Genomic DNA, 72,089 nt, shown 5'->3' with positions numbered 1-72,089 from the left:
TCTGGCGCCGTTGCCGGGGAGTGAAGCGCTATTGGTAAGCGGAGTTGGTAAGGAAAACCTTTACTGTTTGTGCTGATTTTATTTCACTTTCGTTGCTATAAGTCATTATGGAGAGATCTTCTCTTCAATTTCTATTTGGGAAATCTACTACTACTGCAACGGTAGTGGATGAGGCGCCAGGTGAGGAAGTAATACCATATAAAATACCTACGAAAATTATTGAACATTTACTGGTGATCATTTACCGCTATGAAGGGGATGGAACTGTCCATCCTGGTGATCATTTACTGTTTTTGCATGAATTATGCGGTTTATTCAAATGTGCAGGTATTGCTATGAATGAAGTTAGGAAGAAGCTATTCTCTATATCGCTGTCTGGTAAAGCGGCGCATTGGTATAAATTGTTGAAGAATGGTGATTCTCTTGATTGGGAGGACATTGTGCCTTTATTTTATTCCAAATTTTATCCTCCAAGTGAAATTCACAAAGATCGGAACCGCATATATAATTTCTGGCCTCATGATGGAGAGAGTATTGCCCAAGCTTGGGGGAGATTGAAGTCTTTAATGCTCAAATGCCCCATTCATGAGCTTCCTGGTAATGTTATTATTGATATATTCTATGCAAGACTTTCTTTTCAAGACAAGACCTTGCTGGATACTTCTTGTTCTGGATCATTTACACGCAATAAAGAAGAGTTTAAAAGGGACCTTCTTGATCGGATCCAAGAAAATATCGAAGGTTGGGAGAACGACAAAGATAGAGAATCAGGTATAATTTATGATTATAAATGCATTGAAGCTTTTATGGATACTCGATAAATTTCGTAATATGAGTGCTACATATGGTCTTGATTCTCAAGTTGCTGCAAATCTTTATAAAGCTTTTGCCTCTCATTATGAATTGCCTAAGAAGAATTTTGATAAGTATCATGAACCGTATAAAGATAAAATTGATCCATCTATTAATAAATGTGTTGTAGTTGAAACTGCTGATCGTGTTATTCCTGAAGCTTATATTGAAAAAACTCCTTTTCCTGCTAAAATGAAAGAGTACTCTGTTATAAAAAGTGCGGTTCATAAAAGTGAAAAGAAACCTATAGAACCTGAAGAACAAATAAAAGTTGAACCTGGTGTTGCAATTGTTAAAGATCTTGTGACTGAAAATGTGGAGGATGGTCATATTATTTTCTCGTGAAGATGCTTCTAATATTGTTTCACATCCTAATAAACCCAAACAAGCTAGTGTTCCTATGATATCTCGTTAGAATTGGTGATCATTGCTATTATGGTTTATGTGATATTGGTGCAAGTGTTAGTGCTATACCTTATGAGCTTTACACGGAGATTATGCACGAAATTGATTCTTGTGAACTTGAAGATATTGATGTGGTTATTCAGACTGGCTAATAGAGAAACTATTTCTCCAATTGGTATTGTTCGAGATGTGGAAGTTCTATGTGGTAAGATTAAATATCCTGTTGACTTTTTGGTACTTGGTTCTGCTGCTAGTGATTATTGTCCTATCATTTTTGGTAGACCTTTTCTAAATACTTGTGGAGTTATTATAGATTGCAAGAAAGAGAAAATTTTGACTAAATTTTCTGGTGAATCTTATGAGTTTAACTTCTCTAAATTTACTAAAACTCCTTATAAAGCTGATTTGCCTAGTAATGATTTTAAAATGGAGCAGTGTGCATCTATTGTTCTTGTTCCTAATAATCCTTTGCAGCAACATTTGGAGGATAGCGAGAGTGAAGTTTTTAGGAAAGAAAGAGATGAGCTTGAGGAGATTTTTCTTCGCCAACCTATTCTCAAGCATGATTTACCGGTGGAAGACTTGGGTACAACACCGCCACCAAAGGAAGATCTTGTTTTTGATTTAAAGCCTTTGCTCGATAATCTTAAATATGCTCATATTGATGATAAGAAAATATATCCTGTTATTATTAGTTCTAAGCTTACGAGTTTGAAGAAGAAAGATTATTGCAAATATTGAAGAAACACCGAGGTGCTATTGGCTATACTCTTGATGACTTGAAGGGGATTTCTCCCTCTATTTGCCAACATGCCATTAATATGGAAGATGATGCGAAGCTCGTTGTTGAACCTCGGCGTCGTCTAATTCCCAAGATGAAGGATGTGGTAAGAAATGAGGTATTACGACTTCTTGAAGCTGGTATTATATATCCTATTGCTGATAGTAGATGGGTTAGTCATGTGCATTGCGTTCCTAAGAAAGGAGGAATGACTGTTGTGCCTAATGATAATGATGAGCTCATACCTCAAAGAGTAGTTGTAGGGTATAGAATGTGCATTGATTATCGAAAAGTTAATAAAGTTACTAAGAAAGATCATTACCCTTTACCATTTATTGGTCAAATGTTAGAAAAGTTATCTAAAAATACTCATTTTTTGCTTTCTGGATGGTTATTCTGGGTTTTCACAAATTGTTGTTAAAGCTAAAGATCAAGAGAAAACCACTTTTACTTGTCCCTATGGAACTTATGCTTATAGGCGTATGCCTTTTGGTTTATGTAATGCTCCTGCTACTTTTCAAAGATGCATGTCTGCTATTTTTCATGGCTTTTGTGAGAGTATTGTGGAAGTATTCATGGATGATTTTTCCGTCTACGGGAATTCTTTTGATAGTTGCTTGCGAAACCTTGATAAAGTTTTGCGAGAGATGTGAAGAAACTAACCTTGTTCTTAATTGGGAGAAATGCCACTTTATGGTTAATGAAGGAATTGTATTGGGACATAAAATTTCCGAGAGAGGTATTGAAGTTGATAGAGCTAAAGTTGAAGCCATTGAGAAGATGCCCTATCCAAGGGATGTTAAAGGTATTCGTAGTGTTCTTGGTCATGCTGGGTTTTATAGGAGATTTATTAAAGATTTCTCCAAGATTTCAAAGCCTCTTACTAATCTTCTTCAAAAAGATGTACCTTTTGTTTTTGATGATGATTGTAAGGAAGCTTTTGAAACTCTAAAGAAAGCCTTAACAACTGCTCCTATAGTTGAACCTCCTGATTGGAATTTACCATTTGAAATTATGTGTGATGCTAGTGATTTTGCTGTGGGCGCTGTTCTTGGACAGCGAGTAGATAAAAAATTAAATGTTATTCATTATGCTAGCAAAACTCTTGATGCTGCTCAAAGAAATTATGCTACTACGAAAAAGAATTGTTAGTTGTAGTCTTTGCTTGTGATAAATTTAGATCTTATATTGTTGATTCAAAAGTTACGATTCATACTCGATCATGCTTGCAATTAGATACCTTATGACAAAGAAAGATGCTAAGCCGAGGCTTATTAGATGGGTACTTCTTTTGCAAGAATTTGATTTACATATTGTAGATAGGAAAGGTGCTTGATAATCCTGTTGCTCGATAATTTGTCTAGATTGGAAAATATTGCTTATGATCCTGTTCCTGTTAATGATAGTTTTCCAAATGAACAATTGGCTGTAATAAAGGTGAGCTCGCGAGAGCAGGTCCTTGGTATGCTGATTATGCTAACTTTATTGTTTCCAAGTACTTGCCTCCAACCTTTTCAGCTCAGCGAGAGGAGGAAATTCTTTTATGACTTGAGGCATTATTTCTGGGATGACCCACACTTATATAAAGAAGGAGTGGATGGTATTCTGCGAAGGTGTGTTCCCGAATATGAACAACAAGAGATATTGAGTAAATGTCATGGCGGTGCTTATGGAGGACATCACGCCGGAGATAGAACCGCGCAAAAGGTTCTACAATCAGGTTTTTATTGGCCAACTCTCTTCAAAGATGCAAGGAAGTTTATTTTATCTTGTGATGAATGTCAAAGGGTTGGTAATATCTCCGGACGCAATGACATGCCTATGAATTATACTCTTGTTATTGAACCATTTGATTGTTGGGGATTCGACTTCATGGGACCTTTTCCCTCTTCAAAAGGTAACACTCATATACTTGTTGCTTGTTGATTATGTTACTAAATGGGTGGAAGCCATACCTACAAAAAGTGCTGATGGTGAGACCTCGTTAAAAATGCTTTTAGATATTATTTTTCCTAGATTTGGAGTACCTAGATATATCATGAGCTGATGGAGGTTCTCATTTTATTCATGGAGGTTTTAGAAAAACTCTTGCTAGGTATGGTATTAATCATAGAATTGCTTCCGCTTATCACCCTCAAAGTAGTGGTCAAGTAGAACTATCAAATAGAGAAATTAAATCTATCTTGCGAGAAGACCGTTAATAAATCCAGAAAGAATTGGGCTAGTAAATTGAAAGACGCACTATGGGCATATAGAACTGCTTATAAAAACCCCATGGGAATGTCACCTTATAAAATGGTTTACGGAAAAGCTTGTCATTTACCTTTAGAACTAGAACACAAAGCTTATCGGGCTGTTAGAGAATTAAATAAAGATCCTAAACTTGCTAGGTAATAAGAGGTTGCTACAATTAAGTTCTCTAGATGAATGGAGAAGTGAAGCTTATGAAAATGCTAAACTCTTTAAAGAAAAAGTTAAGAAATGGCATGATAGAAGGATCATCAAAAGAGAGTTTAATATTGGGGATAAAGTCCTATTGTATCGGTCTCGTCTCAGATTCTTTGTAGGGAAATTACTCTCGAAATGGGAAGGACCATATGTTGTTGAGGAGGTGTATCGTTCAGGAGCAATTAAAATTAGCTCTCTCCAAGGCAATGCTACGCAAGTGGTGAATGGACAAAGACTCAAGCATTATATCTCAGGTGATTCTTATAATGTTGATGTTGATATTATTCAAGTGGAAACACCGGAGGCTTTCATCAAAGGACAAATTGACGAGTCCGCCGAACTCGACTTTGAATAGGTAACGATGCGGTAATGAAAAGTTCGCGATTTACTTTCCGAACAATATTTTTGCTGTTTTTGGAAAATATGAAAAATTACGAGATCGAAACGGAGTGGAAAAGACGCACGAGGGCGTGCCACCACAGGCCGGCGCGGGCCCCAGCCTGGCCGCGCCGACCTATGGTGGCACCGCCTCGTCGCCCCTTTCCGACTCTAGTTCGACCTGGTACTTTCCGTTTGTTCTGAAATTTTTTATTATAAAATCCCCCGGACCCCTGGAGGTCCGTATATCGTTTTCTCGACGTGTTTTGTTTCGAGTTGTTTCTGCCAGGATCTGTTTTCAGTTTAGAAGCACCATGGTCTCCAAGAACAAGGGCAAGGAGCTTCCGGATGAAGATAATCAAGATCGTGAGTGGAGAGAAGAGGACAAAGGCGTCAAGGAAGAAGCAAAGGAGGATGAAGAGGAAGTCGAAGAAGTTCCGCAAGAGCGCCCGCGCACCACCATTGCAAGCATCGGAGTGGTGTCAGACTCGTTCAACACCAAGAAGAGCGCACGGATTAGGACCGGAGGAGGACTTCCCCGTCATTACCTAGCTCCAAGGACATCTTCTTCAGGCATTCACCATCCCTTCCGCAATCTAATCTACAATAATCAAATTGAAAGGACCCCCAAGGCAGCATTGCCTAGCAATTGAGATATAGATCGTTCTAACACTGCAGGAAGGACGAAGCCTGAAGCTGAAGGTTGGGGAAATAACTCCAAGAATTGGGATTCGCCGTCGGACATACTTCTTAATCGCGTCGAGCACAATTCGGAGATGATCCGCAACCTCATGTACAAGATCGACAAGCTTCAGGAGCTTGTGGAGAAGCTTGTGAGGAATTCATCACCACCATCGCCAAAGGAGTAATCCATCATCGGTATTGGCATCCCCTTGGTTTGTTCCAAGCTTGGGGGAGTGCCGCGGTATCACATTATCACTACCTTTTACTTTTTACTACCAAGTAGTGTCATATCATGAGTTGGGAAGTTATCGTATAAGATGGGTTGCAGTGTGGAAGTATCTCTCCTTTAGTTTGTCTATGTATCCCTTGGTGTGAGTTATCGTTATGGAATATTAATGAGAAGTCTTATCATTTACATATTGCACACCTTATTTTAGTTTGGAATTTCTACTATATGATTGATCTTGATTTTAGTATTGGTACCACTTTGGGAGCATTGAGTAAATCTATTTGGTTTTGGCAAACTTAGCAATGGTCAATAGCAACAACACTTTGAGTTTAAGAAGAATAGAGGAAATACATGTAGAAGATATTATTATCTTTCTTATCGGTTCTTAGCTTAGTATTCTAAAGTTAAAACTGTTTGTGCTTACAAGTAAGATGCATGATTGTTTCTATCACATGTATATTTGTTTGTTTCCCTCAACTCCTATGCTTGCTAATTAACCTTGCTAGCCAAAGACCTGTACTGAGAGGGAATACTTCTCGTGCATCCAAACCTGAACCCAAACCTATGCCATTTGTGTCCACCATATCTACCCATTGCATGGTATTTTCTGCCATTCCAAGTAAATACTTCATGTGCTACCTTTAAACAATTCAAAACTTATTACTTCTTATTTGTGTCAATGTTTTATAGCTCATGAGGAAGTATGTGGTGTTTTATCTTTCGGTCTTGTTAGGCAGCCTCCACTAATGGACTAGTGGCTTCATCCACTTATCCTATAATTTTGCAATAAGAGCTGGCAACGGGGTTCCCAGCCCCAATTAATCAACTTTCATTAATAATTCTTTTCACATGTTTTGCCCTGATTCATCAGTAAGCAACTTAATTTTGCAATAGACACTCCTCCATGGTATGAGATTGTTGGAAGGCACCCGAGGATTCGGTTAGCCATGGCTTGTGTAAGCAAAGGTTGGGGGGAGTGTCATCCTTAAATAAACTAAAGTACATGTGTAAACAAAAGAGAAGAGGGATGATCTACCTTGCTGGTAGAGATAACGTCCTTCATGGGAGCCGCTCTTTGGAGGTCTGTTTAGCAAGGGGGTTAGAGTACCCGCTACCAGTCGTTGACAACAATAAACACCTCTCAAAGCTTTACTTTTATTCTCTTTATATGATTTCAAAACTGAAAAAGCTCTAGCACATGATTTAATCCCTGCTTCCCTCTGCGAAGGGCCTGTCTTTTACTTTATGTTGAGTCGGTAAACCTATTTCCCTCCATCTCAAGCAAGCATTTGAGTTGTTGTGATCAAACTATTATATTGTGATTTGCTTCATCATGTCTTTACTCTTTCTTGTTTAGTACAAGTTTTACCTGAATGAATATAGCTTTGAAAGTCATCAATGATTAATATGATTGAGTATGCAAGTTTACCATAAGCTTTAATATGAGAGCGCTGCTCAATAGATAAGTATAATCTGTTAACTGTTCTCTGACCAAGAACAAAGTTTGCCATCACCAATTATGATTTCTTATGCACCTTTATTTGTGATTACCTTATACTTGTTTCAAGTTGAGTTATATGAGGAACTTGTTTACTATGATACCTTGTGTGAATGAATATGATGCTTCTTGTCCGTATTTTATTTACCGACTCTTCACTCCATAAACATGTGGTCCTGTTTACCGAGTTCAGTTTCGCTTGGGGACAAGCGAAGTCTAAGCTTGGGGGAGTTGATACGTCCAATTTGCATCACTATTTTATATCATAATTTGTCTGTTATTCATTGATATATTTCATATTGGGACACAATACTTATGTTATTTCATCTATTTTGCATGTTTCATGATTATTTGGAGATCGAGCACCGGAGCCGGGATTCACTGGAAAAAGCACCGTCGGGATGCAATATTTCGGAAGATCAAGCTGTGGAAGGAAGTTTTACCAAAAATCCTATTTTTCCAGATGACGAAGGAAGCCAGAAGGGGGAGCCAGCTGGACCCATGGTGGGCCCACACCATAGGGTGGCGCGGCCCATGGCTCTGGCCGCGCCACCATGTGGTGTGGGGCCCCTCGGCCTCTTTCGCCTCCTTTCTTCGCGAAACCCTTCGTCCCGAAGACCTAAGCCACGAGAGGAATCCTCACGAAGGGTTACGGCCGCCTCTGCGGGGCGGAGAACACCGGAGAGAAAAGAGCTCTCCGGCGGGCAGGAATCCGCCGGGGAAATTCCCTCCCGGAGGGGAAATCGACGCCATCGTCACCGCCATCGAGCTGGACATCATCTCCATCACCATCATCATCATCTCCACCATCATCACCGCCATCTCCACCGCTGGACATCGTCACCGCTGTAGCAATTTGGGTTTGATCTTGATTGTTTGATAGGGGAAACTCTCCCGATATCTGATTTCTACTTGTTGTTGATGCTATTGAGTGAAACCATTGAACCAAGGTTTATGTTCAGATTGTTATTCATCATCATATCACCTCTGATCATGTTCCATATGATGTCTCGTGAGTAGTTCGTTCAGTTCTTGAGGACATGGGTGAAGTCTAAATGTTAGTAGTGAACTAGGGTTGAGTAATATTCAATGTTATGATATTTAAGTTGTGGTGTTATTCTTCTAGTGGTGTCGTGTGAACGTCGACTACACGACACTTCACCATTTATGGGACTAGGGGAATGCATCTTGTACTCGTTTGCCAATTGCGGGGTTGCCGGAGTGACAGAAACCTAAACCCCCGTTGGTATATCGATGCAGGAGGGATCGCAGGATCTCGAGTTTAAGGCTGTGGTTAGATTTATCTTAATTACTTTCTTGTAGTTGCGGATGCTTGCAAGGGGTATAATCACAAGTATGTATTAGTCCTAGGAAGGGCGGTACATTAGCATAGGTTCACCCACACAACACTTATCAAAACAATGAAGATTAATCAGTCTGTATGTAGCGAAAGCACTAGACTAAAATCCCGTGTGTCCTCGAGAACGTTTGGTCATTATAAGTAAACAAACCGGCTTGTCCTTTGTGCTAAAAAGGATTGGGCCACTCGCTGCAATTATTTCTCTCGCATTTTACTTACTCGTACTTTATTCATCCGTTACATCAAAACCCCCTGAATACTTGTCACGTGAGCATTTACAGTGAATCCTTCATCAAAACTGCCTGTCAACACCTTCTGCTCCTCGTTGGGATCGACATTCTTACTTATCGAAGATACTACGATACACCCCCTATACTTGTGGGTCATCAACCCTCCAATCTGTGCTTCAAGGACAAGGGCCGCGTGACCGGGCCTTGGAACAACTTTCGGGTGATCTGCCCTGCTGAAGGAGATGCTTTGTTCTGACCAGTCGATGAAATCCGGCGTATCGACCATGGCGACTTCCGCATATTTTACTTCTCGGGAGAACTTCTTGACTTCTCTCTTCGAAAAGCTGGTTTTATGGATCATGCTTATTTGTCCACGTAGTGCTGGGAATACTTTGGCTGGTTCGTAATCATATTTTTCCATAGGCTCGTATGGTTCTGGTACATATGGTTCTGTCAAGTGGTCGTAGGACCTTGCCTTCTCCTCCATCATGCGAACTCTTGACATAGCTTCGGCTCTAAGGTCATCACAGAACTGTCGAATCTCTAGGAAGTGTCGGCAGTTCCTCAACAAATGACTGGACTTCTCCCGACCATCCTTTGGATCAAAGTATAAGTGGAGGTAACATGGCGCCTCGAGTTGCTCTGTAGCCGAAAGATACGGAGAACGGGTGCGGCCCCTGATTGCCGATGTGTCGTAGCATCTTTGCTCGATCTGCCTTCCTCCTCACGATGTGAGCTTCTTCGTCTCTTCCTTTGTACAGCCGTGGCGTCGAGATTCCCTTGGTCGCTCCCTTGTATGCTTCTGGGTGAAATTTTTAGAGTTGTCGCTGAATGGGCACCCTCCGGAGGTGCGGCCTTTGAGTCGGACGCGCCGGCCTTAGGGAGGCGAAGGAAACCTCCGAGTCGATGACGAAGTGGACGCCGCCGAAAACAGCCTCCGTGTCATGAGATGATGCCATAGAGTTTGGGTGAAGTACTTCGCGGAGCGGCACGAACTCGAAGGACCCGCAGCGGATCGGATCTGTTGACTCTGCTGGTGTCGGTGATTCGAGTAAGAACGCCGCGGACGTGACTGGTACTGCCGATGACTTGCCTTGTGCCGACAGGTTTCCCACAGACGGCGCCAATTGTCGAGGGTGCTCCTCGGCAATGCCCTCCGATAGGGGCTTAGGGTTGATGGAATCCTGCAGGCTGACACGAGACATCGGTACACAGACAAGCGGGGAGAGCAATTTACCCAGGTTCGGGGCCCTCGATGAGGTAAAACCCTTACGTCCTGCATGTCTGTTCTTGATTATGATGAAAACAGGTTACAATGGGATGCCGAATAGTTCGGCTGTAATCTCGTCGAGATGCTAGTTGCTAGGGTAACCTAGTTCTAAGCTTCTGCTGGCTAATACTGCTAAGGTTGATTGTGTCCCTCGATAGCCCCTCTCCTGGCCTTTATATAGGTGGCCAGGTCTCGAGAGGTCTAATCGAGTACGAGTAGGTTTACAGTAGATCTATCTCCAATCCTTCCTTGTTCGGCTTCCTCCGCGTCTTGTACTCCAAGTAATCTTCTGTCGCACCGCCCTAGTGGCCCATCTCGCCTTCATGTGTCTTCATGGGCCTCCAATTAGTCAATACAGGATAGGGTAATGTGGGTTACCCGAAGGGTAGTGCCCACGTCAAATAGACTAAGGGATTCAAACAAAAAGAATTACAAAATGAAAAATGCGTGTTTTGTACAATATAATTCATATTGGGCTACATCAAATTATTTGCAATTCAAATATACATGAGTGTGACAATTATGGCATCATTTAGACAAACTATGTTTTTGGGGAAGATGTTTTGCAAAGGGGTTTGAGTGGAAAACAATGCATCTTCATAGCTACACTAGTGATTCTGAGAAGTGGAAATTTTTGGTAAAACTTGATTTATATATGTTTGTTAAGGTTTTCTTGGTGGCAGGTTGCGTAGGAAGACTCCATGAGTAGGTGCCACTATGTTTTTATTTTTTTGAATTTTTTTGCGCATGAAATGCCTCAATTAGATATGTTAATCTCATTTGTTGACTCTCTCGTTGACTAGCTACTTGAGGGTAAAACTGAGTATATTGCACTTGCCAGTCTAAGTACTCGAGGGGAAAACTGAGTACGGATAAAATTTCTGTATAAGGCCCGAGGTTATAACTGAGTACACCAAACGTCCCAGGGTTAGACTCGTGTCGCGGTGCACGCTGCAGCCGTGCATAGCGGACGCGTGTTGCGGTACACGCCACCTTCGTCTTTATAGAGCCTTTTCCTCTCCCTCGACGCACATTCTCACTGCAACCGCCTCTCCTATCCCATCATCTTCTCCACAACCGAAGAAAAACCCCGAAGAAAACTGCCGGCGATGGAGAAGAATGAGATGCCCATTGTCGGCGCATCAGCCGCCGGCGCATCGGCCGCTGCCCCTGTCCAGGCCCCTGTCGCTGCTTCCAACGTAGCAGTCGGCGCATCAGCCGCCGGCGCATCGGCCGCTGCCCCCGTCTAGGCCCCTGTCGCTGCTTCCATCGTAGCAGCCGGCGCATCAGCCGCCGGCGCATCGGCCGCTGCCCCCGTCCAGGCCCTCGTCGCTGCTTCCAACGTAGCAGTCGGCGCATCAGCCGCCGGCGCATCGGCCGCCGCCACCGTCCGGGCCCCCGTCGCTTGGGACCCGTACGAACCAGTGTCGTACGTCGCGCCGGGAGAACCCCTACGACACCAGCATCGTCGACGACGAGCCGGAGGTAACCCTTTGCTCCCTTGTTCTTATCCCATTTCAATCCTTTTGTGTTAGATCTAGCATTATTAGGGTTCGTCTGTTCCTAGTTCAATCCATTTGTGTTAGATCTAGCGTTATTAGGGTGCGTCTGTTCCTAGTTCAATCCTTTTGTGTTAGATCTTGCGTTATTAGTGCTTGTGATTTGCTTTTGTTTAAGATTTGTGCCGATGATGATGAATTTTTGGGCACAAATTGATTCAGGGTTTTGTCAATAAACAATTGGTGTGTTCAAATTTGTTGTGCATGATCTTTGGTTTACTCACTCAAATCCTGTATATAAGTGTGTCCAATGTAACTGAGGCTACCGCTTTTTTTCGAGCCCATATTATCATGCATGATCTTTGTTCACTCTCTGTTCCATCATCGTTGCAATTGACTCCGTGTTTTTTGCACGTTCTTTGGTGCTACGTGACGGTGCGGAGCAGCGACATCGACAGCGACGACGAGTCCTTCCACACCAAGACTCGTCACGTCCTCGAGAGGCTGCGATCCGGCCATTATGATGGCCCCTTTGCTCGAGGCATTTACAAGTGCCCCTTCGCAACGGAAGCTCCGTGCCACCGACTTCAACTTCCTGGTGAACCATGCTGAATCCATTGGCAGATGCGGCGCTAGAGTTGGAACGACGGTGAACGTGCATGCGTTCATGGCCAAACACAAAGCACTTGGGATTCACATGCGCAACCTCCAGGCGAGTCACAGGCGCAACCTGGAGGCGTTGAACATGCCTACTGCACTCTCTGTATGTGACTGCTCTATCGGTAGAGCAGCTTAAATTCATGTAAAATGTAGCTTATGTTGTAGGGTTCTATCGGTACTACTGTTGGATCTGTTGTGAATATATCTATGCTATGTTGGCTGCTGTATGCAGCTTATCCTATATTTTTCTGGATTTGTGCCCTAGATTTCCTACCTGATTGGGTAAAAACGAAGGCATAAAGAAATGAATGTCGTTAAAAAACAGAAGGAGAAGCTGCTCTAGATTTGCTACCAATTTGGGCTATCAAATATGAATGAGATCGAGCGAGAGAGAGGAAAAAGTTTACATTGAAAACTGCTAATCTGGGCGAAAGAGACAGAAACCACTCGTGCCCACGTCCCGGACCCACACGGCTCCACACGCTACGGCTCCACACGCTACGGCCCCACACGCTACGGCCACACAAACATGGTCTTGTCCTGTCCCACGCGGTTCTTTCCTACCAGCCCCACACGACGCGGCCCCACAAACGACACGACCCCACTCGTCAGCACGGAACGGCCAACTTAACGGATTCCTTCCGTCCGAGCTCCTTCTGCGGGTTTCAGACAAGGTCTTGGGGAAAACTGAGGAAAAACTAAGGAGCTGGGGAAAACTGAGCACAACTAAGGACCCGAGGGCACGAAAATAGAAATCCCTAGTTTTTAAGCTATTTTCCCATGAGCTATGTATTGCAAAGACAAAGAATGAAATTTTAAAGGTAGCACGCAAGCAATTTTACTTTGGAATGGCAGAGAAATACCACATAGTAGGTAGTTATGGTGGACACAAATGGCATAGGTTTTGGCTCAAGGTTTTGGATGCACGAGAAGCATTCCCTCTCAGTACAAGGCTTTGGCTAGCAAGGTTGTTTGAAGCAAACACAAGTATGAACCGGTACAGCAAAACTTACATAAGAACATATTGCAAGCATTATAAGACTCTACACTGTATCCTCTTTGTTCAAACACTTTACCAGAAAATATGTAGACTTTTAGAGAGACCAATCATGCAAACCAAATTTCAACAAGCTCTATGGTAGTTCTTCATTAATAGGTTTAAACTACATGATGCAAGAGCTTAAACATGATCTACTTGAGAGCTCAAAACAATTGCCAAGTATCAAATTATTCAAGACAATATACCAATTACCACATGGAGCATTTTCTGTTTCCAACCAAATAACAATGAACGAAGCGGTTTTCAACCTTCGCCATGAACATTACAAGTAAAGCTAAGAACACCAGTGTTCATATGAAATAGCGGAGCGTGTCTTTCTCCCACACAAAGAATGCTATGATCTGACTTTATTCAAACAAAAACAAAAATAAAAGCATACAGACGCTCCAAGTAAAGCACATAAGATGTGACGGAATAAAAATATAGTTTCACTAGAGGTGACTCGATAAGTTGTCGATGAAGAAGGGGATGCCTTGGGCATCCCCAAGCTTAGATGCTTGAGTCTTCTTGAAATATGCAGGGATGAACCACGGGGGCATCCCCAAGATTAGACTTTTCACTCTTCTTGATCATATTATATCATCCTCCTCTCTTGACCCTTGAAAACTTCCTCCACACCAAACTCAAAACAAACTCATTAGAGGGTTAGTGCATAATCAAAAATTCACATGTTCAGAGTGGACACAATCATTCCCAACACTTCTGGAAATTACCCAAGGCTACTGAAAGTTAATGGAGCAAAAAAATCCACTCAACACAGTAAAAGAGGCAATGTGAAATAAAAGCCAGAATCTGTCAAAACAGAACAGTCCGTAAAGACGAATTTTTCGGAGGCACTTAACATGCTCAGATGAAGAAGCTCAAATTGAATGAAAGTTGCGTACATATCTGAGGATCACTCATGAATTTTCGAAGATTTTTCTGAGTTTCCTACAGAGAGTTCTACTCAAATTCGTGACAGCTAGAAATCTATTTCTGCGCAGGAATCCAAATCTAGTATCAACCTTACTATCAAAGACTTTACTTGGCACAACAATGCAATAAAATAAAGATAAGGAGAGGTTGCTACAGTAGTAACAACTTCCAAGACACAAATATAAAACAAAAATTCCAGAAATAAAATGATGGGTTGTCTCCCATAAGCGCTTTTCTTTAACGCCTTTCAGCTAGGCGCAGAAAGTGTAACTCAAGTATTATCAAGAAATGAAGCATCAACATCATAATTTGTTCTAATAATAGAATCAAAAGGTAACTTCATTCTCTTTCTAGGGAAGTGTTCCATACCTTTCTTAAGAGGGAATTGAAACTTAATATTTCCTTCCGTCATATCAATAATAGCACCAACAGTTTGAAGAAAGGGTCTTCCCAAAATAATAGGACAAGATGCATTGCATTCAATATCCAAGACAACAAAATCAATGGGGACAAGGTTATTGTTAACCGTAATGTGAACATTATCAATCCTCCCCAAAGGTTTCTTTATAGAATTATCAGCGAGATTAACATCCAAATAACAATTTTTCAATGGTGGCAAGTCAAGCATATCATAGAGTTTCTTAGGCATAACAGAAATACTTGCACCAAGATCACATAAAGCATTACAATCAAAATCATTAACCTTCATTTTAATGATGGGCTCCCAACCGTCCTTCCACACCAAGACTCGTCACGTCCTCAGGAGGCTGCAGTCTGGCCATTACGATGGCCCCTTTGCTCGAGGCATTTACAAGTGCCCCTTCTGCAACAGGAAGCTCCGCGCCACCGACTTCAACTGCTCGGTGAACCATGCTGAATCCATTGGCGGATGCGGCGCTAGAGTTGGAACGACGGTGAACGTGCATGTGTTCATGGCCAAACACAAAGCACTTGGGATTCACTGCGCAACCTCCAGGGCGAGTCACGAGCGCAACTCGGGGGCGTTGAACATGACCGCTCTATCTCGTAGAGCAGCTTAAATTCATGTAAAATGTAGCTTATGTTGTAGGGTTCTATCGGTACTACTCGTTGGATCCGTCGTGAATATATCTATGCTATGTTGGCTGCTGTATGCAGCTTATCCTATATTTTTTCTGGATTTGTGCCCTAGATTTCCTACCTGATTGGGTAAAAACGAAGGCATAAAGAAATGAATGTCGTTAAAAAACATAAGGAGAAGCTGCTCTAGATTTGCTACCAATTTGGGCTATCAAATATGAATGAGATCGAGCGAGAGAGAGGAAAAAGGTACATTGAAAACTGCTAATCTGGGCGAAAGAGACAGAAACCACTCGTGCCCACGTCCCGGACCCACACGGCTCCACACGCTACGGCCCCACACGCTACGGCCACACAAACATGGTCTTGTCCTGTCCCACGCGGTTCTTTCCTACCAGCCCCACACGACGCGGCCCCACAAACGACACGACCCCACTCGTCGAGCACGGAACGGCCAACTTAACGGATTCCTTCCGTCCGAGCTCCTTCTGCGGGTTTCAGACAAGGTCTTGGGGAAAACTGAGGAAAAACTAAGGAGCTAGGGAAAACTGAGCACAACTAAGGACCCGAGGGCACGAAAATAGAAATCCCTAGTTTTTAAACTATTTTCCCATGAGCTATGTATTGCAAAGACAAAGAATAAAATTTTAAAGGTAGCACGCAAGCTATTTTACTTTGGAATGGCAGAGAAATACCACATAGTAGGTAGTTATGGTGGACACAAATGGCATAGGTTTTGGCTCAAGGTTTTGGATGCACGAGAAGCATTCCCTCTCAGTACAAGGCTTTGGCTAGCAAGGTTGTTTGAAGCAAACACAAGTATGAACCGGTACAGTAAAACTTACATAAGAACATATTGCAAGCATTATAAGACTCTACACTGTATCCTTTTTGTTCAAACACTTTACCAGAAAATATCTAGACTTTTAGAGAGACCAATCATGCAAACCAAATTTCAACAAGCTCTATGGTAGTTCTTCATTAATAGTTTCAAGTTTTAATTTCTCTTCTCTAGCTTTAATGAGAGCATTGTAATATGTTTTGTAAAGGCCAAGTTTATAGCACTAGCATTAGGACTTCTAGCAAGTTTTTGCAAGAACTTAATAACTTCATAGATATGAAAATTATCAAAATCTAAACCATTATGATCTAAAGCAATGGGATCGATATCGCCAATATTCTGAAAAATTTCAGCACTTTTATCACAAACAGTTTCAGCAGCTCAGGCAATTTTGCACGCTTTGCACTAGGAGTAGAAACATTGCCAACACCAATTATTTTACCATTGATAGTAGGAGGTTTAGAAACATGTGAAGCATCATCATTACTAGTGGTGGTAATAGTCCAAACTTTAGCTACATTATTCTCTTTAGCTAGTTTTTCTTCTCTTTCCCACCTAGCATGCAATTTCAGCCATCAATCTAATATTGTCATTAATTCGAACTTGGATAGCGTTTGCTGTAGCAAATGACTTAATATCTTTATCTTCATTAGGCATAAATTTCAATTTTAAAAGATCAACATCAGTAGCAAGACTATCAACCTTAGAAGCAAGAATATCAATTTTACCAAGCTTTTCCTCAACAGATTTGTTAAAAGCAGTTTGTGTACTAATGAATTATTTAAGCATTACTTCAAGACCAGAGGGTACACTTCTACTATTGTTGTAAGAATTATCATAAGAATTACCATAACCATTACCATTATTAGAAGGATATGGCCTATAGTTGTTACCAAAATTATTCCTATAAGCATTGTTGTTGAAATTACTACTTTTAATGAAGTTCACATCAACATGCTCTTTTTGAGCAACCAATTAAGCTAAAGGAACATTATTAGGATCAACATTAGATCTACCATTAACATGCATAGACATAATAACATCAATCTTATCACTCAAGGAGGAGGTTTCTTCAACAGAACTAGCAGGGTGGCCCGTGCATACTGCACGGCTAGCCTTGTTTTATTTTCATGTGATAAAGTTGGTCTTTCCAATCCATCTATCTTCACCGAATGCATTATAATTTTTTTAACCGTGCGATGTAATTTCAAAACTGATAATATTTGTAGTAACAAAATCCATGACATTATATGTGTACATATATACTCAATCTTCTGTGCTCTTCGCTAAATTTTGGATCCTAGCATCATGCAGTAGAAAATATAATTCAGTTGAGAGTGGAACTCGTATGTGCCAACATCTTACTTTGATATGATTTACAGTATGGCGCACTACGCAGTCTGACTGAAATGATTTCAGAAGCAGTGATTTCAGAAGCAGTTAGCATAAGAAAGTAAATACTTAGGTGTCATTATATTTGGATAACTATATGTTGTAAGCAGAATTTTCCATTTATGATTGGTAATCCTATTTTTCTTGTATTTGAAGTGGCAATACCGTGCACATGATCTGTGAGTATGAAATAGATAACTATTGTAAGTGAAAAAATATACCTTACCTCAGTTTACAAAGACCAAAGGATAGAAGATTATCACAACTCTGAAATCTTCCATGTTCTCGGGGAAATGCACTTTGGCTCGTAGGAGCATTTGCTCCTATTGTGTGAATCCACATTTCGAAGTGTCAAAAAACTTTGAACTAAATTTTTATATGTACATCTAGACATTTTATGTTGGTACACAAATTTTCAAAAAAATAAAAAAATTTATGTGGCTCCTATAAAAAAGACAAATTTTGATGTTGTAACACGACTACGGACATCACATTTTTTTGTATTTTTTTTACATACCACATAAAATATTGTTTTTCTACGAAAACTTGTGTACGAACATAGAATGTCACGATGTACACCAAAAATTTTATGTCAAAAATTTTCGATATTTTTAAAATTAAGTTTTAATTATTTTGTATAATAGGAGCATTTGCTCCTATGAGCCAAAACGCCACCTCCATGTTCTCGCACCTTTTTTATATATAAGATGTCATGGAAAATGGGTACCGTATTGGGACTTGATTCAGAATACTCTTAAAATATATCTTCTTCTACCTCTACCATTCATACGCATTTTCTGCCTCCAAAATTCCCTTCACAACTACAATTTTAGGATCACAAACAACATATACTTACCTGCATGCGAAATTAGTGTGTCATCTATAATGTCATCTCTGGTGCTAGACTCAGAATAAATCTTCCATTGCTCTGCATAGTTGTATTTAAACGGTATTTCAGCAGTCGTTCACGACGAATGACTGAAGATCTTTTGAGAAAATCGAACAATAAATAAAGTATATCCAACATCAGCATAGTATAAATAATAATTATACGAAGAAACATGCAACAAATTAAATATGTTAATCTACTTGTAGACTTTCCTCTCTGGCAATTAAGTGAATGAAAAATAGTGCCCAAGAGAAGAGAGAAAAATATACCTTAGCATCTTATTTTGCTCAACATTATATTGAGATTTTGACAATGGAAGCATTTGCATGATGAGCTGCTGCGGATGATCCGATCTCGCCGGTGCATTTGTCAATAAAATTGATTATTGATGGGCCGTCGTGCTTATCTTGTAGACCCGACATAGTTTGGTCAAGTTAATCCGTGTAAAATAATAGGCTGATGGTACGACTGTCCATGACCTAACGCTGATTTTCTGCCACGTTTGGATTTACTGACTCACACTTAGCCAAGCACTTCATTTTATCTCCGCTGCTGAAACTGGCCTGGGATGTTGATGCATCGCATGCACGCAGCTCGGTCAGTGTGATGGACAATAGATCGCAGATTCGTACTGCATGATGATCGATATGTGATGCAATCGAAGATGTTAAGCCGGGATATGATGAATCGATCTACTATAGTGTGTGTGGATACCGATTCAGTTTTTGTAATCGATCTGGCCGGGTACAATCATAAGTTCTGAAGTTTCTCCCTATAGCTCTAAAAGTATTTAACTGTTTTTTTGCGTGAGATAAGAGCTGATTAATTTCTGCTATGCAATTTAACATAAGAAGCAATTAAAAGGAAACATACCGTCCAGAAGCATTGGTATATGACTGTGTGTTGGGCTGTGGCCTCAGCGACCATGTCCTCTATATGCACTACATCTGTTATATGACCGCCACCATGAACCCCTGTCATAGGGATCTTTCATGGCCGACGGATTTAGCGAGCTTGCTCCAATTGCTAGACACTGCACGCTGCCGTCATCTGGAGTTCTACCGCCATGAACGCCGGCTATACAAATTGTTCTGCTTATTTAGAAACCATTCATTGCCAGGTCTAAATCTGCATGGCAACATTTGCTCTCTGTTTAGATCATTGCTCAGTCGATTGGAAACAACCGAAGACGTCTTGGAGGCCTGCAGCTTGAAAGTTATTTATATCGTATATACTCACCTAATTCCCATGTGGCCATTGACCACCATCATCATTCATCAGGCCTGAGATGAAAACCACCTTACCCAAGAAAAACTGGTTGAGAAAGTTGGGCCTTCTTGGTACCTTGTTTGTTTTCATGATTCAACTTTGACCTTGAACCGAAGTTTAGCATGGTAGTTAATTATACCCTTTCCATTTCTATATAAACCTAAAAACATAGATGGGATTTTACACCTCATGAACTTGAACGCATACCTCACACTCTGATGAAGCAACAGTGAGTCGATCTTGTAGTGCCTGTCTGCCTGATGAACCTGGAATGCCACACGAACTTAATGATCAAGTTTACTATTTGGAAGAGTGGGGTTAGTCTCTCTGTTCTGATCCTTGCTAGTGCCTCTTAAGCCATCAATTCACAGATTCCAAGAGGAGGATCATGACCACCATATTGTACGTGAGAACTGAGATGAGAATGACAGCAGCTCCCAATCACCATATGGTGCTAATTGCTCAAGAAAAGAAAAAACAACGTATCGTTGGAGCTTGACAATTAAATCAGTGTTTTACATCTAACCTGTTGTGATGTCTCGATCCTTGTATGTTGAGATAAGATTATGTTCTACATCTGCAGTATCATGATCTGCCGAGAACTTTTAGGCGCTCTTCTCTAATCTGACAATTAACATGGGGATTTTACTTAGAGATGCAAGAGCGTCCTATTCTGATCTGTACCAAAAAGGAAAACATGAGGCGGACTACTTTACCAAGAATTAGTGCATCTTGCCGAGAGCCGCCTGAAGGACATGACCATCCACGAACGGCGGCATCTGCTGTTCTCTCCTCTTCTCGTTGCAATTGCTGAACACTGGACCTGTAGATTTTTCAAGTGCATGCAAAGAACAACTTTACCTAGGTGGATCTCCTCTTCTAGATGGAATTTCTGACCTGCTAAACTTACTCAGAGATGCAAGAGCGTCCTATTCTGATCTGTACCAAAAAAGAAAAACATGAGGCGGACTACTTTACCAAGAATTAGTGCATCTTGCGGAGAGCCGCCTGAAGGACATGACCATCCACGAATGGCGGCATCTGTTGTTCTCTCCTCTTCTCATTGCAATTGCTGAACACTGGACCTTTAGATTTTTCAAGTGCATGCAAAGAACAACTTTACCTAGGTGGATCTCCTCTTCTAGATGGAATTTCTGAGCTGCTAAACTTCTCGATTGAATTGATGAGAGCCGAAACTGTACAAATTTCAATTGCACGCAAAGAACAGCTTTTCCTACGTAGAGAATTGAGGAAGCCGAAGCTCAGACCATGGTTTGAAGGTTGGCACCGCGTAGTTACCTTTGGCTGCCGCCTGGGAGGGTCGCGCTTGTGCCTTTGAGAAGTGTCCTTTTCTCGTTGCCTCCCTCGATCAGCTCAAGGCCATGGCGGCATATAGTTCCTCCTTCCGTCAGATTGATGTTAGGGTTTGTTTTTTAATGTCGTTTTTTTCTTTTGTCGCTCGATTCTGCTGGGTACAGATAAGATCGCGCTTTGGTCGATCTATATGGCTTGGAAATCTCCACCGTTTGCAGATCCTAGTCAAATCTCCACCATTGGTTGTCTTTCGTTTTAATAATATAATAGATTTACCTTCTTACCTTGTGGAGTCCTTTCAGTGTGCCATTCAGAGTAATTGATCATCATATCATCAAGAAGTTTTGTTGCGGCACCCAAGGTGATGGATATAAAAGTACCTCCAGCAGCTGAATCCAATAGGTTCCGTGAAGAAAAATTCAATCCTGCATAGAAGGTTTGGATGATCATCCAAGTAGTCAGTCCACGGGTAGGGCAAATCTTTACCAAACATTTCATTCTTTCCCATGCTTGGGCAACATGTTCATTATCCAATTGCTTAAAATTCATTATGCTACTTCTCAAAGATATAATTTTAGCAGGAGGATAATATCTACCAATGAAATCATCTTTACATTTAGTCCATGAATCAATACTATTCTTAGGCAAAGATAGCAACCAATATTTAGCTCTTCCTCTTAAGGAGAAAGGAAACAATTTCAGTTTATAATGTCCCCATCTACATCCTTATACTTTTGCATTTCACAAAGTTCAACAAAATTATTAAGATGGGCAAGCAGCATCATCGTAACTAATACCGTAAAATTGCTCTCTCATAACAAGATTTAGTAAAGCGAGGTTTAATTTCATAGAATTCTGCTGTAGTAGCAGGTGGAGCAATAGGAGTACATATAAAATCATTATTATTGGTGCTAGTGAAATCACACAACTTAGTGTTCTCAGGAGTATTCATTTTAACAGTAATAAAAATAAGTAAAGCAAACTAAATTAAGTAAAGTAAAACAAGTAACTAAATTTTTTGTGTTTTTGATATAAAGAGAGCAAATAAGACAGAAATTAAAGTAAAGCAAGACAATAAACAAAGTAAAGAGATTGGATGTGAGAGACTCCCCTTGCAGCGTGTCTTGATCTCCCCGGCAACGGCGCCAGAAAAAGAGCTTGATAACGCGTGAAGCACACGTCCGTTGGGAACCCCAAGAGGAAGGTGTGATGCGTACAAGCAGCAAGTTTTCCCTCAGTAAGAAACAAAGGTTATCGAACCAGTAGGAGATGAAGGCCATGTGAAGGTTGTTGGTGGAGGAGTGTAGTGCGGCGCAACACCAGGGATTCCGGCGCCAACGTGGAACCTGCACAACACAATCAAAATACTTTGCCGCAACTTAACAGTGAGGTTGTCAATCTCACCGGCTTGCTGTAAACAAAGGATTAAACGTATGGTGTGGAGAATGATGTTTGCTTGCAAAGAACAATAGAGAACAATGATTGCAGTAGATTGTATTTCAGATGTAAAAGAATGGATCGGGGTCTACAGTTCACTAGTGGTGTCTCTCCAATAAGATAAATAGCATGTTGGGTGAACAAATTACAGTTGGGCAATTGACAATAGAGAGGGCATAACAATGCACATACATATCATGATGACTAATATGAGATTTACTTAGGGCATTACGACAAAGAACATAGACCGCTATCCAGCATGCATCTATGCCTAAAAAGTCCACCTTCGGGTTAGCATCCGCACCCCTTCCAGTATTAAGTTGCAAACAACAGAAAATTGCATTAAGTACTGTGCGTAATGTAATCAACACAAATATCCTTAGACAAAGCATTGATGTTGTATCCCTAGTGGCAACAGCACATCCATAACCTTAGAACTTTCTCGTCACCGTCCTGCATTCAATGGAGGCATGAACCCACTATCGAGCATAAATACTCCCTCTTGGAGTCACAAGTATCAACTTGGCCAGAGCCTCTACTAGCAACGGAGAGCATGCAAGATCATAAACAACACATATATGATAGATAAATAATCAACTTGACATAGTATTCCATATTCATCGGATCCCAACAAACACAACATGTAGCATTACAAATAGACGATCTTGATCATGATAGGCAGCTCACAAGATCTAAACATGATAGCACAAGAGGAGAAGACAACCATCTAGCTACTGCTATGGACCCATAGTCCAAGGATGAACTGCTCACGCATCAATCAGGAAGCGGGCATGATGATGTAGAGTCCTCGGTGATGATTCCCCTCTCCGGCAGGGTGCCGGAGGCGATCTCCTGAATCCCCCGAGATGGGATTGGCGGCGACGGCGTCTCTGGAACTTTTCTCGTATCGTGGCTCTCGGTACTAGGGTTTTTGCGACGGAGAGAATAAATAGGCGAAAGGGCAGAGTCGGAGGGGTCCCGAGGGGCCCACCCCATAAGCCGGCGCCCCCCCCCCTTGGTCGCGCGGCCATGTGGTGTGGGGGCCCCTTGGCCCCTCTCCGTCTCTCCTTCGGTGTTCCGGAAAGCTCCGTGCAAAATAAGACCGTGGGCTTTTGTTTCGTCCAATTCCGAGAATATTTCCTGTGTAAGATTTCTGAAACCAAAACAGCGAGAAAACATGAACCGGCGCTTCGGCATCTTGTTAATAGGTTAGTGCCGGAAAATGCATCAAAATGATGTAAAGTGTATATAAAACATGTGAGTATTGTCATAAAACTAGCATGGAACATAAGAAATTATAGATACGTTTGAGACGTATCAGTGAACTATATATCCTTCAATACACCAACGACACAATCCTCTTTATGGAACATGATCTGGAAAAGGCGAGAAATCTAAAATTAATATTATCAGCTTTCGAGCAATTATCAGGTCTAGCTTAAGACAAATTTCTTTAGGAGTGAATTGTTCTGTTTTGGTGAGGACCAAGACAATGCTAATTTATATGACAAACTATTCGGATGTGGGTTGAGCAGCTTTCCAATCAGTTATATAGGCATTCTGATTCATCATCGGAGACTCACGCTTGCTGAATGGAAACTTGTTGAGGAAAGATTGCAGAAACACCTTAGTAGTTGGAAAGGAAAATTACTATCGCTGGCCATAGGTGGAAGATTAGTACTCATAAATTCAATTCTCACATATGGTACTGCATATGATGTCCTTCTTCCTACTACCTAAAGGAGTTTTTCATAGATTGGATGAAAGAGCATTGACAAGTTATCGACTTGTCAATGCCTACAGATTGTAGACAAGGGTTTTAGTAGGAAGTAGAGGGTGATGTCTACGGGTGCTTCTATTCTTGTAGACAGTGTTGGGCCTCCAAGAGCAGAGGTTTGTAGAACAGCAGCAAGTTCCCCTTAAGTGGATCACCCAAGGTTTATCGAACTCGGGGAGGAAGAGGTCAAAGATATCCCTCTCATGCAACCCTGCAACCACAAAGCAAGAAGTCTCTTGTGTCCCCAACACACCTAATAGGTGCACTAGTTCGACGAAGAGATAGTGAAATACAAGTGGTATGAATGAATATGAGCAAGTAGTAACGACGCCGGAAAAGTGCTTGTCTGGCGTGCGGTTGATGGTGGTAATATTGCGGACAGTAGAGATGCGGTAAAACGATAAACAAGCGACGATAGCGATATTTAGGAACAAGGCCTAGGGATCATACTTTCACTAGTGGACACTCTCAACATTGATCACATAACGAGAATAAATAGATAGATGCTAGACTCTACACCCTCTTGTTGGATGATGAACACCACTAACTTTGTAGGATTACACGAACCCTCAATGCCGGAGTTAACAAGCTCCACAATATTCAATGTTCATATTTAAATAACCTTAGAGTGCATGACAGATCAACATAACCAAACCAAGTACGAACATAGCATGCACACTGTCACCTTCACGCTACGAAAGGAGGAATAGATCACATCAACACTATCATAGCAATAGTTAACTTCATAATCTACAAAAGATCACAATCATAGCCCACGCCAAGTACTACACGATGCACACACTGTCACCATTACACCGTGCAGGAGGAATAAAATACTTTAATAACATCACTAGAGTAGCACAATGACATCTAGATTACAAGCATCATCATATGAATCTCAATCATGTAAGGCAGCTCATGAGATTATTGTATTGAAGCACATAGGAGAGAGATTAACCACATAGCTACCGGTACTTCCCCGAGCCTCGATGGAGAACTACTCCCTCCTCATGGGAGACAGCAGCGTTGATGAAGATGGCGGTGGTGTCGATGGAGGAGCCTTCCGGGGGCACTTCCCCGTCCAGGCAGCGTGCCGGAACAGAGACTCCTGTCCCCCAGATCTTGGCTTCGCGATGGCGGCGGCTCTGGAAGGTTTTCTCTGGTTTCGTCGAACGTAATAGGGTTTTTGCGACGGAGACCTTAAGTAGGCGGAAGGGCAGCCTCGGAGGGGGCCTGGTGGGCCCACACACTAGGGGGGCGCGGCCCCCCCTCTGGCCGCGCCAGGGTGGCGTGTGGGGCCCCCAGGGCTTCCCTCTGGCGGCTCTCGGGTGTTCTGGAAGCTTCGTCCAATTATAAGACTCTGGGCGTTGATTTCGTCCAATTCCGAGAATATTTCCTTACTAGGATTTCTGAAACCAAAAACAGCAGAAAACAGGAACTAGTACTTCGGCATCTCGTCAATAGGTTAGTTCCGTAAAACGCATAAATATGACATAAAGTTTGCATAAAACATGTAGATATCATCAATAATGTGGCATGGAACATAAGAAATTATCGATACGTCGGAGACGTATCAGCATCCCCAAGCTTAGTTCCTGCTCGTCCCGAGCAGGTAAACGATAACAAAGATAATTTCTGGAGTGACATGCCATCATAACCTTGATCATACTATTGTAAGCATATGTAATGAATGCAGCGATCAAAACAATGGTAAAGATAATGACTAAACAATTGAATCATATAGCAAAGACTTTTCATGAATAGTACTTTCAAGACAGGCATCAATAAGACTTGCATAAGAGTTACTCATAAAGCAATAGATTCTTAGTAGAGGCATTGAAGCAACACAAAGGATGATTAAGTTTCAGCAATTGCTTTCAACTTGTAACATGTATATCTCTTGGATAATTGTCAACACAAAGCAATATAAAAATGTGCAATAGGTAAACATGTAAGAATCAATGCACAGTTGACACAAGTGTTTGCTTCTAAGATAGAAAGAAGTAGGTAAACTGACTCAACAATAAAGTAAAAGAATGGCCCTTCGCAGAGGGAAGCAGGGATTAAATCATGTGCTAGAGCTTTTTAAGTTTTGAAATCATATAGAGAGCATAAAAGTAAAGTTTTGAGAGGTGTTTGTTGTTGTCAACGAATGGTAGTGGGCACTCTAACTACCTTATCAACCGGACTTTCAAGAGCGGCTCCCATGAAGGACGTTATCTCTACCAAGCAAGGTAGATCATCCCTCTTCTCTTTTGTTTACACATGTACTTTAGTTTCATTATTTATGGATGACACTCCTCCCAACCTTTTTCTTACACAAGCCATGGCTAACCGAATCCTCGGGTGCCTTCCAACAATCACATACCATGAAGGAGTGTCTATTTGCAAAATTAAGTTGCTTACTGATGAATCAGAGCAAAACATGTGAAGAGAATTATTAATGCAAGTTAATTAATCGGGTCGGGAACCCCATTGCCGACTCTTTTTGCAAAATTATTGGATAAGCGGATGAAGCCACTAGTCCATTGTGAAAGTCTGTCAGAAGTAAATGACAAGATCGAAAGATAAAACACCACATACTTCCTCATGAGCTATAAAACATTGACACAAATAAGAAGTAATAAAGTTTTGAATTGTTTAAAGGTAGCACATGAAGTAATTTACTTTGGAATGGCAGAGAAATACCATGTAGTAGGTAGGTATGGTGGACACAAATGGCATAGTTTTTGGCTCAAGGATTTGGATGCATGAGAAGAATTCCTCTCGATACAAGGCTAGGCTAGCAAGGTTGTTTGAAGCAAATCAAGTATAAAAGGTGCAGCAAAGCTCACATATAAACATATTGTAGCTATTATAATACTTTACATTGTCTCCTTGTTGTTCAAACACCTCAACCAGAAAATATCTAGACTCTAGAGAAACTAATCATGCAAACCAAATTTTAACAAGCTCTATGTAGTTCTTCATTAATAGGTACAAGGTACATGATGAAAGAGCTTAAACATGATCTATATGAGCACAACAATTGCGAAGTATCACATTATTCAAGACATTAAATCATTTACCACATGCGGCATTTTCTGTTTCCAACCATATAACAATTAACGAAGCAGTTTCAACCTTCGCCATGAAAAATAAAAGCTAAGAACACATGTGTTCATATGAACCAGCGGAGCGTGTCTCTCTCCCACACAAGCATTTATTCAAACAAAAACAAAAACAAAAGCACACAGACGCTCCAAGTAAAGTACATAAGATGTGACCGAATAAAAATATAGTTTCAAGAGAAGGAACCTGATAATTTGTCGATGAAGAAGGGGATGCCTTGGGAATCCCCAAGCTTAGATGCTTGAGTCTTCTTGAAATATGCAGGGATGAACCACGGGGCATCCCCAAGCTTAGACTCTTCACTCTTCTTGATCATAGTATATCATCCTCCTCTCTTGACCCTTGAAAACTTCCTCCACACCTAACTCAAAACAAACTCATTAGAGGGTTAGTGCATAATCAAAAACTCACATGTTCAGAGGTGACACAATCATTCTTAACACTTCGGACATTGCACAAAGCTACTGGAAGGTAATGGAACAAAGAAATCCATCCAACACAGCAAAACAGGCAATGCGAAATAAAAGGCAGAATCTGTCAAAACAGAACAGTCCGTAAAGACGAATTTTATTGAGGCACCAGACTTGCTTAGATGAAAATGCTCAAATTGAATGAAAGTTGCGTACATATCTGGGGATCACTCACGTAAATTGGCATAATTTTCTGAGTTACGTACAGAGAATTAGGCCCAGATTTGTGACAGCAAGAAATCTGTTTCTGCGCAGTAATCCAAATCTAGTATGAACCTTACTATCAAAGATTTTTCTTGGCACAACAATGCGATAAAAATAAGATAAGGAGAGCTTTCTACAGTAGTAACAACTTCCAAGACACAAATATAAAATAGAGGTACTGTAGCAAAATAAACACATGGGTTATCTCCCAAGAAGTTCTTTCTTTATAGCCATTAAGATGGGCTCAGCAGTTTTAATGATGCACTCGCAAGAAATAGTAGTTGAAGCAAAAGAGAGCATCAAGAGGAAAATTCAAAACAAATTTAAGTCTAACATGCTTCCTATGCATAGGAATCTTGTAAATAAACAAGTTCATGAAGAGCAAAGTAACAAGCATAGGAAGATAGAACAAGTGTAGCTTCAAAAATTTCAGCACATAGAGAGGTGTTTTAGTAACATGAAAATTTCTACAACCATATTTTCCTCTCTCATAATAATATCCAGTAGCATCATGAGCAAACTCAACAATATAACTATCAAATGAAACATTCTTATCATGAGTCTCATGCATAAAATTATTACTCTCCACATAGGCATAGTCAATCTTATTAATTGTAGTGGGAGCAAATTCGACAAAGTAGCTATCATTATTATTCTCATCAATTGTAGGAGGCATAGTATAATCACAATAAAATTTACTCTCCATAGTAGGCGGCACCAAAAGACCACTATCATTATAATCATCATAAATAGGAGGCAAAGTATCATCAAAGAAAATTTTCTCCTCAATGCTTGGGGGACTAAAAAGATCATGCTCATCAAAAACAGCTTCCCCAAGCTTAGAACTTTCTATATCATTAGCAACAATGGTATTCAAAGTGTTCATACTAATATGTTCCATGGGTTTTTTAATTTTCGCATCAAACCATCCATGTCTTAAATCGGGAAATAGAATAAGAAGCTCATTGTTGTCCATTATGCCAAACTAGTGTAAACAAGAAACAAAAAGATACAATTGCAGGATCTAAAGGAAATAGCTTCGAGCACACACACGACGGCGCCAGAAAAGTACTTTACCTGGGACCGGAGTATGAATGCCTTTTACCTTTCCTCCCCGGCAACGGCGCCAGAAAAGTGCTTGATGTCTACGGGTGCTTCTATTCTTGTAGACAGTGTTGGGCCTCCAAGAGCAGAGGTTTGTAGAACAGCAACAAGTTTCCCTTAAGTGGATCACCCAAGGTTTATCGAACTCGGGGAGGAAGAGGTCAAAGATATCCCTCTCATGCAACCCCGCAACCACAAAGCAAGAAGTCTCTTGTGTCCCCAACACACCTAATAGGTGCACTAGTTCGGCGAAGAGATAGTGAAATACAAGTGGTATGAATGAATATGAGCAGTAGTAACGGCGCCGGAAAAGTGCTTGTCAGGCGTGCGGTTGATGGTGGTAATATTGCGATGAGTAGAGATGCGAGTAAAACGAGTAAACAAGCAGCGATAGCGATATTTAGGAACAAGGCCTAGGGATCATACTTTCACTAGTGGACACTCTCAACATTGATCACATAACAGAATAAATAGATAGATGCTAGACTCTACACCCTCTTGTTGGATGATGAACACCACTAAGCGTGTAGGATTACACGAACCCTCAATGCCGGAGTTAACAAGCTCCACAATATTCAATGTTCATATTTAAATAACCTTAGAGTGCATGACAGATCAACATAACCAAACCAAGTACTAACATAGCATGCACACTGTCACCTTCACGCTACGAAAGGAGGAATAGATCACATCAACACCATCATAGCAATAGTTAACTTCATAATCTACAAGAGATCACAATCATAGCCCACGCCAAGTACTACACGATGCACACACTGTCACCATTACACCGTGCAGGAGGAATAAACTACTTTAATAACATCACTAGAGTAGCACAATGACATCTAGATTACAAGCATCATCATATGAATCTCAATCATGTAAGGCAGCTCATGAGATTATTGTATTGAAGCACATAGGAGAGAGATTAACCACATAGCTACCGGTACAGCCCCGAGCCTCGATGGAGAACTACTCCCTCCTCATGGGAGACAGCAACGTTGATGAAGATGGCGGTGGTGTCGATGGAGGAGCCTTCCGGGGGCACTTCCATGTCCCGGCGGCGTGCCGGAACAGAGACTCCTGTCCCCCAGATCTTGGCTTCGCGATGGCGGCGGCTCTGGAAGGTTTTCTCTGGTTTCGTCGAACGTAATAGGGTTTTCGCGACGGAGACCTTAAGTAGGCGGAAGGGCAGCCTCGGAGGGGGCTGGTGGGCCCACACACTAGGGGGGCGCGGCCCCCCCTCTGGCCGCGTCAGGGTGGCGTGTGGGGCCCCCAGGGCTCCTCCTCGGCGGCTCTCGGGTGTTCCGGAAGCTTCGTCCAATTATAAGACTCGGGCGTTGATTTCGTCCAATTCCCAGAATATTTCCTTACTAGGATTTACGAAACCAAAAACAGCAGTAAAACGAGAACTAGCACTTCGGCATCTCGTCAATAGGTTAGTTCCGGAAAACGCATAAATATGACATAAAGTATGCATAAAACATGTAGATATCATCAATAATGTGGCATGGAACATAAGAAATTATCGATACGTCGGAGACGTATCGGAGGGCAAGTAGATCTCGAGGGTTCAGCCGGAAAAGTACTCGACTGCTAGAAAACTAGGGTTGTGTTGACAATGAAATCGATCCTCTCTTTCTCCCTCGACTCCCCCTTATATAGGAGGTGGAGCCGAGGGTTTCGTGATGTACAAGTTACAGAGTCCAGGAGACTCTTTGAGTTTGTCCCGTAATAGTTACAAGTCGATTATTCCTAATACAACTCTATCTTTCCAAACTATCTCTTAATTGGGCTTCCGGGATTTATAAACTTTGGGTCGTGGGCCTTCAGTAAACCCCGGGTACCATCTTCGGCAGGCCCATTGGGGATGCCTATGTCAGTAGCCCCCGAGATTTTGCATGAATCGAAGAATCAGGGAAAATCTCCATCATTACAATTATCATTTAACTTCTTCGAGTCAGTAAATAAATTTTATAAAAAAATCATATATTGTACAGGGATATCGGTAGTTGGGGCTGGTTCATCTGAAGGATCAAGTACCAGTTAACTGCTCTTGTGGCAATCCCGCAAAAACCTACTTCAAGATCACGTCCCTGGACATGATCTCGGGATACTGGCGTAATTCGACATGTGCCGCTTAAGGTCTTACCAGATGCCGAATTCCAGTTATGTTTTATCGGGTACCTAACGCGTTCGTTAGGATTTTTCTTCGCATCCGTTGACACGGAAAAAGTAGCAAAACGCATTCAGAGGCGATGCCACGCTGCACAGGACGGATCCCGCCGTCTTACCTTCGCCAAGTTCTACGGCACTCAGAGATTAAATCGCGACTGAGGCGCTGTGAGAATATATTGTCGAGTGACTTTTTCGGCTGCTGGAATAGCACATTTATCTGAGTCAATGGATGACTTATATTGTTTATCTTGTCCTCCCGATGGGAGTATATGAAGAGTTATATCATAACTCGAAATATGCTCCTCATGAATTTATCAATTTCATCGGGTACGCGACCAGCGTTCCCGATGGGAGTAGCCCCCGAGGCTACAGCCAAGTGCTTGTACTTGGTTGTAGGCTCACCTTTTTAGTAGCTCTGTCGCTATATTGTCAATCTTTTCCAATAATGTCATCTTTATCGGGTGTGTGACCAGCGCTCCCGATGGGAGTAGCCCCCCGAGGCTACAGTCGAGTATTTATACTTGGATGTAGGCTCAATATTTTGTCTTTTGGCATCATCTCTCTATCAACCTCCTTATAAAAGTAGCCCCCGAGCATTTGAGCAAAAACTTGTATTTGATCAAAAGCTCGCGAAATTCCCAATAATACTTATGTTGTCGCCAATCCTCTAAGCACTGCAGCCGTACTTTTCCTTTTATTCAGTACTGACGATAGCCACGATTGTTGTATTGGGAAGGCACGGGAGATGCCATGTCGCTGATTTGCGGGCCCAGAACTCTGCAGGTTTGACACGTTCCACAAGTGGGGGACACACGTCCTCCGCTTTTTCTGGCGCGCGCACTGTGGCACCTGTTTAGTTATCTCCAAGTAAAAATACTTTTTTACCCCTGGATACACGTGTAGGGCATCAAATCCATTCTCCCACCATCCAATGGCGTGACGTTTCGCTGGCTTGCTATAAATGGCCTTCTTCTTCCTCCTGTTATCCCCTTCGCTGCGCCGCGCTCCTGCTCTCTCTCTCTCTCTCCAAAAAACCTCCATTACTCCTGCAAAGCTCCTGCGCCCTCGCTTGCTTCCACCTTCGCCACTCACTCGCGTTGATGCCACTGCGGGCAAGGATCTCAAGGCACACCTCTCCAATGGCGGCAGAAAACCTGGAGTTCTCCGAGTGGGAGAGATCCAAGATCTCCAATCAAGATGTGAACCTGCTCAAGAAACTTGGGCTGGCGAAGAAGGATGAGACGCTAATCTTCCCCAGCGAAGAGAGCTTCCCGATACCCCGCATCGGATACCGGGTAATCTTCGTTGACCATCTTATCCGTAGCTTGTGTACTCCTATCCACGAATTTCTCCGTGGATCGCTCTTTGCTTACGGGCTGCAACTACACCAGCTGACTCCCAATTCCATCCTCCATATTTCCATCTTCATCATCCTATGTGAATGCTTTCTCGGGACCCCTCCAAATTGGGGCATGTGGAAACGCATCTTCCTTGTCCGCCGCAACAGCTCACACAACATCGCCTACAATGTGGGCGGTGTTGTTATCTGCGTCCGCCCTGATGTCGAATATTTCAATGTCAAATTCCCTGATTCTGTCAAAGGGTGGCGCAAAAGATGGCTCTACATCCGCGAGGAGCACATTGACTCGCAAGATTACAACATCGCACCTTTTGATGGTAGCGAAAAAATTCTTCGATGCCGGTCGTGGGATGCTGAAGCTACCGATGAAGAGAAGGCGGCGACAGATGCACTGATGAAGCGCATCCACGAGCTGCAGAACACCCGAGGCAAAGAATTGTCGGGTATTCAGATTACCGCATATTTTCTTAGGATCAGGGTGCAGCCTCTGCAGGATCGCAAAAACCCCTCTGGATGTATGCCGGCGACAAAGACGCGGATCGCATATCCAAGGATCTTTCGGTGAAGGATTTGGAGAAGCTTATCCGACGTATTTCGTCGCTGAGCAAGAAGGACACGATTCCATCGTCGTGTCACGTGGAACCGTATAGCGGCTCCAATCCCCTTCCCAAGGTAAATAATTTGTCCTCTCGCAATTTTGTTCTTTCGACTACTATCTTGCATAACTTGTCGTGCCGAGTTTTCATTGTTTCGACTACTGCCTCTGCTGAACTTTCTGTTGGTGATTTCCTTCTTCAGAAACATCAATTTTATCCTCCCAGCCTCCCCTTCCTGAAGGTGGGGACGTCGACGAACGTACCGTCATTGTTGACGATGCGCAGGGTACTTCTCGCCCTGAGCGTGAAGTCATAGGATCTCACAAATCCGCGGCTTTCCTCTGAAAGAGAAACTGAATCGGAAGCTTCTGAGACAGTGCCTTCTCTCCCTTCCGCTGCTTCCCCCAGGAACAAGAGAAAAAGGGGTGATGTCGAAGATTCCGGCACCTCCAAACTCGGTGGGTCACCTGCCGAAGAAACTACTCCCGAGGAGGAGGATGCCTTCAATCCTTACGAGGAGGCCCTCGTTAGCTCGTAAGCTACCATGCCTTCTTTTCCTTTCTTGTATATTGTTTGTGCACTCTCATACTATCTTTTGTGGACAGTGACGAAGAAGAAGAAGAACCCGCTGCCAATTTTACTGCTCCCACGAGCATATCACACACTTTGGTTCTTTCGGAAACTCGTCGTGCAGCGGAGGAAACCTCGCCTCCTCCACAACATTTGGAAATGTCGACTCCTGCCGCCAGCCCCCGAGCCCCCTCGCCGAAGAGAGCGAGGGTTGAACTTGGCAAAGAGCAGGGCCTCCTGGCCGGGAGCTCGACTACTCCTTCTTTGGATGACATAAGTACCCTTGCAGCTATTTTGTCTTTGTCGAGTTTTTCCCCTCTTAACCTTTCTTGCAACTTTCTTTTGGTCGGCCTCTGATGAAGGAATTCATCCGGCTTGGTACTCAATTCATTGGGTACCGCGACACTGCTGATAGTTTGAAAGGTATATGTCTTCTGACTCTTTTTTGTTTATCGAGTAGATTATATTGCTATCTTTATCTTGACCCTTGCCGTGTTTCCTTCCGCTAGAGGCTCTCTCCAAAGCTAACAAGCGTGTCGATGACCTTGCCTTCAAACTTGAGCAAAGTGAAAAGGCTCGCGAGAAGGCTGAACAAGATGCTGCCTCTGTCGAAGATCATCGGAAAAGACTCCACCAGGCTGAAACTACCTTGAGCGAGAACATAACTCAACAACATGCTAGTGAAGAAGATGTCATTGGCCGCCTGGAGTCGCAGAATCGGTGCTTTGTCAGTAAGTTTATAAATCCCTTTGCTCGAGTCCCTTCTAAGATTAGCTCTCCTTATATTTATTGATAACCCAAAACTCGTTTCAGCAGGAAATATGGTTCAAGATTTTGAACTTGAAAGGCCTGAAGGGGATCATCTTCTTGACACCCTTTCTCTCCTTGAAATCCACGGGGATCGGGCGCGCCGCAGTATTTCCGATGCGCGGACCGCGTTTACGCGCCTTTTCCCCTACTTCTTCCCGAAGAAAAGCCCGCCAGAAACCTTCTCTGAACTCGCGAAGTGCTATATTCCTGGAGAAGATCTTGGATTGGCTTTCCGGCAGGAGAACCTGAAGATTGGCGTCGAAGGCACCATAGCTTTGGTCACCGAGAGCCAGTAAAACGTCGACTTGGCAAAAGCTAGCGACACGAAGAAGATCGGCAAGGAGAGGTGGCAATCTTTGATCAAGGCTTCCAAACCGCATTCGAAGAAGATCCTCTCCTTCCTCGGATACAAGCCAGCTACTCCTTCCAGTTCTGCCAAGCCGGAGGTCAAGTAGACCATCATGTCTCTATTTTTTTTCTGTTTCTTCTTCTTTTGATGTTGTCGCCTTAGTAGTGTCTTGCGGCAGCCTGCCATTGGTTCAATAGGAACCAATTCTTGTAATGAACGTGTAAATATCCGAATGATTAATGGAATGCTATTTTGCAAAATAATTGATGTCGGGATTTTCTTTCCAGTTGGTTTTTGACAACTATACCGCGACACCTCGTTCTTCGGATGCTTTGCCCGCTTCCTCCTACTCGAGGAAAACTTCCACTGATGATTTCGTTGAAGATTCTTCGAATGCTAATCCTTTACGGGACTTGGATGAACTTCGAAAACAACTTCAGTCGATGAAAAAACAAACACTTGTAGTGATGGAACAACTTCGAAAATCATCAGAACAGGCAAAGTCTGCTCTTCAGCAAGCTCGAGAAGCTTTAACTTGAACGGAGGCTGCGGTCGCTGAGGCTGCACAGGCTGCTTCTCGAGAGGATTATATGCTTGACTTAATGAACGAAGCTAGTCTGGATATGGCGGGTATGTTTCACGAATTTGATGTTCTCCCCCCTTATTTGCTTGTCATCGTCTTACTATGATACTTCTGTTAAGTATGCTCCTTTGTGGATGTTGCTGCCGAGGATCAGCGGGTTGACGCGAGATCAAACTTGCTTGTGAAATTTTCTCTTGACCATGGCTCCAACTTCTGGGCTACACCGGATCGTGCCCGCCGAATTGTCCGATTTCAAGACTGCGCAGGACAAGTTCGTGAATATCTTGATTTCTGCACATGGACGCTGGCTCTGGTTTATAACACCATGTTTCCTCGAAACTCCCAGCCGAAGACCCTTCCTGATTTGATGGACAAGTTCAGGGATGCTCCTCGAATCCATGGTTTTGTAAAGGCCTAATTAACCGCTGGAGCTAGATTTGTTATGATCATGCTGCAGATCTGCTACCCAAAGTTGGATATGACCAACATCGTGGAAACTTGCCATGACAAATTGAAGAGGCGAAGGAGGAACGTCTACAAAATCGACGATGTCGTAACACCCGTGGCCGAGAAAATAATTGATGACTTGCTTCGGATGGACGCTGAATTCTTCGTGAAAGGTAATTATGCTGACTTCATGGGTGTTACTGCTGGCGATGAAAGAGTCAACATAGATGACCTGATAGAACATGACTGAAAGTCTGCCTCCTCCGTCGAAATTTTTCTTGACAAAGGAACCCTATATATTGTAAGCATTATGTATATTGTGAAACAACTTGTATGTTTTTCTTTCCTCTAGCCCCCGAGCGTTTCGGTGGCTAGTGTATTTATTTTAATTAGTTTGCGAGGTGTTTTAAGACCAAGGCAAATATCTTGTATATTGTATATCGTAGAAATTCGTGTATATATATTGAATTTGCGGGTTGCAAGCCCCCGAGTCTTTCGAAGAAAAAGATACCACCAATATCTTTACTATATTGCAGCACCGCGAGCCCGCCTCATTAAAACCTTTCAGTCCCACTCGGTACCCTGAAAGGAGAAGAGTGCGTCTGAAAACTCGCGAGCTTTTCAGTACAATGTATGTTTACATGTATGTTTCTTTGTTGACTTCTACGCGTAGAAACGCCGAAGCTGCGCCACGTTCCACAAATTTTTTCTCTGGGACTCCTGTCTTCTTGTCCTTTATCCTGTAGGCTCCTCCTACGATTACTTCTGTGACTATGTAGGGTCCAACCCATGGTGACTCAAACTTTTCATGGCTATCTTGGGAAAGCCGAAGAACTAAATCTCCCACTTGAAAAGACCTTGGTCGCAAACATCGACTATGGTAGTTTTTCAAGTCTTGCTGGTACTTAGTGACCCTTGACAACACCTCGTCTCTAGCTTCATCAAGTGCATCGACATCGTCTTCTAGTGCTCTTCTCGAAGTCTCTTCATCATATCCTGCCACTCTCGGGGAATTGTGTTCTATTTCTATCGGGAGTACTGGCTCGGCTCCATGGACCAGGAAGAACGGGGTTTCCTGTGTTACTGTATTGGGTGTTGTCCGTATGCTCCATAGGATGCTTGGAAACTCTTCTGGCCAAGTATGTCGAGCTTTCTCCAGAGGTGTTATCAATCGTTTCTTGATACCATTGCAGATGATACCGTTTGCTTTCTCGACTTGACCATTGGTTTGCGGATGTGCTACTGACGCAAAGTGTAGTTTGATGCCTACCTCTGCGCAATATGCTTTGAACTCCTTGGAGGTGAAATTTCTACCATTGTCCATGACGATACTATTGGGAACACCGAACCGAAAGACGATACCTTTGACGAAGCTGACCACCGATGCTGCATCTGGCGAATTTATTGGTTTTTCCTCAATCCACTTGGTAAACTTGTCGACAGCCACCAGCATATACTCGTAACCTCCTGGCCACGCTTTATGTAATTTCCCCACCATATCAAGGCCCCATTGAGCGAAAGGCCATGACAAGGGTATTGGCATCAGCTCTGCTGCCGGAGAATGAGGTTTTGCCGCAAATCTTTGGCACGCGTCACAAGTGCGCACTACGTCCTTTGCATCTTCTATTGCTGTCAACCAGTAGAATCCTGCTCTGAAAACCTTAGCTGCTATTGCTCGACTGCTTGCATGATGTCCGCATACCCCTTCCTGTACATCTTTCAGAATAAGCCTTCCTTCTTCGGGTGTAACACATCTCTGTAGTACTCCCTAAATACTTCGCTTGTAGAGCTCTCCTTTGATCACAGTAAAGGCTTTGGTTCGTCTGATAACTCGCCTTGCTTCGACTGGATCTTCGGGTAGTTCTTTTCTTAGGATATACGCTACGTAAGCCTGCATCCAAGGAATTTGTACCATCATTATCACGTGCGGTTCCTCCTCATCTTCCGATGTGTTTGCCTCTGGTGCTGCTGGAGCCCCCGATGCTTTCTCAACCTTCTCCTTCTTCTTCTGTTGTTTCTTCGCCTTGGTTGACCTTTCAGTTATCTCTTCCCGGAATACATCGGGTGGTATTGCTAGACATTGCGACCCGATGTTTGCCAGAACATCGGCTTCATCATTGTTGAGCCTGCTGATATGATTTACTTCACACCCGTCGAAAAGCTTCTCGAGTTCATTGTATACTTCCTTGTATGCTATCATACTATCATTGACTGTGTCATATTGATTCATCACCTGTTGAGCCACCAGCTGTGTATCACCGAAGATTTTTAATCGGGTTGCTCCGCAGGCTTTCGCCATCTTCATCCCATGTATGAGCGCTTCGTACTCCGCCTCATTATTAGATGCGTTTGGGGACGTCATCCGTATCACGTATTTCAGCTTGTCGCCTTGAGGTGACACTAGTATCACGCCAGCTCCAGCTCCTTCTAACTTCTTGGACCCATCGAAGTTCATGGTCCAGGTTCTCGACAAATCTGGGGGTCCTGTATTTTGCAGCTCCATCCACTCTGCGATGAAGTCTGGTAAGATCTGTGACTTCATTGCTTTTCTCTTCTCATATGTGATGTCCCGAGGGGAAAGCTCTATTCCCCAAAGGGAGACACGATCCGTAGCCTCTGGGTTGTTTAATGTATTGGATAAAGGCGCCTCATTGACCACTATTATCGGATGCGCCGAAAATAGTGCCGCAGTTTTCTTGCGGTTCTGAACACTCCATATGCTAACTTCTGGTACTGTGGGTACCGCTATTTTGAAGGCGATAAAACTTCACTTATGAAGTATACCGGCCGCTGGACTCCATGGAGTTTTCCTTCTATTTCTCTCTCGACCACAAGTACTGTGCTAACCACTTAAGGCGTGGCTGCGATATATAACAGGAGAGGTTTCTTTTCCTTGGGTGCCACCAATATTGGTGGTGTCGAGATTGTGCGCTTGTGGTCCTCAAAAGCTCTGTCTGCTTCTTCGTTCCACTCGAACTTTTCTCCTTGTTTGATCAAGGTGTAGAACGACAAAGCATTTTCTCCCAGCCTGGCGACGAATCTGCTTAAAGTTGCGACTCGCCCAGTTAGCTGTTGTATTTCCTTTAACTTTGTTGGCTTCCGCATCGTCACGATGGCTTGAATTTTCTCCGGGTTAGCCTCGATTCCTCTTGCTGACACCAGAAAGTCGAGAAGTTCTCCTGCAGGAACGCCAAAAGAGCACTTCGTCGGGTTCAGCTTGAGGCAGAACTTGTCAAGGTTGTCGAAAGTTTCCTTCAGATCCTCGATCAAGGTTGACCCCTTCTTTGTTGTTATGACAACATCGTCAATATACACTTGGACATTCTTGCCAATCTGTGTGGCAAGACACTTCTGCATCATCCGCTGATATGTTGCTCCCGCGTTTTTTAACCCGAAGGGCATTGTTTTATAGCAGAACACGCCATAAGGTGTTATAAAAGCTATTTTGACCTCATCTTCTTCTTTTAGTTGGATCTGGTTGTAACCAGAATATGCATCCAGGAAGGAAAGACGTTCACAGCCTGCCGTGGAGTCGATAATTTGATCGATCCTTGGGAGGGGGAAGTGATCCTTTGAACAATGTTTATTGAGACACGTGAAGTCGACGCACATGCGAAGGACCTCTGTGTTTTTCTTCGGGACCAACATTGGGTTAGCTACCCACGTGGCCTCTGTATGTAACTCTTTGATAAAGCTCTGAGTCGATTGATTTCTAACAGCATAGCTTTGCGGTTTGGTTCCAAAAAATGCTGCAAAGGTTGTTTGATTGGTCTCGGCATTGGATCCAAGTTTAGGGGGTGCTCGGCAAATTCCCTGGGTACTCCTGGCATGTCAGCTGGACACCATGCGAAGATTTCCCAGCGCTCACGGAGGAACTCGACGAACGCGCTTTCCTATGCGAGGTCCATGTTTGTTGCGATAGCTGTCGTTTTCTTGGGATCTGTCGGGTGAATTTGCACCTCCTTGGAATTTTTGGTTGTGTCGAACATTGGCTCCTTTAGCGGCCTCCCTCCATCAGGCAACACATCATAATCAGTTGTTAGCCTTGACGCCATATACTCTACTTGCATCCCGAAAGTTTCTGACAGTCGATGAAAATCCTTGTCGCACTTATCAGCTAGCGTGAAACTGCCTTTTACTGTGATTGGGCCCTTGGGTCCAGGGAGTCTCCACACCAAGTATGTGTAATTTGGTACCTCCATAAACCTAGCATAGGCGGCTCGCCCCAACAAAGCATGATACTGTGACGGGAAATCCATGACTTCAAACTCCAACCTCTCTCTTCTGTAATTTTCTCGGGTTCCAAACTGAACATCGAGATTGATCTTTCCCGATGGGTAGCTCGGCTTCTCCGGTGTGATACCATGGAAATGTGCATCAGTTGGTAATAAGTTTGCCAAGGATATGTTCATCTTCCTCAATGTATCTGCATACATGAGGTTTAAACTTCTCCTGCCGTCAATGAACACTCGTGAAACGTCGAATCCCGCGATCACCGCTGGTAAGATCAAAGCAGACTGTCCTGGTCGTGGAACTTGTTGCGGGTGATAAGCTATGGTGAAGCCGATGTATTGCCCTGACCAGTTCAGGTACTCGATTGTTGGTGGAGGCATCTTCTCTGCCAAAACAACTTGTCGCGAGATTACTTTCCGAGCTCTGTTAGATGGCCTGCCTTTCTGAATCATCGAGACCGCACCACTAGTGTCGATATAAGGACCTGGTTGTGGAGCTGCCGCCAACTGCAACTGGTGCCGATTTTCGTTCGTGATTGCTGGTGTAGGTGGAAGGTGAATCTCACTCCTTGGCCCCTGGGGGTTTCTGTTTACTGCATGCGTGCTGGTATGCCCTGCATATCGATGTAGTGCTAGAAAAGTTTGGCAGTCCTTCTGCATATGCCCTGACTGCCTCTTTCCATTGTTGTCGAGGAAAAAATGCATTTGGCATCGTCCGTTTAAGACATCCTCGGGTGATACATACGGCCTCTGAAACCTTGGTCCATTATTTTGCCTATTGGGACGGGAGCCGTCCTTGTAATTGTTTCGCTGCTCGCCACTCTTTTGATAATCATCTCAATTATTTCCCCCGCTGTTTCCTCGGAAGCCAGCCGATATTTGGCCGGGAGCGTCATAGTCTGACAACTGTCGAGATAATCGCCGCCTGTTTTGAAAGTTTCGGTTGCGCTCATCCTCAGGCGATCTGTGCCGTTTATTATGAACAACATCTTCTCCATCTGCCCAGCGATTCGCTATCTCCATGAGTGCTGCTATTGTTTTTGGGTTGGTTCTTCCCAAATACTCAACAAAGTCATTCCTTCGGATTCCAGCCACAAACGCGTCTATCGCTCTTTCGTCAGATATGTTTTCTGCCGAGTTTTTGATGATGTTCCACCTCTGGATATACATCCTCATTGGTTCATCATACTTCTGCCTGCAGGCCCTTAGCTGCTCCAGCGATGCGGGTTTCTTGCACGTGGACAGGAAATTCTTCACGAATATGTCCTCGAAGTTTTCCCAGCTGTCGATGGAACCAGGAGGCAGCTTTTTTATCCATGAACGTGCTGCACCTGGATGCTTTGCATGGCCATTGCTCTGGTTCCGCCCATCAGTTTCACCGTCTCCAGGTAGTCGATTAACCAATCCTCAGGATCTTGCAGGCCATCGAACTTTTTGTAATTGTCGGGTAGCTTAAACCCGGATGGGACCCGAGTTTTACGAACTCGCCGTGTGAAACATAGGAGCCCACACATATCCTCCTCGTCAACCTCTGGTGTGTGCCGGCGTTCCCTTCTTTCTTGTCGCGCTCTATCGACCCTTGCCTGTGTCGCTGTATCTCTTTCCACACTTGTTCTTGGAGGGTCCTGTACTACTGTTGTAGGTCGAGGACTATTTTGCCTTGCAGAGCCTTCGGGAGGCGTGCTTGTGCCCGCGAACGCTGTTCCCATGACTCCACAGCCTGCCATGGCCATGTTATATAATGCTTCTCTTGGATCTCCGGGAGGCGGCCTGGACGCCAGGATGAAAGCCTGTGTCGCCATATACCCAGCCTCTGGTGTCTTTGGAATAATATTCGCCCTTGTATCTATCAACATAAAGGACATGTCGAGGTTTCTGACTAGGTTCACTCTCAGCCTCAGGTATGTGCTGCAACCGAGACCTTGCCCTATTGCGAGCTGCTCTGTGACTATCTCCTCCCGAAGTGCCTGATTGTCGACTCAACTCAGCTCTTCGCCTGCTTGACTCGGAAGCCGCGGCTTGCCTCCTATCCAGCGCAGCTTTCTGTTTTTCGAGTTCTCGCCTAGCACGGGCGACTCTATATTGATATGCTTGTAACTCCTCAGCTGTGGCGGCCGTAGTCATCGGCTCCGTGCCGTTGATAGCTTTTGCAACTCTGTCCCAAACTGCTTGCGGAAATTGTACCATATGTCATGTTACAGGTCCAACATATTTGGTTCCCAAACCTCGCGTAAGATCAGCAGGATCGATGTACGGATTTCCCGCATCATCGAAAGCCTCTGATGTCTCCTCCTATGGGCGACTTGCTTCTCCAATTGCATAGATTTGATGGTATTTTGAACTTTGACCTTTGTTGGGATTGGTGACACCGTCGTATAGATCGGATAAACCTCTCCAACAGAAGTAGATCTGTTGATGAAGCTGAAGCTGTCGACGCTGTCTGAGTCGCTGCTTATACTGGAGTCCGCAGTCGCCTCGAAGGACATGCTGCTGAAGATCTTGGCGAGTTTTTCGCTTGTCGTAGTTTTGACGAAGCGTGGCGGCAAAATCTCCTCGTCGTCTGTCTTGAACGATGACGATGACTCCGAAAGATCGGAACCGACCACCAACGATCCCGATGAAACCGGAACCTCGAAACGATGTGATCCTTCTTTTCCGACGCGGAAGTGGAACTTTCCAAACGTCATCTCCATAGGCTCCTCCAGATACGCATATGCATCCAAACGGGAGGGCGGGTGAGGAACAAAATCGACTAGATCAGTTTCGATATGTTTACCTCTGTCCAACGCATTGCTTGCCACTGAAGACATCGACGATGTTGAGCGTGCCATCGAGATCAACTCCTTGTCGCCTCTAATCCCCACGGTCGGCGCCAATTGACAAGGTATCGACTTGTCAATGCCTACAAATTGTACACTAGGGTTTTAGTAGGAAGTAGAGAGAAAGTAGATCTCAAGGGTTCAGCTGGAAAAGTACTCGACTGCTAGAAAACTAGGGTTGTGTTGACAATGAAATCGATCCTCTCTTTCTCCCTCGACTCCCCCTTATATAGGAGGTGGAGCCGAGGGTTTCGTGATGTACAAGTTACAAAGTCCGGGAGACTCTTTGAGTTCGTCCAGTAATAGTTACAAGTCGAGTATTCCTAATACAACTCTATCTTTACAAACTATCTCTTAATTGGGCTTCCGGGCTTTATAAACTTCGGGTTGTGGGCCTTCAGTAAACCCCGGGTACCATCTTCGGCAGGCCCATTGGGGATGCCTATGTCAAGCATGGAGCCCCCATGAGTGGTTTTGATAATTAATGGCAATCCCTATGGCTAATGGTTGCATTGAGTTATACTTGTAGGATCTTTCCATAGGAAATGGTAGAACCATATGTTGGCTTTAAGGTTACAATAAGAAGAAATGAGGTGCAAGTTCGAGATGAGCCAACAAAGGAGAGGTCATTTGCTTGAGCCTTGTCATTCATATGGTGTTCATAGATATGCGAAGATGCACCGAAGAAGAAGCTCCCCATAATGGAGTATGGTGGAGCAAACCGCAAGACTTCATCAAGCAATCACAATCAAGAAAGGCGTTCCATATTTTTGCGATAAATATCGTCATCATCGAGCTCAAGTGGAATGCACAAGGTTAAGGTTTGCTCTTGATAATTTTTATTTCTTACCGGTGTCGTTGTTTAGTTGGGAGACTAGTTTATAGGATAGTGACCGTACTATCAAGAGGGCTCTTGAGTGAGTAACTCAATCGTATCATTCGAAGTGAGCTCAAACCGTTGCATCGCTGCATCATCTTTTTTGTTTGTTATTTAGATCTTATCCATGTGGTGTTATAGAGCTTGTGATTTTTCCATGACAAGCTCTAGTTCATTGTAAACGGATTTGGCATGTATCACTTGAGTTTTCGTGTTCTGTGATTTTCTCGGTTTCTCATCTTGAGGGGTTACACATCGAAAATACATAGAAAATCACCCCCACTTATTTCCATATTTGTTGGGTAGCTCTTGTCGTCCTCTTTACATTAACATTGGATTCATTCCATTTGGAATTTCCTTGCTCGAGTTATTGCGTTTATAAGATTGCCTTTCTTTGGGTTGAAAAGGAAAGGGGGGGTTGACCGGCTCGCCCACTATATTGCTTCCCTACTGTTGTTGATTGAGTTAGAGTGGCAGTACCGTAGACTGCCACCGGTAGTTACGACCCAGGATGAATTTGACCCAACGGGCAGAAAATTTGTGTGCCCTCTTTTATGCCTTCTCTCTCTTTTTCGCACTTTTTCCTCCTCTCACTCTCTCACACTAGATCTCCACCATTTTTAAACATATGAGAGATTCCCCTCCCTCAAATCCCTCCACGATTCTTCACTAGTAACATATGGGGCTTCTATAACGATTTTAGTTCGTCAGCGAATGTGCAAAATCCGCCACAGGGGCCTCATCCTGACTTTGCAGGACCGTGGCGGATCTCGCGTCACAGATGGCCATACTAACGGTTAGGAAAGTGCGTCACAGATCCATGACGGGCAGGTCCAAGCCCGAAGCCTAGTCGGCCCGGACGGTTGTGACTAACTTACACCTTGTCGGGCGGTTCCCCTGTACCCGACCGATGTGTTAGGCCAATGATTGGGCAATTATTACGGTCGTGTGATATTGTTTTTTCTCCTAGCATATTCTCAAAGATGTGGAGGCTTGCCCCGCAGAGGACACGTGGCAGCATCTGCTCTGAAATAAACTATCATTGTTGCGACAAATGTGCCACTAGATTCATGACACGTGGCAGCGTACAGCAGGTGGGCCCGATAGGACATGGGCCTTGAGGCCTGTTAGGCAATGGGCCTTGAGGCCCATTAGGAGATGGGCCAGTTAGTCGGTGCGCCTTGAGGCCCATTAGGTGATGGGCCTTGAGGCTCGTTAGGCGATGGGCTTTGGGCCCATTAGTTTATGGGCCTTGAAGCCCATTACTCGATGGGCCTTGGGCTCCGTTAGGCGATGGGCCTTGAGGCCCATTTTTATGGGTCTTGAGGCCCGTTGGTTGATGGCCCTTGGAGGCTCGTTAATTGGTGGGCCTTACGTCCCGTTAGTCGGCTGGTCTTGAACCCTTTAGCTTATGGGCCTTGGGCCATTATTTAATGGACCTTCAGGCCCGTCAATTTGTGAGCCTTTAGTCCCTATATTTGGTGGACCTTGAATCCCTCTGATCGTGGGCCTTGAGCCCGTTAGTTGATGGATCGGCCCGTTTAAAATTGCCTCTTATGCAACCCATTAAAATTCAATTTCTTAATTTTCGTATAACCAATATGCCCACAAGAGCATGCTAAACCTGAAAACGCTACACTATTACATTCAGCAATATAATTTACATACTAAGATAATTACAGTTATGAAATAACATCAGATCAGAGTTCAGCGTGCACAGTAGCACCAAGATATCTCTTCAACATGACCAGAACAACTCCAGCAGCATCAAAAAACATTTCCAGCATTGAGCATACCACGACCTGTGTGAACCACGTCATCAGAGTTATGCAGTCTACCTTTACTTAAGCATGAGAAACCTTTCAATCTTTGCCGACATCGCCGCCTGCGTTTCTAATATTTCCTTTGCCTTGGTTCTCGGCTGATTAATTTGATCCCTCTGGATCTTAGCAATATTGGACAACTCTGCACTTGCCAACTTCTCCTTCTCCAGTTCTGCAGCAAGCTTGCTCATTCTGGATCGAGAGGAGTGATGTGTGACCCCTGCTCGGGTGCCAGCAAAGGCAAGTGCGTAGTTATATAATCTCGCACATAAAAAAGGGCCCATGAGGCAAACTGGAGCAGCAGAGCTATGGGTAATCGATCTCGGCCGTAATATAAATTTCTACGGATTGGTCTAGGCCCCCAGTATAGCTTTGGATATAAGGTGGGCTCCTCTGTAGGCTTGTTTCGAACCTACTAAATAGGCCTTTGACTTTACTCACCCAATTTGGCCCAAAGACACCTGGATGCGTAACAAACTTGTGATCGCACGTGTGAAAAAAAATGGCAATGAAACTGACATGTGGAACCCTGGTTGGTCCCATTGACAGGACTGGTCCACTTCGCTAGCTGGGAGGCTGTCAGAACGGGCGGCCCACAAAGCTATGTAGGAAGGCCGTATCTACCTGGCAAGCGGGGGCCACCAATCTATGACAATTGAGCCCACCGACGCTCTGACATGCGAGCCACGCCACATCTCCATGTGGGCCCGATGGGAATGGCACCTGGGACCTAGGTAGGCCCGACATATTATGTAGGCCCAGCAAGCTCTGACATACGGGGCCATGCGTCCAGAATTGATGGCAGGCAGACACTTGTGCTGGCACGTGCGGATTTTTTTTTTGGCATGGCAACTGACATGTGGAACCTATGTTGGTGGTACTGACACTTTTGGTCCACTTTGCATGCTGGGAGGCTGTCAGAATGGGTGGCACCACGCAGGTGGGTCGTGTCGGCACCTGCGGGCACGAGTGGTGCAGGCCAGGTACATGTGTGCAGACAGTGGTTGTCTCCCCTCACAAATATGGGTCCCAGTGCTGCAGGCCTTGGACTGTTGTGCGGACAGACAGAAAAGTACGTGAACAGGAGCGTGCAGAGTGTGGGTCAGGTGTGTCCACCGGCCCGAAGCCCAGTTGTTGTGATGCGCGCCCCCTGCTGACTCAGCAGTTCGGGCCGCCAACCACCCGCGACGCTCATTTCTGCACAATCGTTGATGTTTAGACCTCGCCCGTCACTAATATTTTGGGCCGAGCGGCCCGAATCGCCATCTGTGACGCGAAAACGCCCTATCGTCATAGAAAAAGACAATCGTTGATGGATTTCCAAACCGTTAGTATCATACCGTCATTGAAGACCCATATGTTACTAGTGCTTGCTCAGATTTGAGGAAAAGAGAGAGGAGATCTAGATCCATATTTTCACCAACCGAATCCCCCTCTTTGTGAGGGAATCCCTAGATCTAGATCTTGGAGATAAATTTGGTGTTCCTCTTCTTTTGTTCTTCCTCTCTTATTCCCCTAATAGCTTTAGTAACTTTGTTGGAATTTGAGGGCGAAGGACTTGACCATCTTTTTGGTGTTCTTGCCATTGCATTTGGTGCATCAGTTTGACTTCTCTGCGGTGATATGTGGAGGTGAAAGTTAGTGAGATATTCACTTCGGGAGCTTGTTCCTCTTGGGTCTTTAGACCCTAGACGACTTAGTGGTCTTTGTGGTGTTTTTGGAGAATCCAATTAAGTTGTGGAGATTCTTCAAATGCAAGGCTTTTGTGGCAATTTATTGGGAGCCACTACAAGAAAAGTTGCCATGGCCGACGAAGTTGAAGTCGCGCCGTGGTTGCTGGTGTACCATGGCCGACGATTTTGGTCCCTCCGTGGTGCATGTCAAAAAAAAAATTTCTCGTTTTTGAGGCCACCTAGCCCGACGAAAGCGGCCAACACGTCGCGTATGGTGGCCCGGGACGTGGTGCATCGCGAATTCTCGGGTTCGCCGGCCGAGTCAACGCAAATCCGCACCGCCGAGGGATGTAGGGCCCAGATGGCAGCCTCTCCGGCATTGTTTTTTTCTCGATCGCGCCATCTCGTTCAACGTTCTCCGATCGAGCGGTTTACGATGCAGGATCATGGGTCCCGCATGTCATCCTCTATGAACCAAAATTCTTTCTATTCTTGGATTTTTTTTGACCCCCCTGATTTCTGGCTACTTCCTTTTTCTTTTGATCCCTTGCCGCCTTGGAAACGTTGAGACCGCTTCTGCTAAATGGGACCCGCATGTCATCCTCTATGTGCAATCAACTTTCTTTTCTTGGAGTTTTTTTTGGCACCTCAAATTTGGTCACTTGCCTTTTTCTTTCGATCCCCTGCCGCCTCTCAAACGGTGATACCGCTGCTGCTAACTCGGGACCCGCATGTCATCCTCTATGCACTATAAAACTTTCTTTTCTTGAATTATTTTTGGCACCTCATATTTGGTCACTTACCTTTTTCTTTCGATCCCCTGCCGCCTCTCAAACGGTGATACCGCTGCTGCTAAATGGGACCCGCATGTCATCCTCTATGTACTATAAAACTTTCTTTTCTTGGAGTTTTTTTTGGCACCTCAAATTTGGTCACTTGCCTTTTTCTTTCGATCCCCTGCCGCCTCTCAAACGGTGATACCGCTGCTGCTAACCGGGACCCGCATGTCATCCTCTATGTACTATAAAACTTTCTTTTCTTGAATTATTTTTGGCACCTCATATTTGGTCACTTACCTTTTTCTTTCGATCTCATGCCACGTTTGAAACGTTGAGGAACCTGCAGGCTCATGGGACCCGCATGTCATCCTCTATGTACTATAAAAGTTCATTTTCTTGGTTTTTTTTCACCCTCCGATTTTTGGCAATTTCTTTTTTCTTTTGATCCCTCGCCGCCTCTCAAACGGTGATACCGCTCGTTGCTAAATCGGACCCGCATGTCATCCTCTATGTACTATAAAACTTTCTTTTCTTGAATTATTTTTGGCTGCTCATATTTTTTCACTTGCCTTTTTCTTTCGATCCCCTGCCGCCTCTCAATCGGTGATACCGCTGCTGCTAAATGGGACCCGCATGTCATCCTCTATGTACTATAAAACTTTCTTTTCTTGAATTATTTTTGGCTCCTGATATTCTTTCACTTGCCTTTTTATTTCGATCTCATGCCACGTTTGAAACGTTGAGAGACCTGTTGGCTCATGGGACCCGCATGTCATCCTCTATGTGCTATAAAAGTTTCCTTTGTTGGATTTTTTTTCACCCTCTGATTTTTGGCTTGCCTTTTTCTTTTGATCCCCTGCCCCCTTTGAAACGTTGAGTAAGCTGTTGGCTCAAGGGACCCGCATGTCATCCTCTATGTCCATCAACTTTCTTTTCTTGGATTTTTGGTGATCATCTCATGGCTATTGGGAACGAATCAAATCAGATGGTTCTATTTCTCAACCTTTCTGACTTGCTCCTCCGGAACCAAGGTCGAAAGGATTGAAAAAGTCAGTCATTCACAACCAGTGATGAAGGATTCCTCGAAAAGTTAAGGATTAGTAGTTCTTTTTCAAAATCGATTTCGAAAAAGAATGGATTCGGTCTTATACATACGCGAGGAAGGTAATCAAAAAAGAAAGAAGACGAGTTCTTCTTTCTTTTATCACTTAGGAGCCGTGCGAGATGAAAGTCTCATGCACGGTTTTGCATGAGAGAAAGAAGCGAGGAATCCTCTTTTCGACTCTGACTCCCCCACTCCAGTCGTTGCTTTTCTTTCTGTTACTTCAAAAGTAGCTGCTTCAGCTTCAGCTTCAGCCACGCGAATTCTCGATATTTTAGCTACTTTCTTTTTCTTTTGATCTCAAGCCGCATTACAAACATTGAGACCGCTGCTGCAAAATGGGACCCACATGTCATCCTCTATGTACAATAAATCTTGGATTATTTTTGGCTCCTGATATTTGGTCACTTGCCTTTTTCTTTCGATCTCATGCCACCTTTGAAACGTTGAGTAAGTTGCTGGCTCTTGGGTCCCGCATGTCATCCTCTACGAACAATAAAAGTTTCCTTTCTTGGAGTTATTTTTGACCCCTAATTTCCGGCTATTTGCCTTTTTCTTTTGATCCCCTGCCCCCTTTGAAACGATGAGGACGCTCGTTGGCGGGTCGGTCCCACATGTCATCCTCTATGAACAATAAAAGTTTCCTTTGGTGGATTTATTTTTGACCCCTAATTAATTTCCGGCTATTTCCTTTTTTTTCTTTTGATCCCGCCGCCTTGGAATTGTTGAGAATGCTTGCTGCCTCCTTTTTCTTTTGGTCTCGTGCCGCCTTGGAAACGTTGAGACCGCTGCTACAAAATGGGACCCGCATGTCATCCTCTATGTACAATAAAGTTTCTTTTCTTGGATTATTTTTGGCTCCTGATATTATGTCACTTGGCTTTTTCTTTCGATCTCATGCCGACTTTGAAACGTTGAGGATGCTTGATGCCTCATGGGTCCCGCATGTCATCCTCTCGGAACGATAAATGTTTTCTTTTCTTGTATTTTTTTACCAACTGATTTTTGGCTTTTTTTTATTTTCGATCCCTCACGCCTTTGAAACGTTGACGACGCTCGCTGGCTCATGGGTCCCCGATGTCGGCCTCCCGTACAAGAAACATGTGATATTTTATTTTGCAGACAATAAACGTTGTATTTCGCTCTGAGCTATTGCAAACGGATAAATTAAATCTTTATATCTACATATACAAACTTATATGTTGAATCTCCTTGTTTTTTGTTTTTGCGAAGCATAGGACTTTCCTGTTTTTTTTTGAGAAAAATTCGACCTTTCCTGTTTTGGAGTGGGCTGAAATTGTACGAGTCAAAAGGCCCAACGAGGATAGTTCGAAGGCCCGAATGTCCGGATACGGCCCAATTGAAATCTTTCTTTTCTTGGATTTTTTTTCACACCCTGATTTCTGGATACTTCATTTTTCTTTCGGTCCTGTGCCGCCTTGGAAGCGTTGAGACCGCTGCTATAAAATGGGACCCGCATGTCATCCTCTATGTACAATAAAGTTTCTTTTCTTGGATTATTTTTGGCTCCTAATACTATGTCACTTGCCTTTTTCTTTCAATCTCATGCCGACTTTGAAACGTTGAGGAAGCTGCTGGCTCATGGGTCCCGCATGTCATCCTCTATGAACAATAAAAGTTTCCTTTGTTGGATTTATTTTTTCCCCTAATTTACGGCTATTTGCCTTTTTCTTTTGATCCCTCGCCCCCTTTGAAACGATGACGACGCGAGCTGGCAAGTCGGTCCCACATGTCATCCTCTATGAACAATAAAAGTTTCCTTTGATGGATTTATTTTTGACCCTAATTAATTTCTGGCTATTTCCTTTTTTCTTTTGATCCCCGTCGCCTTGAAATAGTTGAGGATCGTCGCTGCCTCATGGGTCCCGCATGTCATCCTCTCGAAAGGTAAATGTTTCTTTTCTTGAATTTGTTTACCAACTGATTTTTGGCTTATTTTTCTTTCGATCTCCTGCCACCTTTAAAACGTTGACGACGCTGCTTGGCTCATGGGTCCCCAATGTCAGCCTCCCCATACTCGCAAATCCTCTTTCGCAAAGGTTGTATTTCTAGATAGATAAGGTGGATTCGAATCTGCCATGGTTCGGGCAGCTCGGGTAAGCCTTCTTGCACTGATTAATGGAAGTAGTGTATAGCAAGGTCAACACATGTGGCTCGGTGTAACGCATCTATTTGAATCATGTTGTGGGTTCAATGCGATAGTTCTCTAACGAGTCAGCCAAAATAGAAATTAAGTTTTTTTCTAAAACGGAAATGCAAATTAAGATGAACACAAACATTAGTTATCATAATAGCTGATCATACATACATACTTGCTAAGAGCAAAAGCTTGCCGAGTTTTACCACCCATACAATTAATTAGCGGTTCGAGATAAGATAACCTTATATAAGTATAACTACAAATGCATTTGCTAAGGGCTCATGGGGCAACGGAACTAGACAACCGCGAACTTTATGACCAGCATGTCACAGGCGGCATCGAAAGATCTTGACCTTCAACTTTGATCCAATGCGAAGTTTGGCACCGTCAATGAACTTTTTCCACCTGGAAGTAACAGCCAAGCGGCCATCCGTAGGACTGACGGAGTACCGTCCCTCCACGGTGAGACCTTCACTCTCCATGACGAGGGAAATCTTGCCCCTTCGGCCAGCATTGAGATCCTTGGCGATACTTTTAGGCAATTTCTGATTCAAAGTAAGAGATACCACCAAAAATTAGTCAATGGCACCAATGCACTGAACCATGTGAGACTTTGAGCGAGAGAAGACATCAAGATAAGAGCGAGTTATGCTTGTCATATACTCACGAACATAGCCTTCGGATGCGTCCTGGTCACCACACGGGTGGCCACGACAATGAGCTGAGACCTCGGTGATCCGGTGGGGCGGGTGCAGGAGCCCGGGCTGGTACACGAGTCAGTGCTGATGCGAGGAGACTCGCCTGGGCAGGTGCGATGAACGGTGCCTCTAGAGGAACCGGTGCTGATGCGAGAGACCGTCGGGCAGGTGCGATGAACGGTGCAGCTAGAGGAACCGAGCTCGATGCGAGGAGCCCGCTCGGGCAGGTGTAGTATATGGGGCCTCTCGCGGAACCAATGTCGATGTAGGGGACTGCTGGGTAGATGCGATAAACGGAGCTGGTACAGGGAACCGGTGCTGATGCGGGAGAGTGGGAAGCCGGTGCCGGTGCTTGGTGTGGTTGCCCTTTGTGACATCCGCTCATGTTCCATCGGGGGATCTGCAGCTTTGATCATGTTAAACCCAGCAAGCTAGAACGAGAGGGAATGGTTTAGAACAACTGCTCCGTAACGGTTATCAAAAGATATGAGTAGAAAAAAGTTACATATTATATATTTGGAAGTGTCTCCAACTACGTAAGCGATTACGTATATCTGCCCGTTTGAGTTTCTGATCCTCGGCTCGTCGCCCTTCTTCAGACCGTAGTCAAAAGCAAACTTTCTCCAATCATGTCCATACAAATATGTGATGGCCTGCGTCTTGTAGACATACACCTCATAGACCGTGTAGGTGTTCATCAATTTGCCATTGCCATGCATAGTGAAAGACCCTTCATGCGGACACATCAGGTTAATCATAGGACGAAGTTCACAAGGTACAGATCTGCATGTGAAAATTGATACAAATGTAAGAAGCAGGAAGACTAAAAACAAGACTTTACTATATGCCAATTCATGCTAAACCACTGAGAATACATACCTGTAACTCTGTGAAGGAGCTACTAGAAAGGTAGATAGAGCCATAGGAGGTGTTATATGCGGGGTATGTACATGGGCCCGCCATATTCCCGCAAGCTCGGCATCGGGATGGTGAAGGAAACATGGGAGGTACTACTGGTGCGTAGCGCTGAATGTAAGTGGAAGAATTAGGTTGTGTAAAGTGCATAGTTAAGAGCAATGCAAATATTGACAAGCGAGTGCATAACACTATGTTACAAACTGAACAGTGAAAAATTAGTGTATGATGAATATAAGCATGCTAATTTGGTATTTCCGAATTCCAAAAAGCATTAGACAGAGCCGATGATAATATCAGACATAAATCATGGCATGTATATGTGGCTTAAGAAAATATACCCGAACCCTTGGATGGTTACGGCCCGGCTGGTCCTTGGACTTGAGCTTATATAAGCATCCAGAAGGTGGGGCTGACAATAACTTGGTGGCAGCCTCTGCGAGATGCCTCATCGGCAGCAGCTTGCAATCCTTTTGACCAATGAAGGGTTAGCGAGTTTCGATCGCATATGAAAATTGAAGAGCTACAGACATCAGCAGTGATATATAAAATTAATCTATGAGACACTGATGCATATAGTGCTGGATGTAAGTGTAAGAATAGGTGTGTGTGTTTCTGAACTATTGGTAAGCATTAGACAAAGCCGGCAATAAACAGACAAAAATCAAATCATGTATGAGGATTAAGAAAATATACACGCTATCTGAAAAGGGTACCACCCAGCTGGCCCGTGGCCTTGTGCTTGAGGAGGTTTTCGAGAAGATGGTGGCGGCACCATCGTCTTCACAGCAGCCTCATCAGGATCATTTTTTATCCATTTGAGTAGAGGCACAGAAGTTTCATCCTGCATATGAATAGCAACAGAACTCATCATTGATATTTAATAAATCTATGAGATAGACTAATGCAAATAGTGCGGGTGTAAGTGGAAGAATAGGGTTGTGCATAGAGAACAGTTGACAACAATGCAAATGATTACAAAAGAAGCCAATGGAAATCAACAGTTTATATACTGGATGAGACAGACCGAAAAGTGAAAAATTAGTGTATGATGATTGTAAGCAAACGCAGTGTTTCGAACTTTTGGTAAGCATTAGACCAAGCCAACTAGTAATTAAACAGATAATAATGAAATCATGTATGTGGATTAAGAAAATATACCAGATTCATTAAAAGGTCACCACCCAGCTGGCCCATGGCCTCGTGCTTGTAGAGGTTTTCGGAAGATGGTGCCGGCACCATCGTCCTCACGGCAGCCTCATTAGCCTCATTTTGCATCCACTTGAGTAAAGGCGCAGCAGTTTCAGCCTGCATAAGAATGGGAACAGATCTCAGCGAGTGATATTGAATGACTCTGAGACAGATCGATGCATATAGTGCTGGATGTAAGTGGAAGGGTATGGCCGTGTATGGACAACAGTTCACAACAATGCAAGGGTGTGTTCGGTTCTGAAATAGCGTGGAATGGAATGGAATGGTTCCATTTCAGAGGAATGGAATGGTTAAATTTTTGTTCGGTTGGGATAAATGGAGAGCGGAAGAGATCGAGGTTAAACTAACCATTTGTCTCAAAATTGTAATTAACAATTGCAAATGACATTTTAATCTCAAAGTCGTAATTAACAGCGCCTAATGGTGCTCTTTTAATCTAAAAATCGTAATTAACATCATTTTTTGTTGGGTTAGGGGAACTGGAGTAGATGAACATTACTGTATGATGATTGTAAGCAAACGAATTTGGTGTTTCTAAACTTTTGGCTTCGAGATCTTATGGGTTTCAACTCTAGCCTACCCCAACTTGTTTGGGACTGAAAGGCTTGGTTGTTGTTGTTGTTCTTGTAAACTTTTGGCAAGCATAGAAAAAACCGACAATAAACAGAGAAAAATCAAGGCATGTTTTGTGGATTAAGAAAATATACCATATTCATTAAAAGATCACCACCCAGTCGGCGCGTGGCCTTGTGCTTGTAGAGGCATTTAGAAGATGGGGGCGGCATCAACATACCGGCAGCCCGATCAGCCGCAGTTTGGATCTTCCTTTTGAGTAAAGGCCCTAAAGTTTCAGTCTGCATATGAATAGCAAAACAAAAGGCAGACCTCAGCAGTGATATTGAATTACTGTATGAGATAGACTGATGCATATAGTGGATGCTCTTAGCCTTTTGCAGAACTAGTTAACTCAGCTTTGTCTAGATATGAATGTACTACCACCATCCAAAAGCTTAAGCCTTATTTATTTTTGAGAAATCAAAACAAGCAAAGTTTGACCAAAATTTTAGAACATTCTATCAACAAATATAATATTGTGTAGATACCATAGGAAAATATATTTTATTATCTATTTAATGATATTAATTTTGTATTTTGCATGTTACTGATTTTTGGTAAAAGCTTAGTCAAACATGGTATAGTTTGACTTTCTAAAAATAATATAAGCCCAAAGCTTTGGGATGGAGGCAGTAGTATCTAGAGCTAAAACACATCTAGATACATCCGTATCTATAGATAGTTGAGTCAATTAATTTGGATCTGAGGGAGTATCAGATTCAGACTACATCATGGTAAGTTGGTTAAAAAAAATTACCCCTGGGCGGTCCCTGCCCAGCTCGGCAGTGGCATTTCGCTTCTTGTGCTGCAGATCGGGCCATGCTCCCGCAGCGGGTGGGGCGCTATTCTCGTTCCCCATAGCCTCAGCACGGAACCTGGAGGTACCAACCTGATACGAGAGAATATAGAGCATGGTGTCACAGAGGCTTTACGCACAAACAGCTGAAGACATGTGCTACTTTAAGCATATTCCGAACAGGAACAGATTGAGGATGCGAGAGAGACACTTAAAAGGTAAAGAGTGGATAAGCAAACGGAGTACCGCTTCGCGGGGCTGGGGACGCAGCTCAGGCTCAGCCAACTGCCCACATGCGTGGTGGCCTTACGCTCCATTGCCCCCACCGCCGAGGTCTTACCTTTCCTGTACAAGCTGACAAAAGATAGAGTGAGGATCAGCAGAAACTACAAAGGTTGCAAATGTCGACAAATAAAGGAAGAACACCCCAATCCAAGCAAAGGTAGCCCCCGCCCCCACCCCCCTCAATCACTCCCAGCTCGAGGGTGACCCGAAAGACGCCCCTTCGCCCGGAATAGAAAAGAGATGCGCAAGATATCGAGGAGAGGAAAAAGAACCGATCTCGAGAAAGGAAAGAACATTACTAGTCCTACCTAATCCGCTTGGTCTAGATGCAGCTTGCCCCTCCAAGCTGGATGCCCGGACGGTGGAGGCGAAAGGAGGGGATCGAGCTAGCGGCTTGCATCCGTCGGCAATCGGCACTCGATCGGGAGAGAAGGGGTGCTACATAAAGGGGAGGGGTAACATATTTTATTACACAGTGAACTTACTGATGTGACTAGTCATTACATGTCTCACTGAAACTAGGGCCCATAGCGTGGCACCCCAAATTCACTTGAAGCTGCCCGGCGGGACGCATTGGCGCGTCAAGAAACCCCCGAATTGTAGCGGGGAAATGAAACATTTCACAAAAATTCGAAATTCAAGCACACCGCCACGCGCCAAGCACGCGGCTGTTCCTTCCTCTTCCTCGGTTCCTCCTCCCCTATCCGAAAAAACCCCAAATCCCAAGCTCAAACCAAAAAAAAAAATCCCCTGGCCGCCATGCATGTCCTCGTTAACCCGCTGGAGATCGTTCCCGGACGATGCGGACCCCCGCCCTGAGATCCAGAATTCCGTCCACCTCGAGGCCACTGCGTGCTGTCTCGCAGCAGCGGCTTGAGGGCGCTGAAGAGGAAGTTCCGCCGGAAAGTGCTCATGGCAACCGTGCAAGCTCACCGGCGTGCTGCATCCCGAGAGGAACTGGTCAAAGCTTTGCTATTCGCCACACACACAAAATTGTGGGCCAAGATCTGGTCAAAGCTTCGTCGATGGCTTGCCGCGAGAGGCTTGGAGTCCAGAGTCAATAAACTAGCTGCTCGAGGATCGGGCGGTTTACACGGATTCATATTAACTGACTCAAGTTTGTTAGTCTAGTTAACAAATGCATCTAGATACATCCATATCTAGACAGAATTGAGTCAATTAATATGAATCAGAGGGGAGTACCTGAAAGTGTTTCATGCTACCAACTAATGCGCTGGCAGGAATCGCTGTAGAAGTAATTGTGCTACTACGCATAAGATGAACTGATTGTGTGGGTGTCGAATTTTGCAACGCGATCATCCACTGAATGCTTAATCTAGCGCCAAAGGCGTACAAATCATAACATACTACAGCACCGGAACATAAGAGTACGAATCATAAAGTAGCTCAACATTTTGCATCAGGGCTGGGTGGTCCTGAGACTACCGGGACGCCCCTGATGATCTCCGGGTGTGCATCCTCTTCAACGCAAAGCTGTGTACTCGGTCCACGGCCTCCTTCTGTAGGCTGGATAATCTCAGGTGCAGGACCTTCGTCTATGAGAGGCTCGTCATCAGTACCATCCACAGGTGCATCAGGGCTGGCTGGTCTTGAGACTACCCGGACACCCCTGATGATCTCCGGGCGTGCATCCACTTCAACGCAAAGCTGTGTACTCGGTCCACGGCCTCCTTCTGTAGGCTGGATAATCTCAGGTGCGGGACCTTCGTCTATGAAAGGCTCGTCATCAGTACCATCCACAGGTGCATCAAACTGAGATTCATCTTCAAATCTCCCATCAAACTGAGAGACCTCTTCAACTCTATGCTTCTGCAATTAGTACATCAACCGATTAGACAAACATCTAAGGGATGCAACCTGAACAAATGCCGTTTTACATATTTACCTTCTCATCTGGCATAGCACATGTCCCAGAGCTGAAACCCGTTTCCTGAAGCAAGCGCTTTTTCTCTCCTTCCCGTCCATCCATCTGCAACAAGTTAAATTTGAGTACAGAACCTTGCACAGCAATGCAAACTATTGATTGAAACAACGGCAGCATCAATATAAATAATTAACTACATATGCCAGCACACATACAGTGTGAGCAAGATCCGCTTCTCCTGCTAAAGGATCATTATATGGTTCACCATGCTAAACCCGCCTAACATATGTGCGGTCCATCCCAAAAATGTGTAAATGATCTGCCACTACAGGGTGAGGCCTCTTCTCACCATTCATACATGTGCAGCGCGGGCAATACACGTCCAGGTTGTGACCTTCATGAGCTCTAATAAACCCCATAAAGGGTTGAACACCATTTATATATGAAGGGGAACATAAGTGTCCATGCGATATCAAGTTCGTCCATCTGTTTAATTATGAGATATCGTGGTTGGTGATTAATTTAAGGCGAAGTAGGAAATGTATATCAATCGAGTACAAAACTATACTACATGATTATGCATTTCAGCAATCATGTCGAGTACAAAACAAAAAATGCCCATCGACATTTTAGCAAATAGATCGTGTACAAAACTCTGCCATGGCATTTCAGCAAATTAACGGATCGAGTGCAGAACTGACTCTATATGCCCACGCAAATGAACAAATTGATCGATGACAAATCGAGCGGAAAACTATAAAGTGCCAATTAGTTCGAGCATACCGACGAATTTTTTTAGCAGCATCAAGAAAATATAAATCGTTAGGCCGTCTTGCCCGATACATGATTGAGCTAGAGATAGCAGCCCTACCGTGGATCAACTTGACCGCCGGTGCGTCTCGAGAAGAACGACGGGGAGGGGAAGCTTCTTCTTCGCACGGACGGGACGGGGAGGGGAAGCTCTTCGCACGGACGGGGATAAGTTGTGTAGGGGTGGGTGGGGGGTCATGCGGCCGGGCCGCCGGGGTGATAATTAAATGGCGTTTAATGGAGTTGCGTGTGTAATTTGCCGTGCACAAGGTTGAGGAATAGGCGGTTCCCTTTGCCGCGCGCACAATTCAAACTATCCCGCCCATGTAGTTGAAATTCGCCATATTTTCGTTAAATCGACATAAAGTCATGTGAGTGGGGGAAAATTAGCAAAGTTGCTTGAAAAATAGTAAAACTCTGGAATTATCCTTTAAATATGTTCTACTTCGTGTGGAAATCGGGGTGTGGAAGCATGTTGAGCTGTTTTATTTGTACTTTCTTCATTAAAACTCCCATTTTATGCACTTTGGATGGAAAGAAATCATTTGTACATAAATTTTGACAACGCCATTTGCAAACACTAATTGTTTTACATGCCAAGATGCACCCATCCACCAAATATATATGGGGCAAAAGTTTATCACAATCTAGCAGATATGCACAATTAGTGAGGGACCCCTTTTGATTTTGTGCAATTTCCACTAATTAGGTAGAGAGAAGGGGTTAATTAATTAGGCCATGTTAGGGGTTATGTGTTTTAGATTAGGTTGTGTGGATTCAAATACAACTTCTTTATTTGTGTGCTATGATTAATCAAAACTAGATTGATCGACTGCGCACACATTATTAGAGGCGCATGCCTTTGCGCACAAAGTGCATGTGTGTGTTGTTGGCCACCAATTAACGAGAGAGAGAGAGAGAGAGAGACAGAGAGAGAGAGAGAGGTAGAGAGAGATCTACATACGAGAGAGCGATTGAAATCGATATAGGCCATGTCGTATATATTAATTGGTGTTAATCTACCGTTTAATTTGCTAGCTAGTTGCTATATATATAGATCGAGCATGTTTTTATTAGATCGGGTTATAGCTAGCTAGTATAGTTTAGGGTTATGTGTTTTAATGAACTAGGGTTTGATTAGCTAGGGGTTAGTTATATATATGGTTTAGGGTTAATGCATGGCACATTTAATTTAACTAGAGGACCACGAGCTAGGCACCCCTGGCCTGCTTGATGCACAATTAAGTGTCGTTGGCCTATATATAGGGTTTAATTAGGGTTTAGGGTTAGCTAGGGTTTAGGGTTTAGGGTTTAGTGTTTAGGGTGTTTAGCTAGCTAGGGTCTAGGGTTTAGTTTAGGGTGTTTAGGGTCTAGGGTTTAGGGTTTAATTAATTAGTGTTTAGGGTGTTTAGGGTTTAGGGTTTAGGGTTTAGTGTTTACGGTGTTTAGGGTCTAGCTAGGATTTAGGGTTTAGTGTTTAGGGTGTTTAGGGTCTAGGGTTTAGTGTTTAGGGTGTTTAGGGTTTAGGGGAGTTTTAGGGTTGTTTAAGGTTATTTAGGGATCATCGATCGAGTGCGCACACACATTATTAGAGGCACCCCGCGCCTTTGCGCATAAAGTGCATGCGTATATATGTATGTGTGTGTTTTTTGCCACCAACAACGATATATAGATGATCGAGAGAGAGAGAGAGAGAGTTGAAATCCCCTAGAATATGTTCAAATATATATTAAAATTGATATAGGCCATGTATATTTTAATTGGTGTTAATCTACGGTTTGCTAGCTAGCTAGAGCTGCTATATATAGAGCATGTTTTTATTAGATCGGGTTATAGCTAGCTAGTACAGTTTAGGGTTATGTGTTTTAATTAAGTAGGGTTGATTATCTAGGGTTAGTTACATATATATGGTTTAGGGTTAATGCGCGCATGGCACATTTAATTTAATTAGAGGACCGCGAGGCACCCCCTGGCCCGCTCGATGCACAATTAAGTGTCGTTGGCCTATACATAGGGTTTAATTAGGGTTTTAGGGTTAGCTAGGGTTTAGGGTTAGGGTTAGGGTTAGGGTTTAGGGTCTAGGGTTTAGGGTTTAGGGTTAGCTAGGGTTTAGGGTTAGGGTTAGGGTTAGGGTTAGGGTTAGGGTTAGGGTTAGGGCTAGGGTTTAGGGTTTAGGGTTTAGTGTTTAGAGTGTTTAGGGTTTAGGGATTATGGATTAGGGATTATTAGGGATTAGGGATTTAAGGTTTTAGGGGTTGTTTAAGGTTTAGGGATCATCGATCGAGTGCGCACACACATTATTAGAGGCACCCGCGCGCGCCTTTAATTACGCATAAAGTGCATGCGTATATATGTGTGTTTTTTGGGCCACCAATAACGATATATAGATGATCGAGAGAGAGAGATCGAGATTGAAATCCCCAAGAGAATATATATGTTCAAATATACATTAAAATATATGCACGAATGCATTGTAGGCCATGCATGCACACTAATTATATATATATATTATGAGGCAACTTAATCAAATGTGTTTTCATTCGAGAGAACTTGTCAAAATTCAAGTTAATTAATTTATCACGATAATTATATAATTAATTAATGAATCTCGGGGATATGTTATACAACATGATCGATATAGGCCATGTATATTTTAATTGGTGTTAATCTACGGTTTGCTAGCTAGTCTGCTACATATAGAGCATGTTTTTATTAGATCGGGTTATAGCTAGCTAGTATAGTTTAGGGTTATGTGTTTTAATTAAGTAGGGTTGATTAGCTAGCTAGGGTTAGTTACATATATATGGTTTAGGGTTAATGCATGGCACATTTAATTTAATTAGAGGACCGCGAGGCACCCCCTGGCCCGCTCGATGCACAATTAAGTGTCGTTGGCCTATACATAGGGTTTAATTAGGGTTTTAGGGTTAGCTAGGGTTTAGGGTTAGGGTTAGGGTTAGGGTTAGGGTTTAGGGTCTAGGGTTTAGGGTCTAGGGTTTAGGGTTTAGGGTTAGCTAAGGTTTAGGGTTAGGGTTAGGGTTAGGGTTAGGGTTAGGGTTAGGGTTAGGGTTTAGGGTTTAGGGTTTAGGGTTTAGGGTGTTTAGGGTTTAGGGATTAGGGATTAGGGACTATTAGGGATTAGGGATTTAAGGTTTTAGGGGTTGTTTAAGGTTTAGGGATCATCGATCGAGTGCGCACACACATTATTAGAGGCACTCGCGCGCGCCTTTACGCATAAAGTGCATGCGTATATATGTGTGTTTTTTGGGCCACCAACGATATATAGATGATCGAGAGAGAGAGATCGAGATTGAAATCCCCAAGAATATATATGTTCATATATACATTAAAATATATGCACGAATGCATTGTAGGCCATGCATGCACACTAATTATATATATATTATGAGGCAACTTAATCAAATGTGTTTTCATTCGAGAGAACTTGTCAAAATTCAAGTTAAATAATTTATCACGATAATTATATAATTAATTAATGAATCTCGGGGATATGTTATACAACATGATCGATATAGGCCATGTATATTTTAATTGGTGTTAATCTACGGTTTGCTAGCTAGTTGTTATATATAGAGCATGTTTTTATTAGATCGGGTTATATCTAGTATAGTTTAGGGTTATGTGTTTTAATTAAGTAGGGTTGATTAGCTAGGGTTAGTTACTATATATATGGTTTAGGGTTAATGCATGGCGCATTTAATTAATTTAATTAGAGGACCGCGAGGCACCCCGGGCTGCTCGATGCACAATTAAGTGTCGTTGGCCTATACATAGGGTTTAATTAGGGTTTAGGGTTAGCTAGGGCAGAGGGTTAGGGTTAGGGTTAGGGTTTAGGGTCTAGGGTATAGGGTTTAGTGTTTAGGGTGTTTAGGGTTTAGGGTTTAGGGATTAGGGATTTAGGGTTTTAGGGTTGTTTAAGGTTTTAGGGATCATCGAGTGCGCACACACATTATTAGATCGAGGCACCCGCGCCTTTACGCATAAAGTGCATGCATGCGTATATATGTGTGTTTTTTGGGCCACCAACGATATATAGATGATCGAGAGAGAGATTGAAATCCCCAAGAATATGTTCAAATATACAATAAAATATATGCACGAATGCATTGTAGGCCATGCATGCACACTAATTATATATATATATATTATGAGGCAACTTAATCAAATGTGTTTTCATTCGAGAGAACTTGTCAAAATTCAAGTTAATTAATTTATCACGATAATTATATAATTAATTAATGAATCTCGGGGATATGTTATACAACATGATCGATATAGGCCATGTATATTTTAATTGGTGTTAATCTACGGTTTGCTAGCTAGCTGCAATATATAGAGCATGTTTTTATTAGATCGGGTTATAGCTAGCTAGTATAGTTTAGGGTTATGTGTTTTAATTAAGTAGGGTTGATTAGCTAGGGTTAGTTACATATATATGGTTTAGGGTTAATGCATGGCACATTTAATTTAATTAGAGGACCGCGAGAGGCACCCCTGGCCTGCTCGATGCACAATTAAGTGTCGTTGGCCTATACATAGGGTTTAATTAGGGTTTAGGGTTAGCTAGGGTTTAGGGTTAGGGTTAGGGTTAGGGTCTAGGCCGGGTTTAGGGTTTAGTGTTTAGGGTGTTTAGGTTTAGGGATTAGGGATTATATATTTACGGTTTTAGGGTTGTTTAAGGTTTAGGGATCATCGATCGAGTGCGCACACACATTATTAGAGGCACCCGCGCCTTTACGCATAAATTGCATGCATATATATGTGTGTTTTTTGGCCACCAACGATATATAGATGATCGAGAGAGAGAGATTGAAATCCCCAAGAATATGTTCAAATATACATTAAAACATATGCACGAATGCATGGTAGGACATGCATGCACACTAATTATATATATATATATTATGAGGCAACTTAATCAAATGTGTTTTCATTCGAGAGAACTTGTCAAAATTAGAGTTAATTAATTTATCACGATAATTATATAATTAATTAATGAATCTCGGGGATATGTTATACAACATGATCGATATAGGCCATGTATATATTAATTGGTGTTAATCTAAGGTTTGCTAGCTAGCTGCTATATATAGAGCATGTTTTTATTAGATCGGGTTATAGCTAGTATACTTTAGGGTTATGTGTTTTCATTAAGTAGGGTTGATTAGCTATGGTTAGTTACATATATATGGTTTAGGGTTAATGCATGGCACATTTAATTTAATTAGAGGACCGCGAGGCACCCCGGCCTCGCTTGATGCACAATTAAGTGTCGTTGGCCTATATATAGGGTTTAATTAGGGTTTAGGGTTAGGGTTAGGGTTTAGGGTATAGGGTTTAGTGTTTAGGGTGTTTAGGGTTTAGGGATTAGGGATTAGGGTTTCGGGGTTGTATAAGGTTTAGGGATCATCGATCGAGTGCGCACACACATTATTAGAGGCACTCGCGCCTTTGCGCATAAAGTGCATGCGTATAGTTTAGGGTTATTTGTTTTAATTAAGTAGGGTTTGATCAGCTAGGGTTAGTTACATATATATGGTTTAGGGTTAATGCATGGCACATTACATATAGTTTAAATCTCAAGAATGTTTATACATGATAGGCCATATGTGCAAAGGAATTTTTTTCCCCGTGAACTTGTCAAAATTCAAGTTTATCGGTGCCAATGGAAACTAGTCCAAAAAATTACATAGAGGACCAAAAGTACTAGACAATAACTAATAGAACCTGCAACTTTACAAAAAGGACCCCAAAACATATAGAAGAAAATCAATCGAGTCCTTCTCGACCGCACATCGGATCTCTGCTCCGCATCCTTTCCGAGCAACTCCGTCGCCGGGGACGCACCACTTGGGACGGTGTCGCCGGTAGTCGCCAGGACGAAGGAGAAGAAGGGCCTCAGCAACGGCATATTGGCTCTGAGAAGGGCCGCTGAAAGGCCAAGATGTGCACGGGCAAGACGGATGACGCCGTCGTATGCCCCGAGCTTGTGAACTTTAGCAGCTTGACTTCCCCATTGGCCAGATCTGAAGCACTGACCAAAGCAAGCCTCACCGTTAGCGCCATCACATTGATGGCACCGGATCGGGGTTTGGCCGGCAAGATCCGCCGGATTCACCACAGGCCGGATCCGAAGCCGATGACGAGATCCCCGACTCCATTGCGCCATTCTCGCTCATGGGAAACACCGGATCTAAGCTTACAACAACACTAACTCCCTCGGATCCAAATTAGCTGACTCAACTTTGCTTATCTAAATATGGATGTATCCACACATGTTTTTACTCTAGATACATACACGTCTAAGGAAAGTTGAATCAATTAATTTAGTTCGGAGGGTGTACAATATACGAGAGAGAAGTCGGCCTCGTCTCCGCCGGCGAGGCCGCCGGAGAGAAGGGGGAGAGGAGCCGGGGAGTGGGAAAGACTCGAGAGAGAAAGAGAAGAGGAAGAAATGAGAGCTCCCCGGGGAAGAACATTATTTTTGTCGTTCCGCTCGTAGCTTGAAACCGAAAATTTCGGCCGCGCGCCAAATCATCCCGCCGCATCCATTCGAAAATCCCGTGACCAGTTTTACCCTTTTAACCCTGGTCCGGAAGCTACAACCCACCGACCATGGAGGGCTCATTCGGTAACAATGAAATATCTTGCCTAGATCCCGAACCCTCCCCACAGGCCCACACCCACCCACCAACCATTCGCCCCATTAGCTCAAAAATACTCTCACACGCCAAAGCTCTGACTCTCTACAGTACTAGATCTGCTTCGCCGCCGGCATACTCCTCCACGGCGTAGCCTTGATCGTGTTGGCTGTCCACCCACCTGATCCGCTCCCCCGCCGCCCTCGTCACCGACGGATCTGCTTCACCGCCGACCTCGCCACCGACGGATCTGCTTCACCGCCGACTTCGCCACCGACGGATCTGCTTCACCGCCGACCTCGCCACTGACGAGGGAACACCTCGGCAATGCCTACGTATTGTAGACTTGGGTTGGGAGAGGGCGACGATGGAGATTCCGGGAGCGAGATTAGGCACACGACGTACCCAGCTTCGGGTCCCCTCGGTGGAGGATCCCTACGTGCTGCTAGCAATCCAGTATATGATCATAGATATGTTTACAGGGTGCCGCCGTAGGCGGAGCTATGTTGTCTATCTATCTCCCCCTATTTCGGGTGCCCTGGCTAGCTTTATATATGCAACCAGCCTAGGGTTTTACAAGAGTCCTAGTCGACTACTTCTTCGGGTTGCCTTGTTGGGCCTTCTCCATATTGGGCCGAGCCGATCCAGGTATACTAATAATGGGTACCCGAAGGGTATGCCCATGTCAGTAGCCCCCGAATTTCTAGGGAAGTAGAAGACTTGCGTAGAAACTCCAAGCATAACCATCTCCAAAGTTGAAGAAAATATAAGGCGAGGTCCATGTCGCAGAATCATGTGTAGCGTAGATGATGTCGACGATTCTTGAAATTATTTTTCTATCGGGTGCGCGACAGCGCTCCCGATGGGAGTAGCCCCCGAGTCTATGGGTAAGTGCTTGCACTTGGGCATAGACTCAAGTTGAACTACTCGATAAAGAACTTAACTATATTTCTGGAGGACTTGATGAAATCCATGTGCTCCCGATGGGAGTAGGCTCTACTCGAATCGTAGAATCGAGTTGAGTCTACAAACCTTGATTGTCATAGATGCTGCCGAAGTTATTTTTCTATCGGGTGCGCGACCAGCGCTCCCGATGGGAGTAGCCCCCGAGGCTACAGCCAAGTGTTTGCACTTGGGTGTAGGCTCAACTTGCTTTTAATCGACACCACAATTTTTCCTCTTTCTTTTATCTTATCGGGAGGGTGAACAATACTCTCGATAAGAGTAGCCCCCGAGCCTATGGGCAGGTGCTTGCACCTAGGCATAGGCTCAAGTTGTACTACTCGATAAAGAACTTGGCGCAGCCCCTCTTTTTATCGACTCCAGGCCGTTGCTATTTTTATTTAACATCCATATCTATATTGTACAGGGATAATGGTAATTGGGGCTAGTTCATCTGACGGATCAGGTACTAGTTAACTGCTCTAGTGGCAATCCGCAAAAACCTACTTCAAGATCACGTCCCTGGACATGATCTCGGGATATTGGTGCTAACTCGACAGGTGCCGCTTAAGGTCTTACCATCCGTCGAGCCCCAGTCATGTTTTATCGGGTCCACAGCGCGTCCGCTGGGATATTTCTTCACATCTGTTGATGTGGAAAAAAAAGTAGCAGAGCGCAGTCTTTGGCGATGCCACGCCACACAGGACGGACCCGGGGTCTTACCTTCACAGAGTTTTGCGGCATTCAGAGATTATTCGCAACTTTGTCGCTCTGAGAATATTTTGTCAAGTGCCTTGTTCGGCTGATGCAATGACCCATTTTGCGGGTTCTTCTATTTTTCTCTCGGGCTTGAGGAGACAGCCAAATATATTGGTTATTCTATATTGTCGGGACTCTTACTCGGAACAATATGACGAGTCAATGGACCCGAAGATTTGTCCACCTCTTTTTTTTTTGGGTTCCTCTTTGATGAAAATTTCGTCGAGTTCCTCCTTCAGGAAAATTTCTTCGGGTCCTCCTTGAAGACAATTCTTCGGGTCCTCCCTGAGGATAATTCTTCGGGTCCTCCCTGAAGATAATTCTTCGAGTCCTCCTTGAAGATAATTCTTCGGGTCCTCCTTGAGGATAATTTTTCGGGACCTCCTTGAGGATAATTTTTCAGGACCTCCTTGAAGATAATTCTTCGGGACCTCCTTGAAGATAATTCTTCGGGTCCTGTTCTTTTTTGAAGACAATTTCGTCGAGTTCTCCCTGTAGACAATTTCGTCGGGTTCTCTCTTATATACTTTGAATTTTACTTTCTCCTGCACAAATAAACAAACTTTTTCTATCTTTTCCTTGACTCTCTTTTTCGCTTGCGGTGTCAGATGCTCAGATTCGATGATATGTAAAGTGAATATATGCCGCACAGCCCCCGAGTGTCGGGTGCGACGAAAGTAAACGATAATCTACTTTGTGCAAAATAAAAGAATACTTAGCTTTTTGGACACGACGAAGTCGATGCATGATGAAGTCTTCGAGTGTAGATAAGAAATCTAGCCAAAGTAGAAACCCCCAAATAGCAAAAGTGGATGCCGCGAAATTGTTGATGAAGAAATAGCCGAGCCCCCGAGCGTTGCTGAGGTGATGTCATGATTGTTGTGGCGTAGTCGTGACCCAAGGCGAAATCGTTGTCGAGCCCCCGGGCATTAGGTGTGACGTCGAAATAAGTTGATGGACTCGCGGCAGCATATTTGGTGAAGCCATTTAGGATGAAGCCATAGACAATAATATGCGAAGATGAATCCGAGATGAAATATTTAAGATGAATCCATATTTGAAGATTACGCCATTAAATATAGAGCATATATTGAAGATTAATCCGTCGATATCATAGAGGATGAATCCATTGGCCCGAAGAATCCAGTAATAATCATAGAAGATGAATCCGCTGATATCATAGAAGATGAATCCATTGATCCGAAGAAAATAGTTCTAGTAATAACCATAGAAGATGAATCCATTGTCCCGGAAACACATCGGGTAATATTGTATAAGAGTGAACCAATAATAACCCGAAGAGAAACAATCCAGGCCGAAGAAAATAAATCCCCATAGCCGAAGAATATAAATCCACTAAGCCGAAGAAAATAATTCCACTGAGCCGGAGAAGATAATTCCACTGAAGAAGATAATTCCACTAAGCCGAAGAAAAGAAAATTCACGAAGTAACCGAGTATATTTGTGGTAACTCGGTAATGGCGCATCCCGAGCGTCGGGTGTATTTTTGTAATATTGTAATGGCACAGCCCCGAGTATTCAGGTGTAGTGGAAGTAAATAATAATTGACTCTCGGAAAAGTAACACTTAGCTTTATATCGAGTGCGACGGAGTCATTGCTGAAGCAGGTCGTGCAACGGGTACAGTCGATGTGCTTGCACGGCGTCTGACCGGAAGTAGTTGATGAAGAGGGCGCAGTCGAAATAGTTTCGCCACCAAAGATAGTCCATGCGGCGGGCGCAGTCGAAATAGATATGCGGCCGAAAATAGTTGATGAAGATGACGGGCGAGCACCCGAATATGTCGGGTCCGCGATGTCGGGTCCATGACCGGCGAACCCCCGAGTAAGACGAGTGCGCCATGGCGAGCACAGTCAACCGAGCAGAGCAATCGAAGCTTTGTTTCAATCTGCCGTTATATCGCGGCGCAAAAACTGCGCACAAATAATAGTGCAAACCGAAAAATATTTGGCGAAATAAATTTTGCGAGTAGTAATTAATTAGAAATATAGCACCTAATATTTTTGTATCGGACGACGAGTTTGCGAGGAAGCGCGGCGCAAACGAAGTGGAATGGCGTTTGATCGGAAGAAGCCGACGGAGCAGATAATGTCGATGAGGCTGACGAGCAATGTAGATTCATCTGAACGGCCACGGCGAAGGCGAAGTATTTCAGGTTGTCCACGCGACTTGGCGACTCATCAAGGTTGCAATATACTCCTTCTCCGATGAAGCTGCTTTCACTTTTGAATAGATCTTGTACGTGGCCTTCAATTAGCTCATACTTTATTTGCCTTGGAACTTTGAATAGATCTTGTACGCTGGCTTGTTTCCAGTACTGCGCGTTGATGGCAAACGATTCGTGTGATAGGGCGCAGCCGACCAGCTTCTTAATTTCCGATCCGATCTTCTCCTTTGACTTTCTTCAGGATTTTGACAACTCCTTGGATTAGTACCACATCGTAGCTTTTACAGAGACTCCCGCAACTTGAATCGTAGCTTTAGGGATGAGACTCTCTGTAACTTTAAAAAACGTAGATCACGGCAGAGACGAAAACGTCCACACATGTCGACCAAGACGGAGGAAAGGCCAGCCGTGGCGGAGCGAAACCAAACGCGCCCTGCTGATGAATAACCAGATGCAATCTAATGTTTGAAGATGATCTCCGCGCGGTTCCAGGGAAACCATGATGAAGCTGACGGTACCGATGCAGATGAATCGACCAATGATGATCTTGATGATGATGTATAGGGATCTCGCCCGGATAATAAAATCCAGTCGTCGCGATTCCCACAGACGGCGCCAATTGACGAGGGAACACCTCGGCAATGCCTACGTATTGTAGACTTGGGTTGGGAGAGGGCGACGATGGAGATTCCGGGAGCGAGATTAGGCACACGACGTACCCAGCTTCGGGTCCCCTCGGTAGAGGATCCCTACGTGCTGCTAGCAATCCAGTATATGATCATAGATATGTTTACAGGGTGCCGCCGTAGGCGGAGCTATGTTGTCTATCTATCTCCCCCTATTTCGGGTGCCCTGGCTAGCTTTATATATGCAACCAGCCTAGGGTTTTACAAGAGTCCTAGTCGACTACTTCTTCGGGTTGCCTTGTTGGGCCTTCTCCATATTGGGCCGAGCCGATCCAGGTATACTAATAATGGGTACCCGAAGGGTATGCCCATGTCAGCCACCGACTACCTCGGCGCAGCGGCTGTATCAACTTCATCGAATCCCTTGCCAGCCAACCAGATCTGCTTCACTAACGCCCGCTTCTACTGAAACAGGGTCGATTCATCGTCTCCCGCGTTCGCCGCCGCTGGAATGCAAGTTGCCGCCCCCGTCCACCCCGCCGCAGCTTGGTTAGTACGCTGGCCCGTTAGATCGCGGTGTTTTTTTAGCCATGTTTTGTGTAGTTATTTGCAGATCTCATATGCCGTTAACTTTCTTGATGTGTTGCTTCGCATGAAGTTTGTTTAAATATTGTACAGTACAAAAGCATTATCCGGTCGCTACCATCCTGTTCATTCTACTGACACCTGTGTGCATCCACATATTTATAGCCTTATACCCATTCATTTGCTGCCAACTGTTTTTGTACTGCATGCTATTGTCGCACTGCTTTTATAGTCATGCTATGGGCATTTCCAATCTGCTTGTTCTTATACCACGTCATTAGCTCACCGCTAGCTGCTAGCTGTTTTCTCGTGTCTGCTATTCTCACACTGCTTTTATAATCATGCTATGTGCATTTCCAATCTGCTTTCTATTATACCTCATCTTTAGCTTATATAGTTATTGCTGCGTGCATGTCTGGTCTTTGTATTATCATAGACTGACTTGTCAATGTTATTTTTCCTAGGGATTGATCATGCGAACCACTTATTAGAACATCCAACATTAACAGCGGGGACGCTAGGGAAGGTTGGAATCTGAGTTCTTGGTTGGTAATTTTGGCAGTTTACTTCCGTTATTATCTATAACCTATATGCATTGTTCCTTATGCAAGAGATTAACACTTGGAACCCTGCCATAGCAATGCCATTCATGCTTTACTATGTTTCTTCCTATTTGATATGCTTGTCTTGGAGAAACTGCGAAGGTGATTTAAACCTGACATTTGGTCATTCTTAATGCCAGTTTACTTTATGTCGAAAACCTTGGCATTACCCTACTCTAAATCTGAATGTCTGAAATTCGTATCTCATGCAAAGCAACATCTAGTTGGTTTTAATCTGATATCTGGTAAATATTGGCTTATTCATTTGGCAGCTCAAGTTTTTTGTTATTTGAAACCAGTTGACTTGGTCTTAAATGTGATATCTAAACACAGATTAAGGACAATGGAGCAGGAGGATTAGCATTTCACTTGATGGCTGAACCTAAAATGACAGGCATGTTGACCACGACTAGTGCACGCAAGAGAAGGACCTGCAGCGAGCCGGTATGTGCTTAGTACATGCATCTTATCTTATCTTGTGCTTATTTCGCTACATGCTCGTTATCCGATCTCTACATTGCGTAATACATATTTGAATAGTTAATTGTTGTAACTATGTTTGCAATGTTACCGGAATGCAGTTTTAATGAAGCGATCATCATTAGAAGATAGTCGCCAAAAAAGGATCTCGTAGCGACCTCGTGCAACATTATGATGTAAGTTTGTGCTTAGTACAAGTTCCATACATTGTCTTATTTATGCAACTTGTTATTATCTTATATCTACATTGCATAATAAATGTTTGCATAGTTCATCGTTTAACTCTTTTTGCATTATTATCGAATGCAGCTTGTGATGAAGCAATCTTCATTAGAAGTGAGGCCCACAAAAACTTCGATATTTCTTCCGATGCATCTTCTCATAGCCGTCAACCTAGACCATTGCTTTCATCAAACAAGTAAATATCTCAAGGTCTGTACTTTATAAAAGACATGGTATTGTCGCTTTAAGATCCGTAGCCGATATGTTGACAAAGAGTACACAAGATTCAATCAAGGCGATTGCCAAATGTCAA

The sequence above is a fragment of the Lolium rigidum genome, chromosome 7, assembly GCF_022539505.1.
Source record: "Lolium rigidum isolate FL_2022 chromosome 7, APGP_CSIRO_Lrig_0.1, whole genome shotgun sequence".
Taxonomy (NCBI): Eukaryota; Viridiplantae; Streptophyta; class Magnoliopsida; order Poales; family Poaceae; genus Lolium; species Lolium rigidum.
Note: the sequence above shows the minus strand (reverse complement) of the source record.